This window comes from Palaemon carinicauda, chromosome 15 (genome assembly GCF_036898095.1).
Source record: "Palaemon carinicauda isolate YSFRI2023 chromosome 15, ASM3689809v2, whole genome shotgun sequence".
NCBI lineage: Eukaryota > Metazoa > Arthropoda > Malacostraca > Decapoda > Palaemonidae > Palaemon > Palaemon carinicauda.
In genome coordinates, this window is record NC_090739.1 from 78,706,486 (window position 1) to 78,763,985 (window position 57,500).

The window sequence follows — 57,500 nt, forward strand, 5'->3', positions numbered from 1 at the left end:
TCTCTTTAAATGAGATTTACCACTTAGACCCATGTCAAATTATTCACATGAATTACATGGGATATAATATACCTATCCTTTGGTACTGTCGGGAGATTTCTTTATCAATACTTTTCTCATTGAATAGCTGTTCTAAAGAGCTACACTAAAATTAAAGTACCTTACCATTACATTGGGAATATATATAAAAATGTTAATGTATGCCAATTTAAGTAAGCTTTTTACTTTTCAGGTTTCTTTGTTGATATTATCATGGAAGGTCTTAATCCATCGTCTAATACAATATCAGATCAATTCAATGTCTTGCCTATATTCCAATTTTTTTTTTACTTCATTGTCAATATATTCAGGACTATAAAACTACAATTTTGTGAAAATTCTAAGTGAATTCAGATTTCTTAAGTTTATCATTTCGATCTGAAAAAATGGAGGACAATATCTAGCGGTGTTCAATCTATCAAGCAGAAAGGGTGTTGTAGAGCAATTGTCTAGATAATATGTGATCATCTGGTAATTATTCGCTGGAAAAATGTTGAAAGATTTTACTGTCACATCTGTAGATATTGAGTCATAAAAGCCTTACAGTAATGATTATAATTAACGAAACTTATTAGCTCCATCCATTCTTAACGAGATATCCTGATAACATGCAAATTTCGTTAAGGTTGAGATTTTTGGTAACAAACTCTTTCTTAACCAGTTAGTGGCTTTGGCAATGAGATGCTCTCTACGCAATGAAATCGTCTTTTTACACTTTCTACTGTTGCTTACACCAACTACAATAATGATAATAATGATAATGATAATAATAATAATAATAATAATAATAATAATAATAATAATAATAATAAATAGCGGAACCCATGTAAATTACACGTAATAATATTTTCAATACTAATTATCTTGTTCCTAACCAATACATGTTTGAATAAAATGTGATAAGATTATACTTGTATATTTATTTTAAAAAATGAGCAATACATGAAACAATTTACAAAACTCTTTTATATACAATATTTCTAGTGAAGGTAGTTCCTCTTCTTTGGCCATGAGTAGAATTATTCTGAGGAAAAATTTTCACTCTTACACTGTTCATAGACATTGCTCTTGATAAGGCTACATGAAGTTGTCCATGAGTAAAGCAAGGTTGTGGTAGGTAGATCCCAACTTTATCGAAAGTCTGTCCTTGAGCTTTTTCAATGGTCATTGAATATGATAGGCGGACGGGAAATTGAGCAAGGTCTAGGAAGATTTGAAGCAAAGGGTGATCAGAATTATGAGAAATCTTTTACAATAAGAACGGATTAGTCGTTAAACGAAAAGGCCCGAGATTAATTTTATAATCTAGGTTATGAAAATTGATAGAACTCAATTTATTGTCTAATATTTAAAAAAGAGTCAGGTGCTAAAGACAAAATTTGGAAAACTATAAGATGTGCTTTGGTTGGTTAATCAAAGTCTAATGTGAATTTGTAAGAGTATACCATGAAATTATTTCCGTTTTCTTTAAAGCGTGACACACAAAATAAATAACACACACGCTATCGTATTAATATATAGATGAGAAGAAAACCAACTTTTCGTCTGATATCCTGACTTTTTGAGAGTTTATGCGAAATCAGACGTGAGCAACGAGGAAGGAAGATTGGCGTTAGCTGCTACTGCCAAATATCCCAATCTATCGGGGTATTGAATATTGTATAGATGCTTAGACAAAAATTAGGAACATATACATGATCTTTAAAGATGGAAATAAGCTAAGGAATAGTACTAAACACATAAATTACTGGCATCAAAGGAAATTGATGTTTCATAGAATTTTATATGGAAAGCCAAACCTTAACAGGAATAAGAATAGCTGAAGGAGCAAAAACTATTTCCCCTTATTTTTCCCCCAAGCAATAGTAAATCCTGGAGAGCGCCTTTCCGTGGGAACTGCAGCTTAGCTCATATCCCCTGGAAAAGTCGGCAGAAAAGATATTTCCAGGAAAGACATTCACATTAAATCTGAAAAGCGAAATACTCAGACATCGTCCGTTTTCCAATTTATGACAAATGCTGTAGACATCAAAGGTAAGTCAAGGATCACTCCGGTTATATTTTTCCTTTTCCCGTACGTCTTTCTCCCTTTTCACTTTTCTTGTAGGACCTGTGATGGGGTCTCAAGTGTAAGACCACAAAGGACGAAAAGGAGTCTCTCTTGGCAAATACCAGTTTTCTCTCGCCGACCCAAACTGATGTACGAGATATTAAGGTTCTATCACATTATTCGGAAAGTAAATCTACTTTTCTGTAACCAAACAATACCTGGTGGTTCTAGATTCTAGAATATAGTTGATTGTAAGACCAAACTAGTGGTAGGATAAAAACGATAGGACAAATATTTGATAAAATTAATAAAGATGTAAATAACATAACCAATATTGTCTGAAAGGAAAATATGCTAGTGAACAAACTTCCTAAGCGATATCACCATCAGAAGTACACAATTTAAAGAACGTACTACATATTTAAGGAACATGATCAATCATAGAAAATATGTATGCCAAGCGAATAAATCTAAATCGAACTAATGAATTTATGGTGCATCATATTTACGATTCTTATAATTGAATATGGTAATCCACAATGGTAAAACGTTGTTTTCATGATCCTTATATTAGCAAAAAACCAGGAATTGAATTATGATACCTAGTGTTATCTTCCGAACTACACGAAAGTGAAGGCCCTTAATGATTTTACCTACATAGTTTTAAACCTAATTTTGAACTTCCATTGAAAGTCAACTGCATAAACATGTTTTCCTGCTTCAAGTTTTCAGCAATTTTCTTATGAATATTAAAATGTTAAATTAAATTGGTTTGCATTCACAACCATATGATGCTCAAAGATATAAAGCTATTACCATCAACCATATTGCAAGAGAAAACTATTTTCTTTCAGCAGTCGAAACGAAAAGTGGGCCTACCTACTCTCAGCTCTTAACATTACTTTACAAGTTTACATGAAAGTAAAAGAGAGAACATTGTATATATATATATATATATATATATATATATATATATATATATATATATATATATATATATATATATATATACTGTATATATATATATATATATATATATATATACATACATATATATATATATATATATATATATATATATATATATATACATATATATATATATATATATATATATATATATATATATATATATATATATATAAACATTATATATGTATATATATATACACATACATATGTATACATTATATATGTATATATACACATACATATATATACATTGTGTATATATATATATATATATATATATATATATATATATATATATATATATATATATATATATATATATATATATATATATCACTTAGACGTGAAATAAAATTTTTAAACGGTATTTCACAAATTTAAAAATGTAATCCCTATTCACTAAAGTTACTCTAAATTTCTTTCCTTGGTTGTGTATCATCTTAGAGATTTACAGCTGTACGCTCGAGCATCAGGTTAGACAATGTTGTACAATAATCTAAGGTTTCCTTCAACTGCAATTCTACTTATGAACATTGTCTATGTTCTTTTTTAATATTGGTAACAAGATTTCCTGTTTACTCAGGAACAAGACTTGAATTTTGAACACTCCTCTAAATTCTTCCTCGTTGACATCTCAGATGTTAGTCCACATTTCTTCATTTCTTATCCGAGTCTATTTTCAATTAATTTTTTATGCTTTTGAGTGCCCAAAGTATTTTGTATAATTTGAAAAAGAAAAACACGGATAAGAATGAATGGCAAACATCACGATGTCCCCTTGCTTTTGAATACCAGGCTTACAACAACTAAGAATTGGTAATAAGAAAAGTTCATAGTTTGTCCAGTTTTCTCATCCTTCAAAGAGAATTTCATCTTGCCCATTCAAATTGATACAAAGTTAATATGACATTATATTGATGCATTTTTATAGAAGAAAGACTTACACCAATCGATTTATGCTCAGGAACTTAATTCAACTCTTGGAAACGTGCTTTGAAGAATAACCGTTTATACACACACGCTCTCTCTCTCTCTCTCTCTCTCTCTCTCTCTCTCTCTCTCTCTCTCTCTCTCTCTCTCACGCACACACACACACACATATATATATATATATATATATATATATATATATATACACACATATAAATATGTATATATATGTGTGTGTGTATGCATATATATATATATATATATATATATATATATATATATATATATATATATATATATATATATATATATACACCCCTATCTGAGCGTGGATACCGTAAAGTAGTGAAAGGGTTTGAGTATCGCCATTATCAGCAAAGCTGTACTAGTTAGGGCCACCCTCACTAGGTTGGTTTGATGTGAGCGATCAGACAAAAATCTCCAACCATTACCAATCTGTACTGGCAAGCGTGGAGAGGAAAATTGCAGCCTTTATCTTTCCTATATTCATCAGATATAAGTTCATAATTCTTTAAGATAATTCTAACAACTCAATTATCTTTAATTCTATCTTTAAATAGGGACGAGTAAGTTTCGACATCCTTATCCGCAAACAAGCCCTGAAAAACTGAACGTTGACCCATCTGAGATAATCTTGATTCAATTTTATATTTCTCGATTTCGCAATTAATGAATATTCTTTAAAATGTCAGGAGATTTTCATTCTAATCTACCTTGTTCTCTTTATCTTGTTTCTAATTTAGACAGTATGATATTCTTTTGTGTTCAGAAATTTTGGTGTCTAATATGAGGCACTCATCTGAGCTCCTTCAAACTGGTTTAAAGAAGCCAATAATTTTGAAACGGGATGCCATTCCTAGGGCCAGGGGAATGGTGGTGTATATTAGGACTGAGTGCCCTGCTTCTCATAAGTCCTGCTATGAATGTGGATGTCATGAGATTCAGGTAATAAAAGATTATGAAAGGCATAAAAATTTTTATTTGTGTTCGATCTACCGGAATCCAAATATGGATGATTCTATCTTCGATTGTCTTTTTACCATTATGGCTAAGGTACAAGAAGATGATAGAAAGGCCTCTTTTGTCTTTGTTGGTGATTTCAATGCTCACATTGGAGAGTGGTTAAATTCTGTTTCTCCTGTTGATCACCATAGCATAAGGGCTTTAGACTTTGTCTTTGAATCAGGCTGCGAGCAAATCATTAGTGAAGCTATTCACAGGTCTAGTAACTGTTTGGACCTCGTATACACTGACTCTCCTGACGTTATAACAAGTATGGCGGTTTCTCCAGTTGGGACATCTGACCATGCTTTGATTTCATTAGTAGTGTAGACTGAGCAACATGTCCCTGATGTATCAAAGTCATGTAAGGTTTATATGAAATCTCAAGCCGACTGGAATGGGATTTTGAGTGATCTTTTGGGCTTGAATTGGTCACAATTGTACAGTAGTGTTGATCCTGTTGTTTAGTCAACATATTTGATAGGGTATCCCTTCTCGTGTGCTAAGGTACCGAGTGAAGGACAAACCATGGTTCAATGATGATTGTAAATATGCTTATTTGGAAAAGCAGGAGTCCTATCATCTTTGGAAGGTTAACAAATCAGATTTGACTTGGAATAACTAAAGGCTCCGGTCAGTGCTAGAGTGTGGATGTGTTTGTCGAGCTTTGCTATTCATACCCTGAGTCATGTTTTAGCTTTGTGTTTCTCGCTTAGAATATCATTGAAAAGATATTAGTTAGTCTTATGGAGAAACCTAAGTGATAAGAAACAGTAAGTACACCATGTCTGCTCCTAACTGTGTCTTCTTCATATGTAATGAAACAGATGGAGAATGGAGAAAATGGATAGTATGTGATTGTAAAAGACTCTACCATAAGAGATGTGTGCATATAGTGACAGCCATCAGTGAGATTGAACGGAATAACCTAGACTGGTTATGCCCACACTGCGTATGTGAAGCCATACAAAACAATTTAGTAATATCAAAATTAAAGGAAGATGTAAACGTGAGAAATCTGGCCCTGAACAAACAAGATGCGAAAATAGATGACTTGGAAAATAAACTTGCGGACCTTGGCGCAGACGCAGCAAATACCACCCAGATCACCGAACTCACTGAGAAAGTTAACAGTCTTGCCATGAATATGGAATCAATTAAAGCAACACTTCAAACATTGATAGACCCAAAACCAGAGAAACCGACATTTGCTGACAAAGTTAAGGAAAAAAATCTGTTAATAATTAAATCAACTAATACAACAACTAAAATTACTGAAAGAAAACGTGAGGTTGAACAAGCATTTAAAGACATTCCTATACTTAACACGAGGTCAACTACAAATTGAAATGTTGTAAACTTTGCAAACAATATGATCAGAGAAGAGTTGGCAAACAAAATTCAGACATTGGTGGCTGACACTGAAACGAGAAAAATTGGAAAACTAAAACCAAAAATAATGATATGCAATGTATACGATGATGATGATGAAGTAAATACTTTGAATCAAAGAAATCGCTGCCTGGACCATATCCAAAATATAGATGATAAGATAAGTGTAGTCCTGAAGAAAAATGCCTCGGGGGGAGGGGGGGACCACCCACCATGTGCTGAATTGTGATCCTAAAGTTCGGAGGGCTATTCATGATAATGGGGACAAAGTTTCGTTACGATGGGGTATCTATAACATACGTGATAGGTACCACATGATCACCTGCTACCACTGTCAGAGGTATTGATATTTTGAAAAAGATTGCAAGTCTAAGAATGAAGATAGAGTCTGCGGGAAATGTTCAGGGAGACACTCCACCAGGGAGTGTAATTCGCAAGTGTCAAAGTGTATAAACTGCACAAAGCTAAACAGACCAAGTGACCACACAGTAAATTCTAGAGACTGCAATGCTTTTGACTTGGAATTGAAAAGACTAGCAGAAAATACTGATCATGGTTACTAAGGATGTCATAAACTGTGGCTATGTAAATATACAATCTGTAGGTAATAAGACTGTTCAAATTCGAGAATTGATAAACGAGAAATATTTAGATATACTAGCATTATCTAAAACATGGTTGAATAACTTGGACAAGGCAAAGATCACTGAAATGACGCCCCCCACACATGCCTTCTCTCACATACCGAGAGAAGGTAGGTCTGGTGGGGGTGTCGGACTCTTTATCCATAAAAGTTACTCAAATCTCAAAATGTTGAAAAAAATTAGAAGAATATCCTTTGAAACAATCTACAAACCTCCTAGAACAAACACTAGTATCTTTTTTGAAAAATTCGGTGCTCTCATTGAGAGGATTATCATGGAGAAAAACGAATTAGTTATCTGTGGAGACTTCTATTTTTGGATGGATGACGCATCAAATCCTGACGCTTTGGCATTTAGTGAGTTACTAGAATCATATCGACTATAGACTATTTTTTATAGCTGTGCATATTTGCACCCACTCACAGGGGTGCCCTTTTAGCTCGGAAAGGTTCCTGATACCTGATTGGTCGGAAGTATTTTTGTTCGAACACCTCATTGTTCTCGAATAATCACCAAGTAATTTGAATCGAAACTTATTTATTAACCTATATTTCTCCATCAGATATATGTTTTGTCAATAAACAATGTGAAAGAATAAATATATTATAAAGAATCGTCTTGGTAAGTCTAAATTTAATAATACAATCCGCCGAAGTCAACGACAGCAACTTGTTTTCGGATGCACGCTTTGTAATTTTGTAATTTTTCACATATTTTAACGCAAATTGGGATAAATTACACTCAGCACAAGGTAAACATGTTATTATAAACTTTCTTTGAATACTAGAATTTACCAAAATCATGGAATTAATAAAACCCGATATTTTTGAAAACTTATGGGGAGGTAAAAGAACAGCCTGTAGCGGCCTGGCGGGAAAACGATCCCTTCTGACTTGTTGACGCAGTTTTTTTTTTCTTTCGTAATATAGTTTGGCCTATTCCTTTCAGTTTAAATAGTCTTGCATTGTCTCTCTTCGTATTATTTTGCTTATTATTTTCCCACATTCTTGTTCCTCACCTATTATCTATCTATTTTCCCGATATCACTTCTATCATAAATGGGATATCCCGAACTACGATTCCTTATTTCTTATCCTCTGTCGAAAGTGATGGCTTGAAGGGAAGCGCGTGCTAGTCTCATTAAAATAGTCTAGAGGCGGGAATAAAGAAATAATACTATGCTTAATTTCAGGTTTACAGAATAGGTTATACTTTCTACACAGCATAAAATTTATGTTGTTATTATTATTTACATGCTTACTGACGTAAGGTACAAAACATAAGGACTCGTAGTGCGGATATCACATAGGCCTATATGAAAGAAGGGATATCGGGGAAAATAGATAGATATTATGTGAGGAACAGAAATGTGGAAAAATACTAAGCAAAATAATACGAAGAGAGACAATGCAAGACTATTTAAACTGATAGGAATAGGCCGAACTATATTACGAAAGAAAAAAAACTGCGTCTACAAGTCAGAAGGGATCGTTTTCCCGCCAGGCCGCTACAGGCTGTTCTTTTACCTCCCTATAAGTTTTCAAAAATATCGGGTTTTATTAATTCCATGATTTTGGTAAATTCTGGTATTCAAAGAAAGTTTATAATAACATGTTTAACTTATGCTGAGTGTAATTTATCCCAATTTGTGTTAAAATATGTGAAAAATTACAAAATTACAAAGCGTGCATCCGAAAACAAGCTGCTGTCGTTGACTTCAGCGGATAGTGTTATTAAATTTAGACTTACCAAGACGATTCTTTATAATATATTTATTCTTTCACATTGTTTATTGACAAAACATATATCTGATGGAGAAATATAGGTTAATAAATAAGTTTCGATTCACATTACTTGGTGATTATTCGAGAACAATGAAGGTGTTCGGACAAAAATACTTCCGACCAATCAGGTATCAGGAACCTTTCCGAGCTAAAAGGGCACCCCTGTGAGTGGGTGCAAATATGCACAGCTATAAAAAATAGACTTATAGTAAATAATGTCGACTACACAGCTACCTTGACTGGGCATACGCTAGACTTAGTTATAAGTGATGACATGAATAACATTATATCTGATATAAAAGTCGGAGAGAAATGTACCATCTCCCCAGTACACAAACTTATTATATTTAATCTACCTCTAGACTCTAGAGAAACATGCATTAGTAAAGAAAATAAACTTTAGACATAAATAAAATTTTTCTCCTACCGTATTTATTGAAGAAGTTACAAAGAAAATAAATGATGCCATCAACATTCCCTGTGATCATGCTGACCAACGTCTGTTAGGAGCTAAGTGTGCTAACTGTCTTAAGACCACTTATTATAAAGTGAGTAAAAGTGAATGTGATACCATGTGCCCACCGATGGAAAAGACTATAACCGTAAAAGACCAAACTCTTTGGTTTGATGGAGAGACTTTGGTAAATAACGAGGGAAAAAAGACGTAAAGAAAGTGGAATAAGTTAAAAACTGCAAGTACTTGAGTAGAATACAAAACTGCTGCGTGTCAATATAACTACCTACTAAGAAGGAAAAAAAGTGAATACTATAAGAGAAAGATCCTCGAAGCAGCAACAGACATGAATAAGTTATATCGTCTCCTGAGCGGTATAATGGGAAATGTAAAAGAAAATAAGCTACCTGATGGATACAGTAACCAGGAACTAGAAAATAATTTTCTAGTATTCTTTATAAACAAAATTGAGTATATAACCAGGTCATTTGTAAATACTCAACATCAGATTAATGATACACCCGGTACACAGACAAAATTGATACAATTTAACAACATAACACAAGATGACATCACCAGAATTATCAAGAGAGCAAAGAAAACAAACTGCGTGATCGATCCTATGTAAATATCTGAAGTAATTGGAGAGAGATACTTTTCTAGTCTAGCCAAAATCATAATGAGAATAGCAATTGCAAGCATTGATGAATGTAAGTTTCCTAAATCTGAGAGAATGGCTATAGTCACACCAGTTCTGAAAAATGCACTGGACTACCAGGAATTAAGCTCATATAGATCTATTTCATATCTAACCTTTGTCTCAAAAGTGCTTGAATATGTAACTCTTAAACAACTAGTCAGCCACTTAGAAGTAATAGAAGCTTTGCATGACAACCAATCTGCTTACAGAAAACTATACTCTACGGAAACAGCCATCTGCTCTGTTGTAAATGATATGCTAGAAATGATGGATGAAAATAAATGGGGTATCCTAATACTGCTCGATCACAGTGCTACTTTTGATACAGTGGTGCATGAACTGCTACTAAATTATCTACGGTCCATCGGGGTTGAAGATCAAGCCTTCGAATACCTAAAAGACTACTTAGTTGGGAGAAATTAGTGTGTACAAATTGGAAACTCTTATTCATCATATGAACCCTTAAACAGAGGGGTACCCCAGGGGAGCGTACTTGGTCCAATCTTATTCTACATCTATACTATTGGTCTATCGAAAAGGCTACAAAGGCATGGTGTGAAGTTTAAACTATTTGCAGATGACATAAATTTTACATCTTCATAAATGATATACATGACACTACTGAAACTCTAAACCGAATCCTTGCTAGTGTTAGAGAATGGATGACATTTAAACAACTAAAATTAAATGAGAACAAAACTGAATTCATGGTGGTGGGCAAGAGAAACAGCGTGAGAAACTTAGGTGAAATTCAAATGAACATAAATAATGGTTCGGTGCCAATATCTAGTAAAGTTCGAGATCTAGGTGTATTTCTTGACTGTAACCTGTCTGTAAATGCCCAAATAAATAATTTGATAAAAACTGCTGGTTATCATCTAAGAAATATTGTGTTTATAAAAAAGTACCTTGACGAAAATTCTGTGAAGAAACTTGTGATAAACTGTGTTATTACCAGGATTGACTACTGCAACTCTATTTACTACAATTTACCAAAAGTGCAACTTAAGAAATTACAAAACATAATAAACAGAGGAGCAAGACTGATAAAAGGTGTCCCACCTAGAGAAAGGATCACCCCTATGCTAATCGATTTACACTGGCTGCCGATTAAAGCGAGAATTGAATTTGAAATATGTACAATAACCTACCAAGTTATCAGAACCGGGCGTCCAAAATACTTAAGAGAATTGGTACATATTGCGCAGCCAACAAATCGTGTTGGCACGAGAATAGTTACTGATGGCTGATGGCTTCAAACTATTGGAACCTAGATATATGTCAACTGTAGGCTCAAGAGCCTTTAAATATGCGGCCCAGAGACTATGTAATAAGCTCCCACGAAACATTCGAATGATTGAAGACATTAAGCCTTTTAAGAGGAAACTGAAGACTTTCTTATTTCATGAGTCTTTTGACAGAGACGATTTAACAGTAAATGAATAATACACGATATGAAACGTTAAATACTCTGAACGAACAAGGTAAAACAACAGTGGAGGTCCAGTAGAGAGTGGGGTTCCTTTGCTGTATGGGACCGGAAAAGCAACCATCAAAGTAAAAATAAGTAAAGTACTCAACTTGTAGCTTTTGTTCAGATAGTTTATGCTTCAACTGGAAAGAAACCCTTCCGGTACAACCCGGGAACATAAGTGGTAGACTACCCTTAAACCTGCACTGTTTGGTTTAGATGTAACAGTTCCTCCTTTACTTAAACTAGATGGCTCTATCAATCAATGTCCAAAGGAAAGGGCAATCCTTTTAGGTGATGTGTTTGACAGTAAGCAGAGTAATGAGAAACTTGATCTTCCTTATACCCGTTTTCCTAAGGCTAAACTAATTAGTTTAGCTTTTCGATCTTGTGAAATTAAATCTCTCTTGATGGACCTTGATGCTTATTGAGGTGTATACCCAAATGGTATTTTTTCTTTATCTTTTTATAAAGACTGCAGATTTCTTAGCTCTAAAGTTATCTGTTATTTTTGCACAAGTTAGCAAGAAGAGGAGTTTTTATCACTTGTTGGAGAAGGGGTAATGTTACTCCACTTTGTAAATGTGTTTGTGGTAGGTCAAGTCCAACTGATTACCGCCCTATTTCCATAACTACAATGTTATCTAAAGCTTTTGAACGTCTTTTGGCAAAACTTCTTAACAGGGTTGCTGAAGGTAATCATCTGTTCCATAGTTTACAATTTGGTTTTCGTAAAGTCCTTGGACCATGTGATGCCCTTCTTACAATCTCCAAAGCTGTAGAGAAATACCTTGATTGTGGTCAGGAAGTTCGTATGATTGGCCTTGATTTTAGTGCTGGCTTTGCTCGTGTTAATCATGAAGCCCTTGTTTTCAAATTCAAACAGTTGGGAGTGGGTGGATCATTTATTAGCACCATTATTGAATTTTTAAGTAATAGGTCACAAAACGTTGTTGTTGATGGGCACCATAGTGAGTATAGGAATATGATATCTTGTGTTCCTCAGGGTAATGTTCTTGGCCCATTACTTTTCATACTATATACACATGACATGTGGTTTGGCTTAGAAAACAAGCTTGTTCCAAATGCAGATGATGCTACACTCTTTGCATCAATTCAACCTCCTGAATGTAGATCTGGGGTCGCTGAATCCCTTAATAGAGATCTATCTAAAATTAGTACATGGTGCAAATTATGGGGCATGAAATTGAATCCTAACAAGACTCAAAGTATGATTGTATGTAGGTCAAGGACATTGGCTCGTAAATATCTGGATCCCAGCATTAATGATGTTTCATTAACTCTGTAGGGCTCTTAAAATTTTAGGTGGGATTCTCGACAGTATATTTACTATTGAGAAACACATTAGGTCTGTGTCTTCTTCAATTGCACAAAATATTACTTTTTTGAGAAAGTCTTAAGATTTTCGGTGATCAATCTATTCTGAAGAAGTGTTTTAATTATTTCATTCTACCTTGTTTCGAGTATTGTTCTCCTGTCTGGTCTCCAGCTGCTGATTTTCATCTTGATTTGTTAGACAGGAACTTATGGTCTATTAAATTTCTTATTTCTGATTCAAATATTAATCAGCGGAACCTTCGTTCAATTAGTTCGTTATGTATGTTGTATAAGATTTTACATAATTCTGACCAATCTTTACATTCAAATCTTCCCGGACTGTTCCATCCTGTTCGTAACACTAGGCATCCAGTTAATTCTAATAGTCAGGCTTTCTCCATCATGAGGCTCAATACTACACATCATTCTAGAAGTTTTATTCCAGTTATAACCAAGTTGCGGAATGATCTTCCTAATTGGGTGGTTGAATCGGTAAAACTTCAAAAATTCAAACTTGCAGTAAATGGTTTGTGTTGAACAGGCTGACATAAATCTTTTTATAGTTTATATATGAAAAACATGTTTTGATGTTGTTACGGTTTTTAAAATATTTTATTTTAATTGCTCATTATTTCTAATATCTTTTATTAATTTTCTTATTCCCTTTATTCGCTGGGAAAATTTGTCTCTGTTGAAACCCGTGGGCTTATAGCATCTTACTTTTCCAACTATGGTTGTAGCTTACATAGTAATAATAATAATAATAATAATAATAATAATGATAATAATAATAATAATAATAATAATAATAATAATAATAATAATAATAATAATAATAATAATAATAAGGCTTCTTTTAGTAAAATAATTCACGTGATTCAGGGACCTATGATACACCTGAAGAGGAAATATCTCTACATATATCATTGTGCACATTCCAATAGAATGATGTCTTGTAGGTTACCGGGTTATTGTCTTCAAGCAGATTATTGCAAATGGCAAAACAGATATCATTGACGAAGGAATTTTCTTTTCCGTACAGAATAATATACTTCACTTTTTCATTGTATATGTCGAACGATTTCGTGTGGTGATGAAAATTAATCGTTGCCATGCATATGAGATATGAAATGTAATAAAGTTATTTATTTAATAATCCCTAATATTCCTATGATGTGACATTTTTATGAAATTCACGTTTCAAGCCACAGTAGTAGTAGTAGTAGTAGTAGTAGTAGGAGTAGTAGTAGTAGTAGTAGTAGTAGTAGTAGTAGAGATAACTGAGATAACTGAGATAATGAGATAACACCCATTGCTACTAGTAGGGGGGAGAAGACATAAAACACGCACAAATGAATATAATAAATATTGATACTATTACCAGATAGACTCTATGAGCTGAATACATTTTTCGACTTAGAGCGCTTAATACGTATGACCCTTGGAATAGGTAGCGAGGCTCTACTACAATAGAAATAGAAATGTAAAAGACTCTGCGGGAAATTATATGGAACAGTAATAAAAGCCCCAGGGAGCTTATTTACCTTACTGTCATCTCACCAACGCTGGGAAGAGTGTCCTTTTAGACAAATGTTTCAGAGAGGGGAAGTGGAGACAATGTGAGAGGACCAAAGAGAAAGAGGAAGACTGTCTTTTATTCCTTATAGTTCTCAATACCTGAGAATAGGATAGATTTCTGCAGGTGGGAAACTGTTGCATTAGTGAATACAATGCCTTGAGATAACTTATTTTTCAAGTTTTATTTTCTGTAGCTACTCCGGTAGATCAAAGACCGTAAAGTATTCAAAACTTTGTAGCAATTTTTACGGTGGATATAATGTTAATTAAAAAGGATTTCTTTGCCGAAGTCTTATTCCGTATACTTTATAGTTCAGTGGATGTCGGTGGCCTTGTTAGTTATTGAGATCCCCGAGAGAAATATGAAAATTATGATTGGCGACTTCAATGCTAAAGTTGGAACAAATAATCAAGGGATAGATAATATGATGGGTGTCGAGGGTCTTGGTGAAGTTGCAAATGTAAATGGAGCACATACCATAAGTTTCTCTTCAGCAACCAATCTTGCCATTGGAGGCACTCTCTTTCAACACAAGAACATCTACAAGTATACACGGACTTCACCATGTGGTAATTACAAAAATCAGATAGATCACGTTACCACTAATAAAGAAAGAAGGACGACTTTGAAAATGTAAGAAGCTTTAGAGGTGCAGATATTGGTAGTGATCACCAGCTCCTCATTGCTACACGGAAATTAAAACCGAAAGCTCCCAACAGAAAGGTAGACAGAATACCTAGATTTAATACTACTAAGCTTTTAGAAGCAAAGTACAGAGAAACATTTGCAATTGAATGTAGGGATTGTTTTGTAGTTTTAGAGACTCTAAGAGACGAAGAGCAGACAATTGATGAAGAATGGTAGTTAAGTCTTGGGACACACAGTTACAAGTAGAAAGCCATGGATATCAAATAATACTCAGGATATTATTAAAGGAGATAAAGACAGAAATTGATTGTTGAAAGTTTTCGAATAAGTAATGAAAATTACAAGGTAGAGCATGCTAAGTATTCCAGATTGATAGTGAGGTAAAAAGAAAAGGTCAGGAATGACTGGAGAGAATATTTAGACTGTAAAGCAGATGAGGCTAACAAACCTATGAATTCAAGAAGTAGCTATGGTGTAAGAATTACTCATAGAATTATTAATGAAATCTCGACTGGGGCAAAGAAAAAGAAGCATACACCCATCACAAAGAGAGATGGATCTATTATAACAACACAAGATGAAGAAAGACAACGTAAATGGAACACTTTAGTGAGGTCATGCGTAGGAGATATGAAGGGAATAATTTGTTTGATATACCTGAAGCTGATGAAGACCTAGATGTGCCCATGAATGAATTCAGTGTGTTTGAAAAACACTAAAGAGATGGAAAGCCTTTGGATACAATGGAATAAGTGCCGAGATGATACTGGACGAAAATAAAGTGACTCGCGACTCACAGACTACTTACATCATTTTGTAGAATGTGGCATAAAGAGGCAAAACCTGATGAATGGGAGTTAGGAGTGTTGGTGAAAATGGCAAAAGAAGGAGACCTGACTGACTGCAATAATTACAGAGGCATAACACTTACGTCATGTGTTATGAAAATATATAGTATGCTTATTCTAAATAGACTGTAGAGAAAGACAGATGAAAAGCCGAGAAATGAACAAGCAGGAATTATAAAAGGTAGAAGTTGCACTGACCAAATTTTAATTTTGAGACATGTTGTACAGCAATGTGTAGAATATAGAAATCCACTTTTGAAGGCCTTTGTGGACCAACCAATTTTGTGGAGAGTCCTACATTATTATGGAATTCCTCATCAATTTGTATATTTGATTAGGTCTGTTCATGAGCATAGCAAGTGCAAAGTTAATGTTAATGGAGTCTTATCAAATGAATTTCCAATGAACAGCGGAGTACTCCAAGGGAATATGTTGTCACCTTTGTTATTTAACCTCCTCGTGGATTTTGTAATGAGTAGAACAGTTGGATATGATGGAGAAGGATTGGACTGGATTGGTAATAGGAATTCAGCAGACCAAAAGTATGCTGATGATGCGGTCCTTGTTAGTAAAACACCACAGGATTAGCAATGCTTACTTACCAGAATGCATGATATATCACATGAGGTTGAGCTGAAGATAAATAGAAGAAAGACACAGATGATGAGAGCGGAGTAAGCAATGAAAGATGAAATATCATTGGAAAGAGAAAGGATTAATGAGGTAGAATCATTTAATTAAGTATTTAGGAACTATGATCTCCAATACAGGGTCTTTAGAATTAGAGTTTAGTGAAAGATTAAAAAAAGCAAATCAGACAGTGGATCGGTTAAATAAAATTTGGAAATCAAATCGACTGAAATTACATATAAAAATCAGACTATATATCAATTTATTGAGATTGGTGTTACTCTTCGGACATTAGTCATGGTATGACAATGAAACAATCTCCAATAGATTTAGTAGATTTGAGAACAAAGCCCTCAGAAGGATATTGGGAGTTAAAATGCAGGACAGGACAGGATTAGAAATGAAACTATGCTTGAGATTACTCGAGTGCCATGTGTGGATGAGATCATAATGAAGGGTAGATGGAGATGGTTTGGACATGCTCTTCGCACCCCCCAGGAGAAATTAGTTCACCAAGCATTCAGCTGGGCTCCAAAAGGCACAAAATAATTGGCAGACCCAGACCTACATAGCTGAGGACTATGAAGCGCAAAGTGGGAGATGATGAATGGAGAAGTATTGAATTGAAAGCTCAAGATAGAGATGACTAGTGAAATCTAACCGAGTTACTTTGTGTCAATAGGCATAGGAGAAGATGATGCCGATGATATATATATATATATATATATATATATATATATATATATATATATATATATATTCTTACGAAGCTGGTCTACTGTAGAGTAAATAATTTATTCATATATTTCATTGTTGTATTTACGAGATGTATAGCCAGCTCGTGAGTTGAGCTCCTCTCATGGCTGTATAAGAAATTGCATGTTAATTGCGTAAGAATTTCTCCATTCATTTCATTGTATTTTTCATTTATGTCAGTATGTGTAAATTTACGTTATTTTCAAGACTTAACTTTTGATTTCACATATTTTCTTATGAAGTCTTATGAAATCTTGATTAAGTGTGCTGAACGACCCATACGAGGTATGAATGAGGGCTTATGTAATTTTCTTATGTTTTTATTAGGTATTACGTCATGTTTGTGAGAAATTAAACAATTCTTATATTTGCCACGTGTTTGGAATATTCTCGAAAACCCCAGAGTTAGTTTTATCTTTATCTAATAGTTTCGAGAATGGAAGTGGGCGAAGCTACTGAATGAAGGTTGCCTTGCAAGCGAGGTTAAAATCTCCTGTTCGATAGACTCAGTTGGCAACTGGTACGCCGTTAGGCATGGCCCCCTAGTTTCTAGACCCCTGACCTAGAAGGATCTAGAATAATTAATTAAATATACATGTGGCTCTAGGAATGCATAAGTGCAGAAGAGAACCAGCCTGTCCCAGTGAAAGAGCCAACCACATCTCTCTCTCAAGTACTTCAAGAGTGTGTCCTCTCCAAAGAAAATAAGTTTGTGCCCAACCTATTTCGTGTGTAGTGTGTTAAAATGTTACTGGACCGATTGACGGTGATTTTAAATCTAATGTATTATTGTGCGTGCTGGTATTATATAAATCTTTGTAACAGGTCCTGTGAGATTTGTGAGGAGGTGTGAAGTGTATTTGTATTGCTATCTATTAAAACTTCTTATGAGCTAAAAACTCGTAAGTTTATCAGTTGCTTTTATGTAAATATCTGTAAGAGTTCAGTCGTTAGTGTTAAAGGTTAACTATTTTCATCAATTATCAAGATTAGATATTTTTTTAAATAAATTTCCAGTGAAACAAGTGATTGTATAATTTTCATAAGTCTTATTTTCGTCTTAATCTAAGGTTTTGTTCAAATTTAATATTTTGGTCAAGTGATCATGTAATTTTCAGAGTGTAATATTTTTTTCCTTATTTTAAGTTTTGTTCAGTTTAGTATTTCGAGCAATTTATTTTTGGTGTAAATACTTTCAAAGCATTGTAAATTTTTTATAGAATATATTTATTTTTGTAAAGAGTGTATTATTTCGATCACCAGTGTTTCTTATAGAACTCTCTCATATCGCTGTTTAAGAATCAAAGTAAGAGGTTGTTTTGAATAGTTCTTAATAATAATTACCCAGTTTATTTTGAGTGTACATAAGAGACCTTTGGATATTCAGATTTTTTATATATTAACGACTGGTAGTTTTATTATTTTCTCAGAGCTCTTGTATTATTAAAGTGTAACAGATATATGTACAACCTAACAGGTAAGTTTGTAACTTGGGAGGTTATGTAACTTGGCTGCCGATATATATATATATATATATATATATATATATATATATATATATATATATATATATATATATATATATGTATATATATATATATATATATATATATATATATATATATATATATATATATATATATATATATATAAATATATGTTTAGTGTCTAGACCCGGGACCAAAATAATAATAATAATATTATATATATATATATATATATATATATATATATATATATGTGTGTGTGTGTGTGTGTGTGTGTGTGTGTGTGTATATATATGTATGTATATGTATGTAGCAATGAAATTGTAAAACTAACCATAAATAGATAGATATAGCAAAGATCTTGAAGTAAATGTACCGTGAAGATGTGGAATTAAAAGCCCTAAGTCCATTTAGACTATATTTGAAAGAGAATTACTCCTTACAAAAACTGATGGTGCCTTCTACTCTACCCTAAAACCTACTTACCACTCTAAGAACGGCAAATATAAACGGAAACACAAATATGTTAACCGCACAACATCCTTTTATCTTGTTTCTTTTTTTTCTATTTATCTTGTAGGCTTGCTATTTCTTTCAAGTATACCAATACTACACAGTTTTGGCAAAACCAATGTGATTTCAATACATTTTAATTCGTTATCAATTGCAGCAATTTTTTTCGATTACAATAGAAATCAAAAGAATCAAAAGAATCAAATCATTAGAGTATTAAAGATTTTGCTGTCAAATTATGTTCAGTTACGTACATTTGCTTTATAATATTCCTTGTAATTTTCATAAGACTGATGGTAAAGGTTATATTCATCAATACCGATAAGAAGATTACGAAAATATGCTTAATTTCTACTTACAAGAAGGTTGCTATGTGTTAATTATTTCTAATATGAGTGCAGAATTACAATGCGGATAAGAAAGGAAACAAAACATAATAGCATATTTTGAAGATAATTAAAGAATGATTATCATAAATGCGGTATTTCTATTAAGGAACTAACAGCAATATTCAATAAAGTGTTTTCTAGATGTGAAAAGTTAAAAAGAGACAATACGTACCGATGAACGATTTTCAAGGAATAAAAGATCCCTGTTTATTTTGTTAAAAGCTGCAAAGCGGCATTGAGGAGACATGAAACTGATTGGAAGGAAGAAAGGTCCAGCGCAGTCTGCTGTCATTTCCATTGAGGATTTTAATCTCGAGGGAAATGAGCCCCAGTCTTTTAGACTTTCCATTCATAAGCTGCCACTATTTTCTTCTTCCCTATTTTGGGAGAGAAGAGTCGTTTGTTATTTATAGGAATAAATGGAAAAAAAGGGGGAATGCTCTTCCCTTGTGATAGGTTATTAACGGCATTCCATTCCTTCCTATAATTTTTTCTGAATTTATTTATATAGCTCTTGCGACCAAATACAATATATATATATATATATATATATATATATATATATATGAATATATATATATATATATATATATATATATATATATATAAATATATATATATATATATATATATATATATATATATATATATATATATATATATATATATATATATATATATATATTTATATATTTATATAGATAGATAGTGTGACGGTGCCGAGTGAGGGTTGTGAACTTAAAGGCAGGATGCAATCAACTGAGTTATATTGTTATAGAACACTCTCCTTTATATACAAAACCTCAAGGCAACAGGACATAACAAGTTAACAAGACAGACAATGTTACAGAGGAAACAGCAGACATGAATTTTCATGTTCGTTTAGTGCGAGGGAAGAGCGAAGATACAAGCATAATATATGCAAAAGGAATTATGTACAATCGTGTGACACACGGTTGGTACATGGCTCCCCCCCTAATAATGACATACTGTACATGTTAAATAGGGCGCTCTGATCTGGAGAGGCAAACTGTAGGCGGGTCATCTGGCAGAAGATAAGCAGGTTTTAGATGATCAATAGAGACCCAGTCTTCTGTGCCCCGAATGTTTAGTAGGAATGCTTTCGGACTGCGTCGGATCACAAGGAAAGGGCCCGTGTAAGGGGGCGTTAGTGGTGGCTTGCTAGTGTCGTTGCGCAGGAAGACGTGCGTTGCAGAGTGCAAGTCCGTTGGTATGTGATGCTTCGCTGGGGGCTTGTAAGTCTGGTGGCACGGAGTAAATTTTTCCACGACGTAACGTATGCGCTGGAGATCGTCGGAGGAGGTTGTAGAAGGAAAAAATTCGGCAGGGACAACCAACGGGTCGCCATACACCATTTCAGCTGCCGAGACGTTGAGGGCGTCTTTAGGAGTGGTCCTTAGTCCCAGGACGACCCAGGGAAGCTGAGTAAACCAGTTGCAATCCTTGCAGCGGGACATCAAAGCTGCTTTGAGGGTACGATGAAACCGTTCAACCATTCCATTGGCAGCGGGGTTGTAGGCCGTTGTCTGATGTAGGGTGATGCCCAGGAGATTCGCTAATGACGTCCACAATTGAGAGGTGAAAATGGTTCTCCTGTCAGAAGTAACATGCTCAGGGATACCGGATCTTGAAATCCATCCAGAGAGTAAGGCAGATGTACATGAGGCGGACGTTGCAGTTTCCATGGGAATGGCGTCAGGCCAACGAGTGGAGCGGTCGATGACGGTAAACAGGTAACGATGTCCTTGTGATGTGGGTAGGGGGCCTACAACGTCGACGTGAATGTGTGCGAAACGACGCTGAGGTTGAGGAAAGGTGCCCACTCCTGAATCCGTGTGGCGATGTACTTTGGAAGTTTGGCAAGAAGTACAGGCGCGGACCCAATCCTTAGCATCCTTAGAGATGCCGTGCCAAATGAACTTTGCCTTCAGCAGCTGTGCAGTATAACGGCACGAGGGATGTGAAAGGCCGTGAATGAAATCAAACACCTGTCGGCGCATGGGAGCAGGATTCCAAGGTCGCAGTCTACCAGTACTGACGTCACAGAGGAGGGTGGTGTTGGAGTCTTCGAGGAGAAAATCTTCCCAACGGAGGGACGTGCAGGATGTCCTACAAGCTTGATACTCTGGATCCTGTCGTTGGGCTTCAGCCAGGGCGTTGTAATCCAATCCCAGTTGAACGGCAGCCAACGTGTGTCTTGACAGGGCATCGGCAACGGGATTCATTTTCTCAGGGACGTATTGGAGGGTGCAATTGTATTCAGCCACGGCGGAGAGATGTCGGCGGTGATGGGCGGACCAGGCGTCAGACTGTCGAATGAAGGCGTGCACCAGAGGCATGTGGTCTGTGCGAATGACGAAGGGCGTAGCTTCTAAGAAATGGCGAAAGTGACGGACAGCCAAGTGCACCGCCAGCAATTCTCGATCGAAGGTAGAATAACCCGATTTTGCCTTGGACAGTTTTCTGCTGAAGAAGGCCAATGGGCGGGGCGAGCCTTTGACCACCTGCTCGAGTACTGCACCAATAGCGACGTCGCTGGCATCGGTGGAGAGAAGGAGAGGGGCGTGTGGGATAGGAAAAGTGAGAGCCGCAGCAGTTGATAGGGCCTTCTTTGCATTGCAGAAGGCTGCTTCTTGAAGGGGACCCCACTTCAGGTCCTTTGGCTTGCCCTTGAGGGAGGCGTAGAGGGGAGCAAGAGTGGCGGCAATGGCTGACAGAAAACGGTGATAATAGTTGATCATGCCCAAGAATTCCTGCAGAGCTTTGACGGTCGAGGGCGCGGGGAAATTCTGAACGGCTGCTACCTTCTCAGGGAGGGGATGGACTCCTTCAGGAGTGATACGGTGCCCTAAGAACGACACTTCGTTGGCGCCAAAGGTACACTTGTCGTACCGGACTACAAGGCCGTTTTGTTGCAGGCGGTCGAGCACGATGCGCAGGTGACGGAGGTGTTCCTCTTTTGAGGAGGAGAACACAAGTATGTCGTCCACATAACATACACAGAAAGGGAGGTCCCCTAAGATGCAATCCATGAGACGTTGAAACGTTGCCCCAGCATTACGAAGGCCAAAATAGGAGTAATTGAAGGTGTATGTACCAAACGGAGTGGTGATGGCGGTCTTGGGGATGTCTTCTGGGTTCATAGGCACCTGATAATACCCCTTCAGGAGGTCGAGCGTAGAGAAAACCTTCGCTTTGTGCAGGTAGGAGGTCACATCGGCAATGTTTGGGAGGGGGTAGTGATCCGGTTCTGTTTGCATGTTCAGGCGCCTGTAATCCCCGCACGGACGGAGGGAGCCGTCTTTCTTCAGAACGATGTGTAAGGGTGACGACCATGGGCTGGAGGCCTTTTGGCAAAGGCCCATTTTCTCCATTTCGGCGAACGTCTGTTTGGCGGCTGCCTATCGTTCCGGTGCCAGACGTCTGAATTTTGCGAAGACTGGGGGTCTCGTCGTCTTGATATGGTGATAAATACCGTGCTTGGCAGGAACCGTGGGCGTTTGGCGAAGTTCTGGACGGAAAACTTACGGGTACGACGTGAGGAGGTGGGCGTAGGCATCCGTGGGTGCGCTGATGTGGAGAGCGAGGTTAGAGGGGCGGGTTGAAGAGGTGTCGACAAGTACGAGTCTGCGTTGACCAATCTTCGGTGGGCGACATCGACCAGAAGGTGGAAATGAGAGAGGAAATCCGCACCGAGGATTGGCATTGTGACGTCAGCAACGAGAAACTTCCAATTGAATTTATCGTTTCCGAACGATAATGTGAGGCTCTCGTAACCGTAGGTGGGTATCGCAGATCCGTTGGCAGCTACCAAGCGGACGTCGGCAGATGTAGACAGACTACGTCGTGTCTTGAAGAGTTTCCTTGGCAAAAGAGAATGACAAGCACCCGTGTCTACCAAAAATCGCACGCCCGTTCCTGCATCCTGTAAAAAGAAAAGATTAGAAACATGGGAGGCCACCGCCACAAGCGATGGCCTACTTACACGTTTTTTGGCCACTGACAATCTTTGGCACATTTCTTCGCGGTTGCCCCGAATCTCAAGTGGTAGTAGCAAAACTGCGGCGGATGGGAGGTAGTAAGTGGCTGTAGAAGTCGTTCGTTGGGGCGCGAGCGATTGGTGGGTGGTGGGCGGCTTTGTCGCCGCTTCGGCACGTCACGGGGTAGGCGTGTATGTCCTACGGCATTCATGTCAGCTTCGGTTGACGTTGAATAGGCATCCTCGTCGTCAGGGGTGGAGGTGTTGATGGAGGTCTTGAAGTGGCTGTCCATACGGGCGTCGGCTTTGGTCATCAAGTCCCTTATGGGTAAACTATCGACGTCGGGTATGGCAGCGCGTACAGGTTCGGGTAAACGGCGTATTCAAAGGGCACGAAGTAGGTTCACCTCACGAGGAGAGCCGTCTGCGGCAGGTTGAAGGCGAGCGATACTGGTCATTTCCCTGAGGGCAAGCGAAGCCTTTTGGTCCCCCAACGGTTATTGCGAGAGCTGAAAAAGCTTTGCTATACGGGTGGCTGGCGACGGCAAGTACTGCTGCAGAGGGTATGTTTTGAGGGCGTCATACGGTATTGGGGTGTCTCCTTGTTCACAAAGCCATTCGGATATTTCTGGGAAGGTGTCCTCGGGTATCGCCGCGAGAACATAATCCGCTTTGGTGGTCGAGCGAGTCACGCCCCTGATACGAAACTGGACTTCTGCGCGCTGAAACCAAGCAAACGCCTCTTCGCTGGCGAACGGTGAAAGTTTCAATGGGGCGGCCGCAGCGCCAACTGCTGTAGTAGAGTCCGTCTCCGTCATAGTACCAACGATGGAGGGGCGAGGGAGGTGGGGGTGGAAGGCAGTGGGAGCTAGTCGACTTCCGGGGTCCCCAATGTGACGGTGTCGAGTGAGGGTTGTGAACTCAAAGGCAGGATGCAATCAACTGAGATATATTGTTATAGAACACTCTCCTTTATATACAAAACCTCAAGGTAACAGGACATAACAAGTTAACAAGACAGACAATGTTACAGAGGAAACAGAAGACAGGGATTTTCATGTTCGTTTAGTGCGAGGGAAGAGCGAAGATCCAAGCATAATATATGCAAAAGGAATTATGTACAATTTTGTGACACACGGTTGGTACAATAGATAGATAGCTAGATCTTATTGGTCTTACTTTATGTTTGGGTTCCCCAAGGTCCCTTAGTGTGAGGAACCTCGTATATCCACCAGAGAGTTGCTAATGCATCTTCCGGTGTATTTTGCATCTTCCAGTCTTGGATGGTCTGGGATGCATCTTAGGTATTTATTGAGCTTATTCTTAAACACATCTACGCTCAATCCTGATATGTTTCTTAGATGAGCTGGCAGCGCATTAAATAGTTGCTGCATTATCGGTGCTGGTGCGTACTCGATTTATGTCCTGTGCACCTTCCTTAGTTTTCCTGGTATAGTTTTGGGCACTATTAATCTACCGCCGCTTGCTCTTTCTGATATTTTTAGCTCCATGATGTTTTCACTAATTCCTTCGATTTGCTTCCATGCATGTAATATCATGTAGCAATTTCATCTCCTTTCTAGACTGTACAATTTTACAAATTGCAGTCTTTCCCAGTAGTCAAGGTCCTCAACTTCTTCTACTCTAGCAGTAAAGGACCTTTGAACACTCTCTATTTGTGCAATATCCTTTTGGTAGTGTGGGTAGTGTACTACGTACATGAGTTTTGTAAAGCATAATCATGTGTTCAGCTTTTCTTGTTTTAAAGTGTCTGAATAGCATTCCCATTTTTGCTTTACATTTAGCCAACAGTGTTGCCATTTGGTCGTTGCATAACATATTCCTGTTTAACATTACACTAAGGTCTTTAATTGCTTCCTAATTTGTGATTGTCTCGTTATTAGGTTCCCTGTATGCATATACCATTCCTTCTCTGTTTCCATAATTTATTGATTCGAATTTATCGGAGTTAAATACCATTCATCACCAGCAATTTCTCTACTTATTCTTGTGTGATCGGCGAAACTTCTCACTACCGAGTCTTTAACATTACAGTCTATGCCTGAGATCATAATAACAAACAGCAGTGCAGCTAATACCGTACCCTGTGGCACGCCAGATATTATCTGAGCTTCGTCTGATTTCTCATCATTTGCAACCACTATCTGTTTTCTGTTTTGTAGAAATTCTTTTATCCATTTTTCTATCTTTCCCACAATATTATGCTTTCTCATTTTTTCTGTAATATATTATGGTCTACCTTGTCAAAGGCTTTTGCAAAATCTATATAGCCCACATCTGTGTCTTTTTCATTTATCATATTTTTGTATATGTTTTCATAGTTTGTTATCAGTTGGGTTTGTGTACTTTTTCCGGGCACAAAACCGTGTTGACCTATATTAAATAAATTATTTTTAACCAAATGATTCATTATTTTCTTTTTTATTACCCTTTCATACACTTTCATAATATTTGATGTTAGACTAACATATCTATAATTGCTTTCCTCTAGACTTGATCCACTTTTGAAAATAGGGGTTATATATGCTAATTTATGTTTAACATATATCCCGCTCATATCTACACTTTGTCTTAGCAGTATTGCAAGCGGCTTCGCGATAGTGTGTGCAGTTTTTTTTAACAAAATTGCTGGAACTCCATCTGACCCAGCCGCAAATTCATTTTTAATTTCACTTATAGCCTACACAATATCTGCTTCATTAATATTTATATCCGTTAAATATTCAATATTTTCTTCTCTCATTTCTGTTTCATTATTCTCATTCGCAATTCTTGGCATGAATTCACTCTTATATTTTTTTGCTAATATGTTCCATATTTCCTTTTTTTTATTCGTTAACTGTCCTTCAATTCTTAGAGGGCCAATTCTAATAATCCTTTTATTCATATTTTTTTCATAGGAGTAAAGTACTTTGGAGTTTTTCTTGATATTTTGAAGTGTCCTTTCTTCTAAGTCCCTTTTTTTAATTTTCTTTCGATTGCATAATCTTTTGTTCTGCATTTTCTATCTTACCTTTTATTTCCATCATTTTCCATACAATTTTTTCTTTTGCAAGATTTTTCTTCCACTTTCTAATTTTCTGAAATAAGATCCTTCTGTCTTCTGTCTCTTGGTATGCATGTCTGATGGTTATTTTTTTTTTCAGTACATATTTTTCATCAGTTTTATATTCTTACTATAAAAATTATATTTTCATATCCGTTTTGTGCTTTGTTTATCTCTGCGTTCACTTGTTTTGGAATGACTATTAATTCTATGACATTGTGGTCTGAAATTCCGGTGTTAAACATTATTATTTCTTTAACATAATTCACCTCATTCACAAATACTAAATCTAGGACATTGGCATTTCTTGTTGGTATGTGGTTTATTTGTTGCATATTATGCTCTAATAGCATATCTTGAAGCTTTTCAAATTGCCTCTTATCTTCTGCGCTACTATTACTCTCTTTTTTGTGTGTACATATACAAACACTTTCATCTACCTGTTCTTTCCAATCCATGAAAGGTAAGTTAAAATCTCTGGATAGGAGTTTATTCCAGTCTTTATGGTTTCTACATATATCATCTATTTTTTCTATTATTATGTCAAACTCCTTAGTAATTGGTGGTCTGTAAACTACAATATTCACTAATTTTTCATATTCAAATTCTACCGCGATCAATTCACATTCTGTGTTGCTGAATTTTTCACGGACTTTCCCTTGATTTATGTCTCTTCCTTATATTGTGGTTCCCCCTTGATTCCTATTTGTTTTGTCTGATCTATATGTTTGGAAACCCTTTATCTGGTCATCACTGCCAGTCTCTTGGCAATACCATATTTCACCTATATTTAATATATCTATTTTTCCAATTTTGGTTAGTTCTTCTAAGAACTCTATTTTCCTTTTAGAGTTACTCGGGACTAAACCCTGTGCATTCATCACTATGATGGTTTGTGTTTCATCCCCATTATCTATTATTGGTGATAATGTGGATTCTCCCATGTTTCCTTCCTGTTCTGATATGATGTTCTTTTCTTCATTTCCAGGAATTCTGCCATTAAAAAATTCACCTTTTCTATTATAATTGCTATTTCGCCTTCATATTTATTTTTGTGTGTTTACCTGCATTTATCCCCATACCTGCACCAACCCATGGAATTATAGATGCATTCTTTGTAGTTGGGCTCTAATTGTGCATATTTGGGTTGAAAGTCATCATATGTTGGGGCCTTTTGTGCATAGCGCGGTATATACTCGGCTTGTTTTTTATTTCTTTTTTTGTTTCATTTTTCTTGTACGCTTGCTTTTGAATTTTCTGACTTTCAATCATGGTTGCAGGATGCATATTTCGACCATTTTGTTGAATTTGCATTCTTTTCCTTCTTTCAGGCTTTTACATAATTTGGGATGGAGATATCTGCATTCGTCTCCATATCCGTCTAAATATGCACATTTACCATATATTTCATAATTATGGCATATCTTTGGATGCTTGTAGCATCTTTCGCCAAATCTGCAATTCCCTCTTTTCAGTAAATTACAGACTATATCTTTCTTTTCTTTTTTTTTCTTTTTCTTGCTCTTCCCTAAAAGTATGTAGGTCCGAGTAGAGTCTCTTGGGTCTATTATTTGTTTCCATCTGATAATTTATTTCTTCATAAGCATGTTGCTGAATGGCATCATATGTTGTATCAATGATTTTCTCTGCATCCTTACACTTATCCTGTTCATTTTTCTCTTCTTCTTTTTCTTCTTCTTCTTCTTCTTCAACTATTTGCAGATTCAGTCTCGATTTAATTAGATTTTCTATCCAGACTAAGCATGTTGAGCGGAATACCTTTGTGCCTTTATTGTTTATTTTTTTTGGTACTTCAGCGCACGTAGGGTGTGTTGGTACATGACATGCATCGCATTTCCTAATCAGTTGTTGCGGATTAATAATGCTGTAGCACATCTTACATGTATTACATCATTTTGGCATTCTTTTTTCCCAATGCATCTATAGCATATTCACCATATTGGAGTTCTTATTGTTCTTTGATGGAATATGCTGATTGATATAAACTTTCTTTATAAGTCTCTTTATCACCTGGATCCTGTTTGGAATTCGTTCTATTATTTTGATGATGTTTTCCGCAGACTTGCTCCAGTTTGTTGGATCATATTGTTTCAATATGTTTGAGAATATTTTTCCGTCACAGTGGTTGGAGCTGTTAGCAACCTATGTTATCAGGAGGTCTAGTTCTTGTTGTGCCAACTCATGGAATTTACTCTTGCTGATTGCAGCAATATCCCTCCATACCTTGCCTGTGTTATAGCCTGCCATCTTGATCAGATTTTTAGTAATTCAAAAGATAACTATCCTATGCCGACGTTTTATACCACTTTTCTGACCTCAAACTAATCACCGACTATTCACAAAAACTTATTGCTATATTGCACTCGATAGCCTTTTGTTATCCGCGTTAAATCAGCTTATTTCTCGGATCACACAAGGGGACTCAGCAGCATACAGTAACACTGGCGAGAGAGAGTTAGATAGATAGATAGATATGTATATATTCAGTCTATATATCACTAATTCGGAAAACGTTTGAATAAGATACCAGTAATTCATTTGCTAATGTAGTATAAATCAAGGGACGGACAAACTCATGGAGTAGAAAATAAAAAATCCTGAGAATATCCTTAACACATCTGGAGTAATAAATAATTTAGAGTAAGAATGTATGGCACAGATAAACTGCATTTTCTGGTAAAAGTGTAATATTTTTGGAGTAAGAATAAAAATGATAAATAAATAGAAAGAAAAGTTTTCTAATGACGATTATCCATAAGAATAATTAGATTTCTGCAAAGGTATCTGTTCATACCTGGAATGCTCGAGACATTTGGGAATTTGACCTGAAAGGCAGCATATCGCCTGCAAGGAAATGTGTAAGTTCTACTAAAATATGAACTGAATTAGATATTCAATATGACATAATACTCTAAGTAGAATATTTGGGTAATCAAAAAGAGAATAACTTACTGATTTTAATTTAAATTTTTATGTCGATACAAGAACAACAGAGAGCTTAATATGGACTCCACAACTCGATAAGATTATAATCTCACGCTTTATTTGCTGCTTCGATCACATTTGCTAAATCATCCAAATTCATTGACATAATCTAAGGATTCTTTTAAATAATCAACTTTGATTCCTTTTTGTTTTTTAAGGGAACTATGCGGACAATCAAATGACTGTTTCAAGAAGTGAATTATTACTAGTATTGCTTTTAATATTCCGATAAATGCATAGGATATCCCGCACGCACTCTTATGTAACTGTCAACATCAAGTCATGTCTTCCTTTGAAATCATAAACCAATGATAAACTCCAAAGCCTCTTGATGAACATCAAAGCGTAGCGTATGATCTTATAACGTTGTCTAGTGATCCGATACGCATTTGGATTATAGGATCTAAAAACTATTTTGGGGAATGCAAAGAAATAGGGGCGGCCACAAACTATGGACTTTCTACCTATTGATGCCTCAGTATTTCTAAGTAATTATGTTTATTACCATACACATTTAATATTTGGAAATAAATGTCAAAATATCAAATTTCATGAATTTTAGTAAAAAGCGTTTCCTAAAATAATACATAATTGAATATTTGTCAATAAGGTTATCATATATATTCAGTATAATGTATATATATATATATATATATATATATATATATATATATATATATATATATATATGTGTGTGTGTGTGTGTGTGTGTGTGTGTGTTTGTGTATGTAGATATATATGTATGTATATATACACATGTTTACTCACATAAACCCACACATATATGAAGCCTCTATACACACACACACACACACACACACACACACACACATATATATATATATATATATATATATATATATATATATATATATATATATATATCATAGACTCCTTTAAGGAAGGACTGGAACGTTTCAACTTGAGTCGGAAAGATTAACTTGAGTCTGGACTAAAATGACTTCTAGAAGGACTAGAAACACGTTCTCTGGATCAAAATGGGGGTTTTCGAGGATGGTGAGTTCAATAGTAACATTTTCAACACCACATGGGGTCATCTTCAAGGTCTAAAGGTCATTTATCAAGGTCAAATTTGTGAATTTTGGTAATTTTTGCTCGTTTTTTGTGTGTAACTCATAAATGGTGAGAGATAGCTGATTATAATATGAGGCAAGTCTGCAGAGCTGTCCGGTTTTAATACATATTGTCATATATCGTCCTTCAAGAAAGGACTGGAACGTCCCCTGATCGGGGTTTTTAACTTGAGTCTGAAGGATTAACTTGAGTCCTGGACTAAAATGACTTCTAAGAAGGGCTAGAAACACGTTCTCTGAGTCAAAATGGGGGTTTTTGAGGACGGTGAGTTCAATAGTGACATTTTCAACACCACCTGGGGTCATATTCATCATCTTCAAGGTCAAAAGGTCATATTTCAAGGTCAAAATAGTGAATTTTGTTCATTTTTACTCGTTTTTGTGTGTAACTCATAGATGGTGAGGGATGGCTGAATATAATAAGAGGCAAGTCTGTAGTTCTGTCCAAATTTAATATATATTGTCAAATATTGTATTACTCAAGCATTCCAAACAAGCCCTAAAACAATGAAACACTAAAATAAGAAATAAAGAACGGTATTTCTCATCACAACAAAACTCAAAGACATTAACATTTGATTAGATGAACATCGCTAGATGGAGAGCTTTTCTTGCCTCCTGAGGCATCTCACAGCCTTTTCTTTGTCACTTACATTGAGAACCTGAGCTTTCAATAAAATGTTGGCTAAAGTCGTACATGCTGCATTATTAGTAGCTAAAGGTGCATCTACAAAAGATAACAATTCAGCAAAATGAAAGCGGCAATGCATTTTAGTCATGGCATGCAAATTATAGGCATTATGTACAAAAAAGACAGTTGAAATAGTTGGCACACTCAGTCCACCTCTATTCAAATGATCTAAGAACTCAGATGACACCTCGTTACCATCTTCATCATCCATGATATCCTCCATACTAGTGCTATTACAATATTTATGAACAAGGTATCCAGCCAAATATACAACTTTATGCTTAAGGTTATCAGCAGACCTCAAGAGCTCCCGAGTGTCTTGAGGAGTGATCTCGTCAATGAGTTCACTTCGCTCATCAGGATTTATGGAAGAAGTACAATTCTTGTCGCAATCAAGCACACGAGAACTAGATTCTGGCATAATGTCATACTTTAGAAGTGTCTGCAAATTTGTAACTTTTGCTGCAGCCATAATGTCAACTACATCAATGTAGAAGTTTCCACCACTTCTTTGCCTGGCTTGACCGAAAAACTTTTCCAAGTCTTCATCCGCGAATATAGCAGGAAGAACGTAGTCAAAGTCTTTCTCTGCCAGAAGCAATTTGGTAGCAGCCACATTATTACGTGTAGACACAATGAATGCTTCAGCAGTTTGCTTAGTTAACTTCAGCTTACGACCACTGCCTCCTTGAAGGTCTTTAAGGCAGCGACAGTCTTGTCATTGAACACCTGACATACTAAGGGTACGCTCTGGCGTTGAAGGGGTTTGGGGAAAACAGCGGTGTGCGTCAGCTTGGTTAAGCGAATAGGAGTAGCTCGGTCGATCTCATAAAGCTTCCGAATATCACTCCAGTAAGCTTTGTACTCATTGCCATGTACAAGAAATGAGATTGTCTGGCCATCAACAGTAATCCAGTTGTTACGAACATTTTTGAAGATGTGCACGTAGTCGTACACTAAGAACATAGATTGCTCTTGAATGGATAGCACTTGACAACTTCCAGGTCCTCCAAGTTTCGAATAAACACTGCGATTGGTATTGCAATTGTCACGTATCAAAGAAATCACAGTACCGCCAGCACCAACTACAGCTGAGGCAGCTTCAGTAAGAAGTTCACTCAGCTTATCGGCAGCTAGCTTTTTGCAGGGTAAAACGCGTAGAATATAGCGTGGACCACCAAAATGGTAGGCAACTTCAACAACCATAGCATGTGAAGCAAGCATTTCATGGTCACTACCCGCTGCAACGTTTTGAGCATATCCTAGAACATGTCCTCCAGAAAATCGCAATGTCTCGATCAGCTTTACTTCATCAAACATTAGATTCACCAAACGCTGCTGCAGCTTAACCCTGGAACGGTACGGTGGGTCGTCCGCGACTCCGAGCGTCAAAAAAAAACAGGTTTTTCTCACGTGACTCACCCCCGTGACTGAATTTGTGGGTGATCGACCTGCAGTAGGTGTCTCGCCTACACGTTCTAGTAGTGTCCAGATGTGCATTGCTGTAGCTGTACTCCTTCCCCGGTTTCTGAGACGCGTCGGGGTCGAGCGCGACCGAGTTTACCCTTCTAAGGTAATTTGCATAATTATCAAAGTTATTACGTATTATGAAATTGTCGTAGAATGGTGCAACTTGTATAGGTTATCAGTTGTGGAAAGTCTTGGTGGATTGTTTGGCTACCATGTGCATGATTTTTTTTTTAGTTAAAATGTTGTTCATCACCACGAGGACCATTTTACCGCGAGTGCCCCTTTTTAATTTTTTATCATTTTTTTGCCAAGTCATTTTTCCGTAAGATATTGCCAAATAGTGTCGTAAAACTTATGCTTTTTTAGTGTTGGAAAGTGTGTCTAGATGATCTGGCTACCCATGCGTGACTTTGTCTTTGTCAGATACGACGTAGTTATTGGTATATTGGGTATTTAACTGCGGTTGCCAATTTCTGTTTTTTTTCAATATTTGTAAAAATTTACTACGTAGTAAGGAATTGCCGTATATTATTGATTTTTTTTTCATGTTTATGTGTTAGAAAGTGTGCCTTGATGGTTGGGCTAACACGTGCATGTCTTTTTTTTTTTATCTGAGATGCCGTATATTAGAATGTTGGGCATTTTACCACGAGTGCCGCTTTTTCATTTTTTTTCATTTTTTGTCAAGTCATTTTTCGTGTAAGATATTGCCAAATAGTGTCGTAAAACTTTTGCTTTTTTAGTGTTGGAAAGTGTGTCTAGATGATCTGGCTACCCATGCGTGACTTTGTTTTTGTCAGATACGACGTAGTTATTGGTATATTGGGTATTTAACTGCGGTTGCGAGTTTGTTTTTTTTTTTTTTCAATATCTGTAAAAATTTACTACGTAGTAAGGAATTGCAGTATATTATTGATTTTTTTTTCATGTTTATGTGTTAGAAAGTGTGCCTTGATGGTTGGGCTAACACGTGCATGTCTTTTTTTTTATCTGAGATGCCGTATATTAGAATGTTGGGCATTTTTCCGCGAGTGCCCCTTTTTATTTGTTTTGCATTTTTTTGCTTAGTCATGTTACCGTAAGGAATTGGCAAGTAGTGTCGCAAAACTTATATTTTTATAGTGTTGGAAAGTGTTTCTAGATGATCTGGCTACCCATCCCTATTTCTTTTTTTAGCCAGATATAGCGTATATATAGGTATGTGTTCGATTTTCCTGTGATTGCCATTTTTTCGTTTTTTCCCATTTCTTTCAAAATTACTACGTACTAAGGAACTATCACAGAGTAATGATTCATTTAGATGTCTATTTGTCGGAAAATGTGCCTTGATGGTTTGCCTAGCACGTGGCTGAAATTTTTTTTTTCTGAAATGCGTATAATAAAATGTTGGCCATTTTTCCGCGAGTGCCCCTTTTTATTTGTTTTTCATTTTTTTACTTAGTCATGTTACCGTAAGGAATTGGCAAGAAGTGTCGCAAAACTTATATTTTTATAGTGTTGGAAAGTGTTTCTAGATGATCTGGCTACCCATGCCTATCTTTTTTTTTAGCCAGATATGGCGTATATATAGGTATGTGTTCGATTTTCCTGTGATTGCCATTTTTTCGTTTTTTCCCATTTCTTTCAAAATTACTACGTACTAAGGAACTATCACAGAGTAATGCTTCATTTAGATGTTTATTTGTCGGAAAATGTGCCCTGATGGTTTGCCTAGCATGTGGCTGAATTTTTTTTTTTTCTGAAATGCCGTATATTAGAATGTTAGCCATTTTTCCACGAGTGCCCCTTTTTATTTGTTTTGCATTTTTTTGCTTAGTCATGTTACCGTAAGGAATTGGCAAGTAGTGTCGCAAAACTTATATTTTTATAGTGTTGGAAAGTGTTTCTAGATGATCTGGCTACCCATGCCTATCTCTTTTTTTAGCCAGATATGGCGTATATATAGGTATGTGTTCGATTTTCCGGTGATTGCCATTTTTTCGTTTTTTCCCATTTCTTTCAAAATTACTACGTACTAAGGAACTATCACAGAGTAATGCTTCATTTAGATGTTTATTTGTCGGAAAATGTGCCTTGATGGTTTGCCTAGTACGTGGCTGAAATTTTTTTTTTTCTGAAATGCCGTATATTAGAATGTTGGCCATTTTTCCGCGAGTGCCCCTTTTTATTTGTTTTGCATTTTTTTGCTTAGTCATGTTACCGTAAGGAATTAGCAAGTAGTGTCGCAAAACTTGTATTTTTATAGTGTTGGAAAGTGTTTCTAGATAATCTGGCTACCCATGCCTATCTTTATTTTTAGCCAGATATGGCGTATATATAGGTATGTGTTCGATTTTCCTGCGATTGCCACTTTTTCGTTTTTTCTCATTTCTTTCAAAATTACTACGTACTAGGGAACTATAACAGAGTAATGATTCCTCTAGATGTTTATTTGTCGGAAAATTTTGTTTACTTCTTTTTTGATTGAATATCATCAAATTTTTTTAGCTAAAATATTATATTGTTTTACATTTTTTTTTTTTCGATTTTATTTCCCATCAAAAAAATTTTTTTGTGTCAGAATTTTAATTTTATAGTCGTAAAATAATCTACAATTATCCAGCAACCAACCATACAATTTTTATGCATATCCAAGAATAATTAGATTAGTAAATAACACCTTGAAATTGACATACCCTTCCTACATTTCAAGTGGCAGATTAGGGAGTCTGAGTCAGTGTGGTTTGCGGCCATTTTGTGGACATATCCGAAGCGTAAGTTGCCTTATCTATATATATTCTTGTTCCCTATAGAATTTGTGATATTTTGGTATATTTTTACCTGCATAAATATCATATTATATATTAAATATATGTATTTTTTTACGAAATTTCTAAATACTCAAAAAATTACCTTTAGATATGGCCCCTGATATAAATGTAATTTACAAAATAATGAAGATTTTTTTTACATATTTCTATTCTAGGATAACATATGTTTATTCCCTAAAAAAATTAGCCACTCCCTATTTCATTTGGGTACCCAAAAAAATTAATGAAATTTCGACAAATTTTTTTGGCCAAAAAAAGTTACCCTTTTTTTCTCATTTCAGATCTTCACCTCCATGGGTCTGACTTCATCCAAAATACATCAAGATGTGTCCTAAACATTCAAGAATTAATTCCTAAAAGGATTTGTGTATATATGTATAAACTTTTTTTATGAATTTTTATGTAAGGTCTTTTTTTTTCTACTTAATTTTTTAAGATATTTATAATAAATAGTTTTTCTGCAGATGAGTAGTATTTCTCTTTACAGTTGTTTTAAGCATTCATTGCAGTTTTTTTTGGCAAAAGAAAAAAGGAGGTTACTGCAAAAACTGATTTTTCAAGAATTTTTTTTGGCGTCGGGGTCGCGCGCGTCCGAGTATACCCTTAAAGGGGTGTCCGAGGAGCGTACCTATCCAGGGTTAAGCTGGTCGAATAACGTTTTGAGGTTGGAGTCCTGCAGACTACTAGAAAGCACCTCTTTTATCTTTTTTGTTGATGGTAGAATGATTAAGCCAGATCGACGAATCATTTTGTATGCACTGGGTGATATGTTGTGAAGCTGCATTGCGAATATCAGAGTGTCGGTATGAAATCGACGACCATCAGGAGGTTTGAACACAAGCCGCAGCTGTGATAGAATGAAGGTTAAATGAGGAAGCTCGTGTACCTCAGTCATTTTGCAGAGCTGGCTTATTATGTACTGAAGACTTTCCTGGCTTGTGTACTCATAGGTGTTTACCTGTTCAGTTATGGATCTAATCTGGGACCATTTTGAGAGCAAGCTGTTCTTTTGCAAAGGAAAAAGTCGTTTAGGCACCTCAATGCCATCTTTCTCAACTCTATTCAAGAATAGGAATCCAAAAGGTGAGTTGACTTGTTGTAGATGAAAGAACTGCTTGACAGTTTGTCCAGTAGCGTCAGTTCTTGATAAGTAGAGATCTTTCTGGTCTTTTATGACGTTAAAACCAGGAAAATAGGAGCTAATTTTGGCGCGAAATTGGTCGAAATCTCGGATTTTGTCTGCAGCCTCAGCAGCTGCATGCACCTTTTTAGCTCTTGATTGTGATGTAGAAGATGATGTTGGGCGTGGGGCTGAGGTAACCTTCTTCAAAGCTGATTTTGGTATTCCAGGAAATATTGATGGAGGTTGTTTGGGTCGCTTGCCACCCTTAACTGACACCCATTCACAATTGAAATGTGTCTCACAAATATATATCTCCTTCAAGCGTCTCAAGCTTTCTTTCTCATTCGGCATTGCCAATATCCATCTCTCCCTCTCCTCAGGATCTTTTGGGAAGAATATGACTTTTACATAAGGTGTCCCATCATAGTTCCCTTTACAACCAAAGCAGCTACAGTGACGTGGCATATTGTGAGATCACCAGCTGGACCGTTTCTATAACAAAAACAGAAACAAAACACATTAGTCAGTGAGATTTGAACAGAAAATGGGCTTTGCATAGAAAACGAGATAAAAACAGGAAAAGTTGTGGGAGCAAAATGATCTTAAAATTTGAAAATACATAACATATGTCAATTTAAAAAAAAAAACAGGCATGAAGTCTCTCAGACTCAAGTTAAAAACCCCGAGGTCCTGACGTTCCAGTCCTTCCTTAAAGGAGTCTATGATATATATATATATATATATATATATATATATATATATATATATATATATATATATGTGTGTGTGTGTGTGTGTGTGTATGTATGTATGTATGTAAATAAGGAAAAATCAACAGAGATACCGAGTGATAAACCTAAAATATGAATCAAACCACTGGAGGAAGATTTATATAATTGACTGTAACAAGTATTTTCGTATTATTGAATTGAACTCTTGCTCTAATCTTGTATTTAATCTTTCTTACCGTGGATTGATACATACTGCACATACGCACACATACAGTATATTCAAAATTATAAATATATCAATATCTTGATCGACAAATAGATTTTATGCTACTCTACTTTGGGAATAACATACCATGAATGGTATTCATATATAAGTAGGCCTATATCTGTCCAGTCTTGAATCCAAACCTACTGTACGTGATTTTGACGGATGGTCATATTCCCCTCGTATTCAGGTAATCATATCCAAAATCGAAATCAACCCTTCTCCAAGCTGCTCAGTTTTTAGACATGATAGCTTTTACATTAACGCACTCAGCATTCATGATTTCAAATATTGATCCCCCAGTGATTCTAGATATCAAATAACATGCTCAAAGGGGAGTTCAAACACGGCAAGTGCTTCTAACATCGGCTATCGTGATGGAGCTGAGTTGGATTCGATTTCAAGTACAAACACCTTAATTCGATAAGAATTTGTTCATCAGAGTCAAAGTCAACTTATGGCACTTCTGATATCCGAGTGAATTAGTCGAATGCCTTGTTTTGTTTTGATTCAGAGGCAGAGATTGAATTCTGGCTCGGGTAGTTCCACTTATCATATATGAATTCCCTGGCAGCTTTATCATTTCCAAAGTCGATTGAATTCGACATCAGAAATTATTTGTTAGCAGATATTAATACACCCTCACACACACAGACACACGCACACACACGCAGACACCTGTATACATAAACACACAGATATACATACATACATATATATATATATATATATATATATATATATATATATATATATATATATATATATATATATATGCATGTGTGTGTATTTGTGGACGTGTGGAAGAAATGTTCAGATACGATCGTCGTCTCTCCCAGAGTCAATACAGATAGCTCCAATATGCGTGTCTCACGTCCAGCTTGGTCATCAAGAAACCATTCTTGCTTACAGTAGTCGCTATTCTTTATTTTTCCCATTGATTATCTAACACTGATTTCTGTCACTAAAAAGGATATGAAAAGCGTTGCATGGATTTAATTTTCTAGAACAAAGCTACTTCCTACGAAAAGGAGCTTCAGGTGGGCAATAAATTAAAAAATTTCAATGTTCGACATATTGGGATGCCGTATCAGATTTATAAGTGAATATCATTATAGATCAAAATACCATACTGTCAAACCAACCCGTGATGCATGTGCTTCCTCAAAGCATTATAAAAGAGAAATAAAATATCTATTAATCTCAGGTACGAGGAATCATTCGTCTTACCAACATCGGAACAGCCAAGATACAGAGCTATGTGACCACCGGACGTCACACGAGAATCATCGAGAAACGAAAAGCCCTTCCTCCTCACTTACTTAGTATAGAGGCCACATTTCTCAATTCCAGTTTGACCATTAACACTTAATGATGGCTTAGCATTTTTGATGATTTCTGTTCGAGTTCCCTGATGTCTGAATCAAATATATTGATGAAGGAATTAGAAGGGTTCGAATTATCATTCTGGTTTTGTCATAATAATAATTCATTTTCACTGCATTATTAGATATTTACTTTTCTACATAGTCAATAAATTTAGAAAATATTCTAGCCACCTTAAAAGAATTAAATTTATATAGCTCTTTGTATTTAAATGGGTCGAGTTTGTACCTTCATTGTCCAATATTTCAATCATTCGTAAAATGGTCTGTCATCAAACTAAGCTTTCGCCATTACTTTTTAATAAGTAATTGGGATGAAGCAATATCTTGTGATTGCGATCTGTAACAAGAACAAAAACTGTATCATTAAAATTATCAAAATTATTATTATTATTAATGATTCCTAAAATTGTTAAAATTACTTTTATTATTAAAATTTCTAAAATTTCTATTATTAAAATAATGAAAATTATTATTATTAATAAAGTTATCAAAATTATTAGTATACCATCTTCAAGTCCTCCACCAACAAAGTAAACAACTATTCAATTGCACAGATACAACTGATTTTGTGATTATGATATATAACTTGAACAAAACTTAGTCTGCTAGCATGCACTTTCCTTAAGTTGTTCAGTTCTTTTTAAATAAGATTTACCAGTTTGACCAATGTCACATTATTCACATGAATTACATGGGATGTAATATACACATCCTTAGGTACTGTGAGAGATTCCTTTATCAGTACTTTTCTCATTGAATAGTTGCTCTTGAAAGCAATAGTAAAATTGACGTACCTTTTATTATATTGGGAATATGAAAATAGATTGTTAATGTATGGCATTTTGAGTAGGCTTTTTACATTAAAGGTTTCTTTCTTGTTATTATCATAAAAGGTCTTAATCCTTTGTCTAATACAATATCAGAACACTTCAATGTCTTTCCTATATTCCAAATTTCTTAGCTTCATTATCAATATATTCAGGGATAAAACCTACAATTCTATTGAAAATCTGAAGTGAATTCATATTTCTTAACTTTATTACTTCGATCTGAAAAATTGGAGGACAATATCAAGCGGTGTTCAATCTATTATGCAGAAAGGTTGTTGTAGAACGACTGTCTAAATAATATGTTATCATCAGGGAATTATTCATTGGATAAATGCTCAAATATTTTGTTATCAAATCTGTATATATTGAGTCATTAGAGCCTGCAGTAATAATTATAATCAACGAAACTTATTAGCTCCATTCATTCTTGAGCAGATATTCTGATAACACGTAAATCTCGTTAATCGAGTGATTTTCGGTAACAAAACTCTTTCCTAACCAGTTAGTGGCTTTGGCAATGAGTTCCTCTCTACGGAATGAAATCGCCTTTTCACTCTTCCTAACTATTGCTATCAACGACAACAACAACAACAACAATAATAATAATAATAATAATAATAATAATAATAATAATAATAATAATGATAATAATAATAACAATGAGAAGAAAAACAAGTTTACACTTGATTTCCTGACTTTCGACAAGTTTACATAGTCAGAAATGAACAACGAGGAAGGGAGATTGGCGTTAGATGCTACTGCCAAAAATCCCAATCTATCAGGGTAGTGAATATCGTATAGATACTTGGAATGAAATATCCTTTGCTAATACGTGTAATAAAAGAAGGAAATAAGCAACAGAATAGTATTAAACGCATAAATTACTGGCATCACAGGAAGTTGATGTTTCATAGAATTTTATATTAAAAGCCAATCCTTAACAGAACTAGGAATAGCTGAAGGAGCAAAAACTATTTCCCTTATTTTTTCCTAAGCAATAGTAAATCCCGGAGAGCGCCTTTCCGTGGGAACTGCAGCTTAGCTCATATCCCCTGGAAAAGTCGGCAGAAAAGGTATTTCCAGGAAAGACATTCACATTAAATCTGGAAAGCGAAATATTCAAACATCGTCCGTTTTCCAATTTATGACAAATGCTGTAGACATCAAAGGCAAGTCAAGGATCACTCCGGTTATATTTTTCCTTTTCCCGTACGTCCTTCTCCCTTTTCACTTTTCTTGTAGGACCTGTGATGGGGTCTCAAGTGTAGGACCACAAAGGACGAAAAGGAGCCTCTCTTGGCAAATAACAGTTTTCGCGGACCCGAACTGATGTACGAGATATAAAGGTTCCATCAGATTATTAAAAAAGTAAAACTACTTTTCTGTTCCTAAAGAATATCTAGGGGATCTATATTCTAGAATATAGGTGACTGTAAGACTAAACTAGTGGTACGAAAAGAAAACGGTAAGACGAGCATTTGAGAAAATAAATAATAAAGATAGAAATAACAGAAAAAATATTGTCTGAAATGAGAATTTGACAGTGAACAGATTTCCTAAGCGATATCACCATCAGAAATACACCATTTAGAGAACGTATTACATCTTCAAGGAACATAGTAAATAATAGACAATATCTATGCCAAAATAATAATTCTAAAGAGGACTAATATATTATCTTTACGATTATATTATATTTTCTATTAATTTACGATTAAATTTGATAACCCATAGTGGTAAAACGTTATGTTTTATAGACCATATATCAACTAGTAACTATCAACTGAATTATGACACCTAATGCTACTTTCCAAACTGCATGGAAGTGGAGGTCAGAATTTTACCTGCATAGCTTTAAACAATTGTGTACTTCCACTTGAAAGTCAATTGCATAAACATGTTTACCTAATTCATGTTCTTAGCAATTTTCTTATGAATATAAGAATATTAAAGCAAATTGGTTTGCATTCACAACCATATGATGGTCAAAGCTGTAAAGCTATTATCATCATCCATACTGCGAGAGAAAACGTTAAGCGATATCCTCTCAACAGTCGGAACGAAAAATGGGCCGACCTGCTCTCAGCTCTTAAACATTAGTTTACACGAAAGTTCTCTCCCACGGTAATATAGACGATATTATGAAGAAGGTTTCCCATTATATATATATATATATATATATATATATATATATATATATATATATATATATATATATGTATATATATAAATATATATATATACAGTATATATATATATATATATATATATATATATATATATATATATATATATATAATATGTTGCACATGGTTACATGATGTGCTTGTATTGTATTTATTATTATGTTATTCTTTTATAGATTTTTATTTTTTGCTTAGCCTTTGAATGTATTTAGCTATCGTCTTTAAATTTCTCGGTATTGTTCAATTACTTAACTTGTTTTTGGATTCTGTTGGGTATTGAATGTATGTAATTGCCTCGTTAGAATAGTTGGATTGATGTTAACAGGACACAGCCAATGGGAGGGTACATGCTAGGTGTAGAAAAGGCGGAAATGGTTCTCCTTCTTGACTTCAACAGTCCTTCAAGTTCGTGAAGGTATCTCAAGAAATTTAGTTTCTCCAAATGCCCAAGTTGTAGTACTGTGCTTTGTGGTGTGTGGTTTATCCTCAGAAGTCGCATATGCTTATTCATCGGTCAATACATCATGTACCTGCGTGAATAAAGTTCTTCTATATTCATACCTCAAGTTTATTCTCAAATATCAATCACCCACCGCAACATTGAATAAGCATTGATCACCAACAAACATGGCTGAAGAACTGGCGAAAAGAAGTGTGACACGACGTGTATGTAAAGCTGCAGTAACCCATTATATCAATAAAGTTGAAAGATTAATGGCAGAACGCAAGCCAGATTTAGTAAAGGAAGAGACAGAAAAATTAATGTGTGCATTTGAGAGATTTGAGGAGGCATATGAGGCTCATCATGCCCTCCTCGAGAATTTAGATGAATGTGATGCCGATGATCAAAACTTCTTCGAGTCAGAGAAAATGTACTCTGAAACAATGAGGAAGATTTATGATTGGCTGGATTCCAAGCAGGGGTCAAGATTAGCAGCGCCTGTCAAGACTGAAATTTCCACGTCAGTGAATGCACTTGGGAGTGAAGCCAAGGGCTTGTAACTCTTCCAAAAGTAGAGATAAAGAGCTTTGATGGCAATCCTATCAAATATCATTCGTTCATTGCTACTTTCGAGGAATCAGTTGAAAAGATCACAGCTAATGATAGATTGAGACTTACGTGCCTGTTGCTGTATACCAAGGGTAAAGCATATGAGGCAATATATCCTTGCATCATGAAGAAGGAAGGAGGCTATCAAGAGGCTCGAAATATTTTAAAGAAACTTTGAGACAGGGAAAGACAGCCCGTACTGCAAATGAGTTGCGGAATTTGGTAGACGAGCTCTCTAACACCTTGATGACCTTGGAGCAGTTGGGGAAGACACATGAGATTGATAGCCAGATGTTAATCATTGAAGTGCTTGCTTCCTTTCCTCTCTATATTCGTAATAGATGGAAGAAATATGCTGTTGATGTCAAGAGAAGCCAAGGAGAATATCCAAAGTTCGAGGGCTTTGTGAGCTTCATGGAGAGAAAAGTAGATGAGGCTACGGATCCTGTGTACGGTAACATTGGTGCTAAAATGCATGATAACAATTCAAAGTTCAAGAAGAATAGCACTACCTCTCCATCCTCATTTGTGACTGGGACCTTTGACCGTCCACCATGTGTGTTGTGTTCTCAGGACCACAAATTTGGGCACTGTGACCAGTTTAAGGATATGAAACCTTCAGAAAGAGTAAAACTTGCACGAGACAAAAAACTGTGTGAAAATTATTTGTATTCAAATCACTTAACTGTATATTGCAGGAATCCATCAGTTTGTAGTGTAGTAGGTTGTGGTAAAAAGCATTCCAAATTTCTTCATACTTCTCTCGCAAATAACCTTCAGAGGAATGATGAAAATGGAAGTGTGATCAATGCCAGTAGTACAGATGTCATAGCCAAATCCCAAGTGTTTATGCCTGTAGTTTCTGTTCTTGTAATTAAGTCTCATCAAACTACTGCTTTATTAGATAGTGCTTCTAGCAGCACTTTCTGGTCTCGTGACTTGATCAAATCTTTGGGTATCAGTGGTGCAATTAAGACATATAAGCTTAATACAATGAGTAAGACTAATGAAGATGTATCTTCTATGATTCTTAGCATGTGTGTTTCCTCTGTTGATGGTAGGGAATTAATTAATCTCAATAATGTTTTTGTTGTTGACAGAATTCCAGTCAAGTCGCCGTCGATGAATGTTTCATTGTTTCCCCATCTGAAGGGTCTTCCTGGTCCTCTTGGTGGTGAAATTGTGCATATTCTGATCGGCCAAGATCATACAGAGGCCCTGGCACCATTGGAGGTACGGAAGGGTAAGAGAGGTGAACCCTTTGCGGTACGTACCATATTGGGTTGGACATTGTATGGTCGAGTCCAGGTTGTCAATCCAGTTAGTCGGAGTATAGTTTCCAATTTTGTAAGTACTAAAGCTTGTGTTGGTTCAGACATCAATGTGTTGTGGAATATTGAAAATGATGGTATTTCAGATAATGTTTCCTAGTCTTTGGAAGACAGGGAGGTTATAAGATTGTGGGATCGCGAGTGTATATTGGTCAATGGACGGTATCTAATTCCTATCCCTTGGAACTGGTCTCCAACAATTATGTAAGGGCTCTGTCCAGGTTGAAAGCAACTAAAAGAAGTTTTATGAAGCAGGGTCTATTTGCTCAGTATGATGGTGAGATGCAGAAGTTGATATCGAAGGGATATGCAGAAGCTGTGTCTACAAATGTCAGTATCCCTGGGACTAAAGTGTGGTATTTGCCCCATCAGGCTGTAGTGTCCGACAAAAAACCAGGTAAGATTCGTATACTTTTCGATTTTGCTGTCAAGTTCGATGGTGAAGCATTGAATGATATGTGTCTCCAGAGGCCAAATTTGACTAACAATCTTTTGTATGTTCTTCTGAGATTCCGTGAACATGCATATGCAGTAATTGCGGATATAGAGGCGATGTACTATCAGGTGGTCATACCGAAGGAGGATAGGGATGCTTTACGCTTCATTTGGTGCAGGAGAAATTTTTCATTATAGAATGACTCGCCATGTATTTGGGGCAGTATGGTGTTCATCTAGTTCTGCTTATGCACTTGGGCGTGTATTGGTAGACAATGTGGATGTTCCTCCATTAGTTTCGGATACCATCAAACGATCCTTTTATGTTGATGATTTTTTGAAATCTCATCCCTATAAGAGTTTGGTTTCAGAGGTGGTTAAAGGTACTACTGAAGTGCTTAGAAAGGGTGGATTTCGTCTCACCAAGTTTTTCATTAATGATGTGGAATTACTGAGTTTGGTTGCAGTACAAGAGAGGGCAAGTGAGGTTGAATTCCTTAAAGACTTTGGTAGCAGGGCTCTCGGCATTGCATGGGATGTTGCAGGTGATGAGTTCTTCTTTAGGGTCAATCTGGCCCAAGAGTGAGATACTAAGTAGGAAGATTTTGAGTATGTTGGCTTCCATATATGACCCTCTTGGATTAGTGAATCCGGTTACAGTCAAGGGAAAGCTGCTGTTGTAAAAGGCTACCATTTGCAAGTTGTCATGGGATGATCCTGTCCCTGAAGGCTTAGCCCACAATTGGTCACAATGGTATAGTTCTCTTGATGGTCTCAGGGAGATTAGGATTTCAAAGTTTATCAAACCAATTGAATTCAATGAAGCAACATTAGAACTACATCATTTTTCTGATGCAAGTCAGGTAGCATATGGATGTTCAAGTTATTTAAGGAGCACGCACCAAGCAGGGGAGATTCATGTGGCTCTTGTGGTTAGCAAATCGAAGATGGCTCCAATAGAATCTATGACAATTCCACGTTTGGAGTTGCAAGCAGCAGTGCTGGCTGCAAAAATGGTTGACACACTCCGTACGGAATTAGACCTTGATCTTGATCCATCCTACTTTTGGACTGATTACGAGATTGTGTTAAGTTATATATCAAATGAATCTCGTCGCTTTAATGTGTTTGTAGGCAACAGGGTCAGTCTTATCCAGCAGCTCACCAAACCTGAACAGTGGTCTTTTGTCCAAGGTGTCCAAAATCCAGCGGATCTTCTTACAAGAGGAATATCCCCTGAAAGTCTTAAGGTTAATCGGTGGTTTGAAGGGCCAGAATTTCTCCATGATCATAAAGTGCAATGGCATTCGGTGCAAGAATTTAGTGATATCTCGATTGATGTTGTGGACCTTGAGGTTCGAGGTGGAACTTGTCTCTTGGTTTGCAAGGAGAATGATGTAATGGACAAGCTCTTTTCCTACTATTAGAGTTGGTATTCTTTAAAACGTGCAGTAGCTTGGCTGTTGCGTGTCATAATGATCCTAAAAAGGGGTAAACGTAGCAATGTTGAACAGGGTCTGACTGTAGAACAACTTCGAGTTGCTGAAGTTGCCATTTTGAGATATATTCAGCGTCGACATTATGCCAGTGAGATTAAGGCGTTGTCAGAAGGGCGTGGTGTTGGTAAGTCTAGTACTCTAGGGTCTCTAGATCCAGTTCTTGATAGTGATGTAGTAATCAGAGTTGGAGGCAGGCTGAAACGTGCAAGAGTGTCCGAAGATTTTCAAAGTCCATATCTGGTTCCCATGATCATCCGATTGCCAAGCTCATTGCCAATGATTTCTACAATATTGCACATTGTGGAACTGAATGGGTCACTTGTGAGATTTGTAAAAAGTATTGGGTTACTAGTATGTGTAGTGTTGTCAAAAGAGTTGCTCATGGGTGTATATTCTATAGACGAATGTTTGCAAAACCATGTTCTCAAAAGATGGCAGATTTACTATCAGAACGGCTTGAGTTCGGTAACAGGTCATTTACCTACACTGGAGTGGACAGTTTTGGGCCATTTTTGATAAAACAGGCGAGAGTTGAAGTGAAACGCTATGGGTGTCTTTTTACGTCTATGAATACTCGTGCTGTGCATTTGGAAAAGCTCAATACACTAGAGACCGATAGTTTCTTGAAATGCCTTTAGACGTTTTGCAGCTAGGGGTGGCATACCCAAGAGTGTTTGGTCAGATAATGGGACTAATTTTGCTGGGGGCCAGGCTCAGATTTTAAGTATTTTCAAGGATTTAAATCAAAGGGTTCTTCATGAGTATGGTCTTGATGTCAATTTGGAGTGGCATTTCAATCCTCTAGCTGCTTCGCACATGGGAGGAGTATGGGAGCGCCTGATTCGCACTCTAAGGAAAGTTCTCGTCGGATTTATGGGTACTGAGGGCAGACTGTCTGATGAGGGCTTGGAAACTTTGTTTTCCAAGGTGGAGTTTGTAGTAAAGAGGCGTCCCATCACCAAGGTAAGTGATGATGCGCTTGATATTTCTCCTTTAACACCCAACCATTTGCTTATGTTGTCTGAAAATATTGCTTTACCTCCCGGAGTCTTCAGTGAGTGTGCTATGTATAGGTGTAGGTGGCGGCAGGTTCAGCATTTGGCCAATACTTTTTGGAGGTGTTGGTTAAAGGAATATCTGCCACAGTTGCAAGTCCGAGCAAAATGGCACAAAAGAAAGGCCAATCTTGAGGAAGGCGACTTAGTCTTGGTCTTTGGGGAGAACACTCCTCGAGGGTTTTGGCCTATGGTTGTAGTAGAGGAAGTATTTCAAGGTGACGATGGGCGTGTACGATCAGCCAAAATTCGTACTAGGTGTTCTAGTTTCACATGATCAGTTACGAAGGCAGTTCTTCTTGAGGGATCTGTGTAATTATGTCAGTGGATAATTTTTTCTTTTGTTTTTTACCATGTTTTATGTTCAGTATTCATTTGAATCTCAACGATTCAAGGTGGGGTGTGTTGCACATGGTTAGATCATGTGCTTGTATTGTATTTATTGTTATGTTATTCTTTTATAAATTTTTATTTTTTGCTTAGGCTTTGGAATATATTTAGCTATCGTCTTTAACTTTCCCGGTATTGTTCAATTACTTAACTTGTTTTTGGATACTGTTGGGTATTGAATGTATGTAATTGCCTCGTTAGAATAGTTGGATTGATGTTAACAGGACACAGCCAATGGGAGGGTACATGCTAGGTGTAGAAAAGGCGGAAATGGTTCTCCTTCTTGACTTCAACAGTCCTTCAAGTTCGTGAAGGTATCTCAAGAAATTTAGTTTCTCCAAATGCCCAAGTTGTAGTACTGTGCTTTGTGGTGTGTGGTTTATCCTCAGAAGTCGCATATGCCTATTCATCGATCAATACATCATGTACCTGCGTGAATAAAGTGCTTCCATATTCATACCCCGAGTTTATTCTTAAATATCAACCACCCACTGCAATAATTTATACATATATATGTGTGTGTATATTATATATATATATATATATATATATATATATATATATATATACATATATACATATATATACATATATATATATATATATATATATATATATATATATATATATGTATATATATATATATATATATATATATATATATATATATATATATATATATATATATGGAGTGTTTGAGAGAGGGTTTAGACAGGAAGACCCCATCTCTCCTAATTATTAACAGTATGCCTAGAAGAAGTTTTAAGAATTTACATTGGAGAAATGTAGGAATTAATATTAATGGGGAGTTCCTTAACAACTTATGATTTCCAGATGACATAGTTCTGTTTAGTGAATCATTGGAGGAATTGAAAAAGATGATAGATCTTAATAGAGTGAGCAGAAATTTAGGACTGAAAAAGAATATGAGTTAAACTAAGATAATGTTCAATGAAAATGCAGAGAGAACACAAATAAGGGTTGTGGATGAACCTCTAAAGATTGTTTATGAATATGTGTACTTAGGGCAGACAGTAAGTGTTTCTCCAGGATACAAGACCGAAATTAAAAGAAGGATAAGCATGGGATTGAGAGCTTTTGGTAAACAAAATGAGATTATGAAAAGTGAAATGACACTGTCTCTAAAAATAAAAATACTTGATCAGATGGTCCTACCAGTATCAACTTATGCATCAGAAACTTAGAGCCTTACTAAAGCCTTAGAACATAAGTCAGTTACAACTCAAAGAGCTATGGAAAGGATATTGATTGGAATAAAACTAAGAGATAGAAAAAGAGCAACGTGGCTACGAGAGCAAACGAAAGTAGAGGATAATCTAACAACATGTAAGAAAAGGAAATGGACATGGGCATGGCGTATAATGAGAATGACAGATAATAGGTGGATATTAAGAATAACAGAATGGGTTCGTAGAGATTGCTAAAGAAGCAGGGGAAGAAAGAGAATTCGTAGGATTAACGAACTAAGAAAGTTTGCGGCTGAGGACTGGCATAGAAAGACTATAAATAGACGCAAGTGGAAGGACATGTCTGAGGCTTTTGTTCTGCAGTGGACTAGTAACGCCTGATGATGATGACGATATTAACTTATTTATATCTATTGCAGGTTTATATTCAATTCTGCTCTCCTTGCATAAGATAAACTTATCATTAAATACCAAATCATCCCTAGTTTACTCCACATAATCGAATTATTTGACAAAATGTTTTAATACCTAATTGAAAACAACAAAATGGGATGATCTGTAACCAATAAAAACTGTTCTAAATTGCTAACCCCTTTCAAAGAATAATGTGTGTCTTGTACATGGAAAACTCTGATAAAATTATTTCACCCAAGCGAACCTTGTCTTGTAATGCAGCACTTCTCTATCAGTCAATAATATTTACTCCACATCCTCCTTGAAAGTAGGTTCCCTCAATAGTTTTTAATCTTTTTCATTTGCATACAATAACAAAACTAATTTTCATGAAATATTTGCCCCAGCAATTGCTACACGCTTTTGTCTCATCATGAGTTTACTACGTTATTCTTCCTCACTTGTAATAAGGTCGAAATCTCATCATATATTCTTGTAAAACATATTGTAGTTTGAGTGTATAGGCATGTTTAAAGGTGTGACCAGACATGAAGATTATAAACGAATTTTATATTTCAGCATCAAGCATGATGTTTTTTAAACATGTTTTATTTTGTATACTCCATTACAGATGAGGAAGAATAAGGTAGCCATGTAAACTAAACATGATTAGTCCCATAGCTATCGTTATGCATGTGAGCGACTTACCCTACGTCTTGAAGAGATGGGGTCGAGATTTACCAGGAGTTGCTGCCCTCTGTCACTCAGAGAGGAAGGAAATTTATTAAACGCTATTTGAAAGTTAAAAATGTAATCCCAATTCGCTAACGTTGCCCTAAATTATTATTCAATGGCTTTGGTTCTCCAACACATACATGAAAGCAACACAGCTACCTCCTTATTTTCCTTGGTAGTGTATCATCTTTAAATAATGAAAAAATTCATCAAGCATCACCAAGTAAGACACCATTTTACAGTAGGGGCTGACACCAATAGAACTTTGATCTAACTTGCCAAAATGCTTGGAGATTTACTACTGTATGCCGGAGCATCGGGTTAAACAAGGTTGAGCTATAATCCAAGGTCTCCTTCAACTACAACTCTGCATCAGAACATTGTCTATGTTCTCCTTTTTCAACATTGGTCACAAGATTTCCTGTTTACTCAGGAACTAGCCTTGAATTTAAATTCTTCCTCGTTGACATCTCAGATGTTAGTCCACATTTCACCAATTTTTCCTCTTGATGATATTGTCTTCCTTTCTTATCCAACCCACTTTTCACTTATTTTTTAAATTTTAGAGTGCACAAATCATTTAACATTATTAAAAAATAAAATGGATTGGAATGGATGATAAAATATACGATAACCCCTTGCTTTTGAATACCAGGCTTACAACAACTAAGATTTTTTCTTTTTATTTACAACAACTAAGAATTGGTAGTAAGAAAAAGTTAAGTTTGTCCAGTTTCCTCAACCTTCAAAGAAAATTTCATCTTGTCCATCAAATTGACACAAAGCTAATATAACATTGTATTGGTGCCTGTCTTATAAAAGAAAGAATTTGACCCATCGATTCATGCTCAGGAACTCAGTTTATCTCTTGGAAACGTGCTTTGAAAAACAACCGTTTAAACACACACACTCTCCCTCTCTCTCTCTCTCTCTCTCTCTCTCTCTCTCTCTCTCTCTCTCTCTCTCTCTCTCTCTCTCTCTCTCTCTCTCTCTCTCTATATATATATATATATATATATATATATATATATATATGTATATATATGTATATATATATATATATATATATATATATATACATATATATATAATATATATATATATATATACATATGTATATATATATATATATATATATATATATATATATATATATATATAATATACATATGTATATATATATATATATATATATATATATATATATATATATATATATATATATATACAGTATATATATACATAGGTATATATATATATATATATATATATATATATATATATATATATATATATATATATATATATATATATTCCTATCTGAGTGGAGATAACTTGCCATGCTGAAAGGGTTTGTGTATCGCCGAGATCAGCAAATCTCTACTAGTCAGGGCTACATGACAAAAATCTCCCACCTTTACCAATCCAAACTGGGAAGCATGGTGATGAAAATTGGCCAAACCCTAGACATGAACTGAAAGGTTTGAGGACTAGAAGAAGCTGTATTTTGTATATATATATATATATATATATATATATATATATATATATATATATATATATATATATATATATGTGTGTGTGTGTGTGTGTGTGATATTATACAATGGTCCCGGGGTCTGGGAATCAAACATGTAATATTATATATATTACGGCTGGCAAGCCATACAACCTCTCGAGTTCCAAACTCACCTGTTTGTTTTTACATTAAATCTTTTATATTTGAAAATATTGATATCTGAACTCTAAGACAGTTATATAACTCCCAAACATCAATATACAAAACACTGAATATCCAAAGGTCCCTTAAGTACACTCAAACAACACTGGGTAATTATTATTAAGAACTATTTAAACCACCTCTTACTTCCATTATGTAACAGGATACAAGCGAGTATAAAATAAATAATGGTGATTGAAATAATACACTCTTTACAAAAATAAATGTATTCTATATAAATTACAACACTTTAAAAGAATTTATATAAAAACAAAAATAAATCACTCAAAACATTAAGTCTGAACAAAACTTAGATTAAAACAAAAATATTACGCTCTGAAAATTGTATAATCACTTGCCTCGAAATATTAAATCTGAATAAACATTAGATTAGGACAAAAGAAATAATTACACTCTGAAAATTATATAATGACTTGACTCACACTATTATATCTGCATAAAACCTTAGACAAAGACCAGAGAAATATTACTTAGGAAAAATATACAATCACTTGTTCCACTTAAAATTAAATTTTACACCAACATTTAAGTTTGATACTTAATGAAAATATATATCCAGATCACGATACAAATACCTTTCACGTTTCTACAGGGCCAGTTACAAAAACTCTAAGAGAATTTTTCATAAATACTCACCAAGTTTACAAAAACCTGTCACACCAAAACTTTGCGATTTCACTGAACACTTTCATAACAATACACTGGGCATGTGAGAGAGGGGGGGGGGGAGATGGCTATGACTTAAGGCTGGAATTCTCTATCTGATCTATGCATCTGTGGAGTCACTATACATATGAAATTTAGCTACTTCCAGAATATTCTAGGCCCAAGATCTGGAAGTTTGGGGGTTGGTCTAAGGGCGTCAGAGTTAACAACTATCACGTATCGAACAGGAGAACCAACCCCGCTGCACGGCAACGCTCTCTCAGCCAACTCCGCCCACTCACCGTTCTCGGAAATAAAAAAAAGATAAACCTAACACAAGGATTTCTGAGAATCTTCCAAAACATGAGGCCAAATATAAAAATTGCGTATTTTCTCTAAAACATGACGCAATACCTCAGAAAAATATAAAAACATTTGCATAAGCTCTTGTTCCTATCTTGTATGGTCACATAACACTCAAACAGTTTACATAAGACTTCGTAACCAAATACGTGAAATAAAAAGTTAATTCTTAAAAACAACGTAAATTTACACATACTGACCTGAATGAAGAATAAAAACAAATTAACGACGAAAGTCTTACGTAATTTACATAACAGACTTATACCTACATGAGAGAAACTCATCTTAAGAGCTGGCTATTCACTTCATCAATGCACACATGAAAACGTAAATAAAATACATAAATAAATTATTTACACTAGACCAGCTTTGTAAGAGTATATATATGTCCCATGTTGACGAATAATGAGATATCAGAACATGGGTTTTTTCACTTTATTACAAAAAATTCGTAAGTACACTATACTGTATGCAGCTAACACTCTATCAGGTGAGAGCCTTGTCTACTTGAGCGCACAAGGCAATTAAGCTCCCCTCGCTATCAAAATGCAATCTTGTTACAACAACATGCTGAGTTATAGGTTTTGTGGAATTCTCATGATTCTAGAGTTCATTTACTTTGACATACAACAAATATCTTCATACAAGAATTAGGACATTAATCCCCCCTCCCAAGCTCCTCACTCTGAGAGGATGTGCGCACTCGCCCTCACTAGTCTATGATATATGGAGAACACTCCAACCCGGAATAGGCATGGCATTTACTAAACAGAAATACAACATAAAATATATATATATATATATAAAGAAATTGCCCATAAAAATAAAACATCTTCCACAAAAAAACATTAAAAATTGAATATTGCATGTAAAAATGTACATAATACAATGTAACTAATTCCACTCATTTCCTCTTAAGACCTTTGCAACTAAAATACAGAATACCCAAAATGAAAAAAAAAATCATAACATCAGTCTTACAAAACCTCATCAATAAACTCCCCCTGGTTGCGGACAATGCGGGCTTTTTGGGCGGGACAGGGGTAGGAATATATATTCCTTCATCCCTTGATTTTACTTGTCTGGGTTTACGGCACAATTTCACAACACAACTCACCACTGCCGTTTTGCCATTTATTTAAATCACTACTACACTTGCACTTGCAACTATCAACCGGTGGCCACTAGCCGTTTTCCCGAGAAAATCATTCATCTTCCTGCCCTTCTCTTATAACATTAAGTATAAGGTATTCACATCTACACATTCTCTAATACTGCCTATCCTCAAGGCTGAACCCAAATCCCGCAGCCACTTGCCCTTTGGGAACCACCCCGGCCCCAGCAACCAGGAATCATATAAATACCTGAATAATTCGGCATCCGCCTGATGGATCTTATCTGACCTATTTAACCTCTGATTGTTTTTAGGTTCACTCAACAGAATATCATACGTATTGCTACACACAGCAAAATTACCACAAAACTTTACTTATACATTAAGCATCAACATAAGAACACCTTGTTATCATCAAGTTTATTTAAAACATGTCAAAAGAAGAAATGAGGTCTGTTCAAACAACAACAACAGCAAAGGAAAAAAAATATTCTATCCATCAACTCGAGGCATGTCACATATGCAGGGGTAAGGAGAAAGACTCTGATTGACACTTCAGGCATCACATGTATGTGTGCCTGATGATGTTCAGACACTGTGCCATTGATAATGCTTTGTATCACAACTGTGTTAGGTTTAACCATCTTTACTTGGTAAGGACCCAAATATGCTGGCTCTACTTTGTGTTTCCTAGGTTGTAATTGTTTCAAATACACACGATTGCCCACAAATACTTTTACCGGTGCGGTTTTGAAAAGATCATCATACTTTGAGCTGTGTTTTTCATTAGCTCTTTTCAAAAACCTTTCACTGGTGTTCATTACTCTCCTCAATAGATTTAATGAATATACACGGTATTGCTCATTTGAATAATTTGTCAATTGTTGCAAATTAATGAGGACAGTACATGGTAACACAGGATCCTGCCCATACACTAAAAATAAAGGCGTGTCCCTGAGCGAAGCTTTATATGCAATGTTCAAAGCTAGCTCAGCTGTAGGAAGCATGGTGTGCCAATGAAGGGGGGTCATCAGCCACTAAGTAACGTAAAATTCTCACTACTTCCTATTATGTGATTCCAATAATCCATTAGCTGAAGGCCTATATGCGGTCACTGAAAAGTGTTCAATTTTCGTCCAGTCCGTGACCGATTTCACCACCTTATTTATAAACTCGAGACCATTTTCACTTATCAAACTTTTCGGGCAACCAAACCTGGTAATGAAAGAGCACAGCACCTGGGCTAATGAATACACTTATTTATTCAACATTGCGTATGTGTGAGTGTAGCGAGTAAATGCATCCACAAATACACATATATACTTATGTTGTGTTAAACCAGTAGGAAAAGGTCCTACCACATCCATATGCACTCTATAAAATTTATCAAAATTTTCGGGCAACCAAACCTGGTAATGAAAGAGCACAGCGCCTGGGCTAATGAATTCGCTTATTCATTCAACATTGCGTAAGTATGAGTGTACCGAATAAATGCATCCACAAATACACATATATACTTATGTTGTGTTAAACCGGTAGGAAATGGTCCTACCACATCCATATGCACTCTATAAAATTTAATAGAAATCACAGGCCACTTTCTGGCTTCCGGTAGTGTGTTTTTATGTTCTTTGAAACAGTTACAGGCATGACAACCTTTTATATAATTCTCCATAGATTTTTTCATTCCTAACCAAGAGAAGGATTCACATGCTCTCCTTAATGTTCTATCAATCCCTAAATGTCCTGCATATGGACTTGCATGTACAATGTGGATGGTTCGATTAATTGAAGAGTGAGGAAGGACTACCTGTGCACAAAATTCCCCTCCCCTCTTCTCGTAAGCACAATATAAGATATCATTTTCTATAACAAAATTTTCACGAGGCACATTCAGAAATGATGGATAAATCTCCGATTCCCCTTTAATCACTGCTCGCACTCTTTCCATCCATTCCTCTTTTATCTATCCTTCTAGAACTTCTTCTATATCCCAACCTCCCAAGTCAATCACACCCGCATCATCAGGACATTCATTCTGGACACCCCTGGCCATGTCCTCGGCCACCCACATATATCAACTTTCACCGCTCATCTCTCTCTCTCTCTCTCTCTCTCTCTCGTCTTCTGATTGCTCCTCGGGTGAATTCACATCCCGTTCCCTATTTTCTCTATTTTGATGGGGGTCTTCAATATTTTGGTTACATTCTTCGTTCCTCTTTTGTACCATAGTTGTTACTCCTATTACTGCACCTCTAGAGAGAGCATCAGCTACCTTCTTAGCTTTACCTTCTATGTGGTGAAAACCCTTTATATTAAACTCTGACAATCTCTAAATCCATCACACTTGTCGAGAGGTCAAATCCCCTTTGAAAAAGAGGTCACGTAAGGGTCGATGATCACTTAGCAACTCAATTGACTGACCTAATAAAAAGAACAGATGCCTCTCTAGAACCCCAAGAATAGCCAAAGCCTCTGGATGGATCGAATGTACTATAATTCTTTTCTGCCCCTTTTAATGCCTGGGAAGAAAAACAAATGGGTCGCTCTCTACCTTTATCATCTCATTGGGAAATTACGCCACCAATAGCTACACTACTCTCGCATCTGTTGTCACTAAAAACGGGCGATCAAATCTAGGATATACGAGTATCCGTCATTGCTAGTTAAGGCAGCTTTTAAATGGTTAAAGGTCCTTTCTTCTTCCATTCCTCAATTTATTACTTTTTGTTTCTATAAAGCATCTAAGGGTCTTGCTATCTCTCCAGCGAGACCAAGGAACCCAACTACTTCCTTAGGGTTACATGGCCTGGGGAAATCTCTAATAGCCACTACTTTACTGGGGCAGGGTTGGATACCTTCTGGGGTTATTATGTGACCTAAAACTTCGACCTGTTTACAGAAAAATTTGCACTTTGACTGATTTATTTTCATACCATTATGTCGCAATGCTTCTAAAACTTTACGAATATTATTATTATGTTCTTCGTCTGTTTTTCCTATAATTATGATATTGTTTAAATAAACAGGAATATTATGGCCAATTAAGGGAGACAAAACCACCATCATTATTCTAGAGAAATGACTTGGAGCATTTTTAACACCGAAAGAAAGAAAATTAAACTGAAATAGTTGAACGTTAGCTATAAATGCTGTTTTACATTTACTGTCTTCCTGAAAGGGTATTTGATAGTATCCAGATTTTAAATCAACAGTTGTAAAATATTTACTA

The 57,500-nt window shown here is 35.9% G+C and overlaps 3 protein-coding genes across 3 annotated transcripts; all 3 read left to right on the plus strand.

The window, feature by feature from the left end:
* Positions 1-43,605: 43,605 nt before the first annotated feature.
* Positions 43,606-44,790, plus strand: LOC137654024 (uncharacterized). The gene has a single exon (XM_068387659.1). The coding sequence runs from the start codon at positions 43,606-43,608 to the stop codon at positions 44,788-44,790; it is 1,185 nt and encodes a 394-aa protein (XP_068243760.1).
* A 182-nt stretch (positions 44,791-44,972) lies between these two features.
* LOC137654025 (uncharacterized) lies at positions 44,973-46,552 on the plus strand. Its single transcript, XM_068387660.1, has 3 exons — positions 44,973-45,254; positions 45,484-45,707; positions 45,904-46,552. The coding sequence occupies exons 1-3, from the start codon at positions 44,973-44,975 to the stop codon at positions 46,550-46,552; spliced, it is 1,155 nt and encodes a 384-aa protein (XP_068243761.1).
* A 48-nt stretch (positions 46,553-46,600) lies between these two features.
* On the plus strand, positions 46,601-47,956 carry LOC137654026 (uncharacterized). Its single transcript, XM_068387661.1, has 2 exons — positions 46,601-46,961; positions 47,274-47,956. Exons 1-2 carry the CDS (start codon positions 46,601-46,603, stop codon positions 47,954-47,956), a joined length of 1,044 nt encoding a protein of 347 aa, XP_068243762.1.
* Positions 47,957-57,500: the final 9,544 nt, after the last annotated feature.

Bases quoted from the DNA above. Each gene is read 5' to 3' on its own strand.
- LOC137654025 (XM_068387660.1), top strand. From the start codon at position 44,973: ATGCAGAAGTTGATATCGAAGGGATATGCAGAAGCTGTGTCTACAAAT. The intron at 45,255-45,483 runs GTGGTCATACCG...CATCCCTATAAG, and splicing joins TAGAGGCGATGTACTATCAG to AGTTTGGTTTCAGAGGTGGT. The intron at 45,708-45,903 runs GTGAGATACTAA...TGATGGTCTCAG, and splicing joins AGGGTCAATCTGGCCCAAGA to GGAGATTAGGATTTCAAAGT.
- LOC137654026 (XM_068387661.1), top strand. From the start codon at position 46,601: ATGATCCTAAAAAGGGGTAAACGTAGCAATGTTGAACAGGGTCTGACT. The intron at 46,962-47,273 runs GTATTGGGTTAC...GACGTTTTGCAG, and splicing joins ACTTGTGAGATTTGTAAAAA to CTAGGGGTGGCATACCCAAG.
- LOC137654024 (XM_068387659.1), top strand. From the start codon at position 43,606: ATGACCTTGGAGCAGTTGGGGAAGACACATGAGATTGATAGCCAGATG.